This window comes from Piliocolobus tephrosceles, chromosome 1 (assembly GCF_002776525.5).
Source record: "Piliocolobus tephrosceles isolate RC106 chromosome 1, ASM277652v3, whole genome shotgun sequence".
NCBI classification, from domain to species: domain Eukaryota; kingdom Metazoa; phylum Chordata; class Mammalia; order Primates; family Cercopithecidae; genus Piliocolobus; species Piliocolobus tephrosceles.
In genome coordinates this window covers 102,471,811-102,543,899 of record NC_045434.1, presented here as the reverse complement: position 1 = coordinate 102,543,899, position 72,089 = coordinate 102,471,811, and the positions used below count along the sequence as shown (strand labels likewise).

Here is a 72,089-nt window from a genome sequence, read left to right as displayed (position 1 = left end):
CTTAAGGTCTGTGTTGACATTAACACTGGAGTGGTATGACAAGGCATGTCTGACCCCTTTTTCCATCATGGCCTGAACTAGTTTTTCAGGTTAACTCTGGAATGCTCTTGACTGAGAGGAAGGTCCATTTAGATGGTTGGCGGGTCTTAGACTTATTTTTGGTTTACATAGATGAGGTGATAAATATGTTAACTAGTTTGATTTAATCTTTCTACAATGTACACATATATGAGAACATCACATTGTACCCCATAAATATATACAATTAGTATTTGTCAATTAAAATTTTATTAAAAATAAATAATAATTCGATGATAAGCCAATACTAGAATATAGGAATTCTGATTTCAGGAACCCATACTCTACTGGCCCTAAACAAGCCACAGTTGTCCCCTAAAGGTAACAAGCCTATCTTCAAATGACTCCAAACTCCCAGCCTACCCTTCCGCCTAGCCCCAGCCACACAGAAAATTCCCAAGGCACAGAGTCAAATACTACACGTAAATGTAAAGATATTGGAGGTATTTATTGTCCCCATTTTTTTGGGAGAGTTCACATCTTGTTTCTGAAATCCCTGCCTTTGGTAACTCTTGTTAAAGCCAGTTGTAATGTACGTGTAAGATCAATTGCTCAGAGGAGAGTCTGTTCTGAATTAGAAAATTGTTGCTGCTAAGGAGCCCCCGGGGGATGGGGAATTGGGGGAGGGGAGGGCTGCACATCGGTTCAGCATGGCAGGCCCCTATGCTGATAATGAATGGGGGAAACGTGGTCAGTAAGACCCACAGAAAGAAAAACACTTAAACCTCTTGATGAAAGGCCATGTGAGAAGGTAAGTGTTATAATTCAACTGAAAATAAAAGCCCGCGGCAGGTTATCCTTCCTTCCAGGCAGACAGTTTGTGGGATTGCTTTCCTGCAGCTACAGTGGCAGTGATGGATTATCTGGGAAGGTGAAGCAGCTGAGCTGATCTACCCCCTCCTCTTCCACTCCCAAATTCCCCTCAGGCTACAGGGTTTCAGGGCAGCTTTAATCCCTCTTAGCCTCCACTCTCCCAGGGATTCCAAGACAAGTCCCAGGAGTTACTTAGGCCTGGATAGCATCCTCCCAAGCTGTTTCCTGAAACCCAAGTCTGAAAGACAGGAGTTGGCCCTCAGGTGCTTGCCAGAAGCCTCCTATTCATTACCCTGCTAGGAAGGATTGTTTGAGGAGTCTGGACCTAAGAAAGAGTGTTTTGATCTGGTCTTGGTTACTCAAGAGTGGCCCATTCAAGGAGTGTCTGGAGTGAGCTGTTCACTGCATGTGGCTCTCAGCCAGTCTTATCGGAGGATGTAATGTCTAGGATTGATTGGGGTGGACATGGAGGAGTGAGTCTTCAGTCCTAGTCACTTTTTGCCTCTGCTCTTTAACGAAGGCTTTGCTTGATGCTCTTCCTGCCTCATCCTGGTTCCCATCTTGATCAGCTTGAGTTGCCAGCCCTTTCAAAGCCATTTTATATCTATTAGATACTCTTTGGATCCCTCCAAACCTTCCAAGTACTACAGATATGTGCCTAGTTTGGGAATTCTAGGGCTTTTGGTGAAATATTTTTGATAAGAAAGTCATCCTGGAGTCTTTCCAGTCACTATAGATGGGTAGCTACTAAGTTTCCTGTTCAAAGACTGGCCAGAATCTCTAGACTTAAAGCAAACAGAGATAGTCAGAACTACAAATACAATTTATTTTTCTCTTACTATTCCTTGCTTTTCCCCTCTGCGCATTGAATACCGGATGCAATAAGTAGACCCATAGAAAGAGTGGGAAAAGGCAGAAGGTTCATGCCTCAAGGACCACTCTATAAGGGAAATCTGAGTTGTGGATGGTGAACCGGTGTCAAGAGAAGATAATTCTCCACCAAGACCACTCAATCTTTTAGTGCCATTTATATTTATTTTGCAGGAAATTCATTTTTTCCTATTCCATGAAAATGTATACTTTTCTACCATATCAATTTTATACAACTTGGAATAAGAAATCCTAACCACACAATTGTCACGGTTATGCACTCTAAATCTTAGTATTAAAGAAACATATGGGTAGGATAAAATGGTATGGATTTTAGAATGGGGCAAACCTGGGTTCAAACTATACCACTTAGAACTGGGGCATTAAACATTTATATATTTTTTCAGTTATCAAATGTAGGTAAACCCTAACAAACTATGGCAAGGATTAAATGAGATATGTGAATCCCCTGATAATCATAAAATATCAGTGTCCTTTTTTGTTGAAGCCAATCTGAGTTAAACCCAAAAGAGAGTTGAAATCCTTCTTTCTTCAATAATTCCCTATAGTATAATTCCTAAGAAGCAAAAATAGAGATGGTTGTTTTTCTTCCTCGCTACAATAGCAATATGATCTCTCGTGTGTACATAGTAAGTCATGCTTTCCAAAGAACATTCACATTCACTTTGTATCACATTTAGTCTTAGAACTATCCCATAAATACATTCTGCTTCAGCTTTAGATCAATAGCAGGATAACTGTGATTTAATAACAAAGAAACACAGGTCTTGGGACTAGTAGCTTAGAAGTGAGAAGGAGAGCAAGGAAGAGAGGAGAAAAAGAGAGAGAAAGAGAGAGAGAGAACATATTCTATTCCTGATCACCAAGACCTTGTATTCTAGTTGGGACACAAGGCAAACATGTGCAAGAGCCAAGAAAAAATGCTTGCCAGCATGTGATTAAAAGAAGAATAAGTGAAACTCACAAATGTCCCACTTCTTTCGAGAAGGGTGAGAACAGTATGAACTGAAATAGCACAGAATGTCCTGTGGCACATAAGCTTGGCCTCACAAAAAGGGTAAGCTGAATACCCAGGGAAGGTGAGCAAGTATAATGTGTTTGCAGCCAAGCCAGAGATCCTCAAGCTGCCTGCACATTAAAATCACCTGGGGAGATCTTTTTCAATTTTGATGCCTGGTCCCCACCCCCAGAAATTCTCCTTTAACTGGACTCAGGTTGAAGCCAGACATCAGAACTTTTTAAGTTTCTCTTAGTGGTTCCAATATGAATCTAGGTATTGTATTGTACTGTATTATAGATTTAACCAGTTCCACAGAATAAAGTATGTAAATCTCTCATGATAAAAGAAAAGCATATTTGTGAGAGTTAGTTTAGGAGGTCAGGTTTTATTTCTTGGGTTTTCTGTAAGTCTTCCTGAACAAAGGTTTGTGATAGTTATTATAAATTATGTATCTTGAAAAGGTGTCATCTAATCCCAATTTCGTAAATTCCTGCTACATCATGTTCTTGTTAAGTAAAAATATTGGGATGAAGGTACATTTTGACACCAACCGGGTATTTGGTTTTAGTGCAGGGTCTAGGCTTCAGTTTCTTCATCGATTTATTATATAGAGGAGATCGACTAATTCAGAATTCTTCAAATTGGGCTCCACAGAGAATTCCGTGGAAGGGCCCTGGGGTCCGACTTGAGGAAAAAAGACCACATGTCGGCTTCAACCAGAGAAGCTCTATTTCTGTCTATTTTATACATCTGGCCTCTAAGAAAATTCATTTGAAAAAAGAATGAGGCTGGATGTCAGCAAAATGGCAGAGTAGGCAGTTCCAAACATTTGTTCCACAAGAGCACTATTCACAATAGCCAAAAAGTGGAAATAGCCCAAATGTCCGTCAATAGATGAAAGCATAAACAGATTGTGGTGTGTACATGCAGTAGATTATTCAGCCATAAAAAGAAATGAACTGATATATGGTACAATGTAGATGAACCTCTAAAACATTAGGCAAAGGGACAGAAGCCAGACACAAAAGACCACATGTGGCATGACTCTATTGTGTGACTATCTTAGTATAATTTTTGCTAGAATAATACCTGAGACTGGATAATCATAAAGAAAAGAGGTTTTTTTTTTGAGCCCACAGTTACAGGCTGAGAAACTTAAGTCATGGTTCTGCTTCTGGCAAGAGCTTTTGTGCTGCCTCACAACATGGCAGGGAGGGTCAAAGGGGAAGGAGACACATGCAAAGAGGGGAAACCTGGGGACATCTGTGCTTATAAAAACCCCCTCTTTTGGGAACTAATCCATGAGTCTTGCAATAGTTGAGAACTCAGTACTGTGAGAACAGCACCAAGCCATCATAAGGGGTCTAGCACCATAACCCAGACACCTCCCATTAGGCTCCTCATGAATATACGGCAATAACTCTAGCTGCAGAAGAGTCACGACACTGCCTTTCTGGCAATCAGATTTCAATATGAGCTTTGGTGCAATCAAACAAACCATATCCAAACCATAGCAGTGATATCCAGGAGAGAGAAATCCATAGGGGCCAAACACAGGCTGGTGACTGGTAGCAGTTAGGAGATCAGAGAATAGGGAGAAACTGCTGAATGGGTACAGGGTTTTACTCTGGAGCGGTGGAAATGTTTTGGAAGTAGGTAGAAATGGTGTTTGCACAACATTGTAAATGTACTAAATGCCACTGAATTGTTCCAATTAATTTTGGAACAATTTAATTGTTCCAAATTAAATTTAATTGTTCCAATTAAATTGTTCCAGGTTAATTTTGCCTGATTAGTTTTTTTATGGAATGAGAACTGTTGGGCTAGATGACCATTAGGGGCCATTTCAGCTCTAAAATTGTATATTTACGATTCTATGAAATAAGTATATTTTCAAAGTGTAATAAATTACAAGGGAAACATAAAGAAGGTACTCTGAGTGTTCAAATGAAGAGTTGTGGACATGAAGGAAAGCTTCATGATGAAGGAGGCATTTGCAGCAGGTTCTGGAGGACAGGAAATGTTCTCCATGGAGATAGCAGGAGAGCTTCCTGCAAAGATATGGAGACAAGAACTTGCGAAAGAGCTGTTGGTAAGAGAATTAGGTCCATGCAGGGGATGGGGATCCAAGGCTGAAAATGTGGGTCAGAAATATACAAGGAAGAACTCTAATATGTTCAAATTTCATTTGGATTCAAAGAAATGGTCTGTAAAGGTTTGGGAGTAAACAAGCTATATAATTGGAATTCTACTTTACTGTGGTGGTAACAGAGCATAAGATGAAAGCTGTAGACAGGGCGCACAGCAGTGTGTTTAAGGACAAGGATTCCGAAGCCACACCACCTGAATGTGGATCCCAGCTCTGCCATACTCAAGTCCAGTGAACTTGGGCAGGTTACTTAACTTCTTCTTACCTCAGTTTCATCCTCTGTAAAATAAAAACAATACCCGCCTCATAGAATCGTTGTGAGGATTAAATAAATTAATACAAGTAAAGTGCTCAGAATAACACATAAAGCAGAATAAGTGCTTAATAAATGTTAGCCGCTATTTATTGAACAATAAAGAAATGTGTGTTTGGAAAACAATGGACATAGTGGCAAGAATCAGACCTGCTGGGCTGCTATTCTATGTTTGTTGTGAGTGAAGAAATACTTTGTGTGAAGTCAGTGGTACACTGAACTTAGGAGATTGCATTTTTAGATAGAATGTTTAAGCAACAGTAAATATCGGACAAATAAGCTTTGGAAATCTATTGGGGCGTGAGTAAGAGAGCACTAACTAGAAATAGATAAGAGAAGAATATTATCAGGATGATGGTCTTTGAAAAAGAGAAGGATGTTATTAGGATGATGACCTTTAAAGGTGTCCTCAGGTGACCTGGGGAACTTTCACGTGCCCAAATTCCTCATGAATATGTGGCAATAACTGGCTGCAGAGAAGTCATTACTGAAATACCTCAGTACAAAAACTTAGAGGAAAACCACATGGGGTGAAGCAAGGTCTGGCAAGAAGCTGTTGCATTGGTTGGGACACCTGTTTGTATCCGCAAGCCTGACTTAGCATTAGAACTGAAAGGAACTGCGCTGACGTTAAGTTCAACTTCTGAATTCAGAGAGGAGGCCGCACCTGAGGTCACATCATGGGAGGCACCAGCTGCTGGTATTGACGGTTTCAGATTCTTCAGTAAATTCACCCCCCAAGCAAGAATTCAAGCTCTTTGCGTCAGTCAACAAATCTATTGTACACCTTTTATGTGCCAAATGATGTAGTTTACAGGTATGTGGTGATTACAAAAAAAAAAAAAAAAGAAGAAAAAAGGACATACAATCCCTGACTTTGTGGGCCTTACAGTATAGGAGAGGAGAAAGAATTAGTGCTATCGTGTTTCAGAGGCACTTCAAGTCAAGGTGTACAAAACTGAATTCCAAAAGCTATATAATTGACATCATACATCCCTCTCAGCTTATTGTAGTTTTTCTTTTGTAGTAAATTCTATAAACCTAAGATTCATCATTAACAACTGTTTCTCATTACCCCCACATCTAATGCATCATAGAAGTCTTGGCCATTTTGCCTCTTAAATATATTTTTAAATCCATTCACTTTTTTTTTCATCTCCATAGTCCCAGCCTGTTTCTAGTCACTGTCTTCTGGGGCATAGCAACAGCCTCCTTACTGATATTCCACATCTGCTCTGTTCTCTCTCCAGTCCACTCGTGACTTAGAGGAATGCACGAGACAAAGTGCAAAATCCTCCATTTTGCGTACAGGTCCCTTCCTCATCAACTGCTAACCGCCTAAATCTCCAACCTCATCATTTTCCTGCCACACTGGCCTTTTCACTTCCTCAAATTTGACATGTGCTCTGCTGCCACAGGTCTCATTGAGGCTGTCCTAATCTGACCTACTCATCTCTTAGTCAACTCCAGTTCATTCTCAGGATCTCGGCTCAAGTATCACTTCCTTGGAGGAATCCTCCCTCACTCATTGGCCAGATCAGACCTCCCTGTTGATGATTTGTGTTAGCATTGTGCTAACCAATAAGCAATCGTTTTCTTAAACTTATTCACGCATAAGTACTCAACAATAAAAAATGTGGCATAACATTAATACAGTGAAAAAATACTATTTTCAGGGTAACTAAATAGCACAGTAGCATCATCAGAATAGCTGTATTTGATGTTAAACAGCGGCAACAACAACAGCAGGCTTTCAGTTTCCACCTACAATGCTATGTTTTAATGAAAAGGTTAACTGTACACTGTTTTATTTGTTGAGGTAAGAAGAAACATCAAAAGCAGTTGAGGGACCAGAAAGTGGGTCCTCTAGGGATGAAGAGGCATCCTGCAGGATGGCTTTTTGAAATGTTTCCTCATGTGCCTCATTAACAACAATTTGTCTCAGAAGTCTCTCTGTGGTTTTAGAAACTGACATGATTTCTTGTTTTGTTATGAATGTGTGCTCTGGTCCTTCAATGAGCCCATCACACATTTCATCATGTCACTTACAAACACTTTTTCTGCAGCGTTAACAATGTCATCTTTCTTGCCACTATTATCATGATCACCTTGATTCAGAACCGATTGGCTATTTCACCCCCGGTCAGTGAACAACTGGAGCATCATTATGAACTTACTGATGTTAAAACTTCTTAATAGCCTCTTCCAGCTTCTGTTTTTTTTTCTTTTTTTTTCTGAGACCGAGTCTCGCTCTGTCGCCCAGGCTGGAGTGCAGTGGCCGGATCTCAGCTCGCTGCAAGCTCCGCCTCCCGGATTTACACTATTCTCCTGCCTCAGCCTCCTCAGTAGCTGGGAATACAGGTGCCCGCCACCTCGCCCTGCTAGCTTTTTGTATTTTTTAGTAGCCACGGGGTTTCACCGGGGTTAGCTAGGATGGTCTCGATCTCCTGACCTTGTGATCCGCCCGTCTCGGCCTCCCAAAGTGCTGGGATTACAGGCTTAAGCCACCGTGCCCGGCCCCTTTCCAGCTTATTGATGGCCTTGAAAAGTCGACTTTTGCATATGTAATGGTGTCAGACATCATTTTTTTTCTCACTTGAGATATGGAATCATTCAAAGTCGCCATTTTGCTCATCATTATCACTAAACATAACTGCAGGCCAGAAGTTGTAGGAGGCATGCACAGTTTGTCTATACTTACTGTGTTCCATGTGTTGGCAATAGCATGTATGGTATCCTTAATGCTAAACTTTTGAAAACCTTCCACACCCTTGCCTCTGTTTATTGCTACGAGCATGCTGTTTAAGAAAGCTGAATAAACTGTGTATTGAAGGCCTGTGTTCTGACTGTGACCCATTACATGAGGTCAGGTGTGGAATTTTCCATGTGTGGCATCGTGTCAGTACTTAAAGTTTCAGATTTTGGAGCATTTCCAATTTCTAATTGATTGATTAGGGACGCTCAACCTGTACAAGTTTTAAACCAGTATTTTAAAATAGCAGTGAGGAGTGACTTTTTCTATTGCTATAACAGAATAGCTGAAACTGGGTCACATTTAAAGAAAGGAAATTTCTTATAGTTCTGGAAACTGGGAAGTCTAAGGTGCAGGGAATGTATCCAGTGGGGGCCTTCCTACTGTGTCAAGACTTGGTGGAAAACATCACATGGTGAGATATAGAAACTTTGCCAGTGTGTTTTTCTCTTCTTATAAAGTCACCAGTCCCATCATGGGGCCCCCATCCTGATGACCTTGTCAAACCCTAATTATCTCCCAATGGCCTACCTTCAAACTTCATCAACATATCAATCTGGAGATTGAGTTTCCAACACATAAGGTTTGGAGGACACATTCAAACCAGAGTGGTAAGAATTTTCATATTTTATTTCACTCAATAATTGCAATTATGTTTTTCCAACATTTTCAGACAGAAATAAAGTCCTGCCCCAAATTGCAGGATTCAACATGGCTGAGCCAGGGTTCAAACCCAGATGGGTCTGATTGCAAGGCCCAGACTTCTCATCATAAAACTCTCTAGATCCTTTCCTCCACCATATGGAAAACTCACGTGCATCTGGACAGCCTCTCCCAAAAATAGCTCGGAGCCCAGGCCTCAACACTGATGTGGCATTAGCATTTTTCTTTTCATTCATCCCCAGATCTCCTTTCGGCTTGGCTTACTCTGACACCATATTTCCTATAGCATAGGAAATGCTGTGGAATATGGAAGCTTTCAGATGTGGACTTGATTGAAATGGGTGAAGTTTGTTTTCTTTTATGTTCTATTTCTCTCTCATGCCTTCATAAGTTAGTGGATCCAGATGGTTGGAATCACCAATTAAAAACAAAGAGAACACTAGGAAACTGTAAGAGAGAGAGAGATACCAAGTGGCAATTAGGGATGAGACAGCTAAAATCGCTTCATGATGGTAAAGATTCTTTCATTCAAGAAGAATGTGTGTGCAAATTATTTTTTTCCTTCTGGATTAATTTAGCATTAATAAATTGCCACCAGAAATCTTTATTTCTCTAAGAAAATGTATTATGGTTGTTTCCACAGTAATCAATGTGTGTCATTTAAATTATTAACTGGCTTATGTAAAAAGGTTGAAAAAGCCAAGACAGAGACTTCCCCTGGGCTTCTGAGCTTCTACATCTATTGCCGGGCATCGTGGGTGGCTAGTCCCAAGGCCGCTGCTTAGAAGGCAGACATTTTCAATGTCTGCCAGCCTCACCCTAAAGCAATGGAGAACTGAAGACTTTGCACCTTCGAAATATTTTGATTGCTCAGTTTCTTATATGGTAAGCATACGTCAGTTATAAGCCTCTCAACTGCTGGTTAAAAACAGAAGTGAGAGAAGCAGAGAGGATGAAGAGGGGTTGGAGAGAGAGATTGAGGGAAAGAGGGAGGAGACAAACAAAAAGAGAAGGAGGAACAAGGAGATAGGAGAAAGAAGATGAAAAGGGGTAGAGTGGGAAGGAAGGAGAGGGAGAAAGAGGAGAAAAGGCCTTAACCAGAAAAAACTAGGAAAAAGAAGTATATGCCACTTCAGAAAGAAATGCAGTTCTATTACTCTCAGACACCAGAACTATTGTGAATTAGGTTAATAATTACTTCCATGAACTAGAGTTACTAGTAGCAAATTTAGGGACAGCTCTAAAATGATTTGTAATTAGCTTTTGATTTGCTTATATCTAATAGAGAACTTTGAACATGTCTGAAAGTAGGTTTAGTCAAGTTTATAAAATTCATTTGTTTGGGATTTGTTTTTTTTTTTTTGGTTTTTCTTCCATAGATGAACTTAGATAAACTTCAGCTAAACCACTTTCCAATTATCACTAATTCCAACTAATAAAATCCAAATGATTGAGGTCTGGCTGTGTTCTTCATTCTCAAAACAAACTCAGTTCCCCCTGTGGTTTTGTATTAAATGAAACTGAAACACAATGTCGAAGAGTGATAGAAAATGAATGTAACCTGTCCTTCCTTTAATCTTGCTCTACCTCCAATCATGTGCACCTTCCCTCCATGTCGCTTCCCTGGGATCTGGCTGCCAGGTGTCACTTCAGTTACTGAGAACTAAATTGCCCACTGTCTCTCCACCAGACGGTTGGCTTCTTGACGGCAAGGATGCTGTCTAACTTGGTCATGCCAGGCCTGGGACATCTCAGGTCATGATTCCGATTCATTGATAAACGTAGTTGACCTATCTGTCTCCTAGATTGACTTTTCCCATGGCTGCATATAATAGGCAGTGCCCCCTATTTACATCTAGATTCTTCTAGGTTGCCATCCTTGAACTGATTCTGCCATTAATGGCAACTTAGGACTATAGCTATAGTAAATGTTTCATCATCTGAGCTGGCCTGTGTCCTGGACACCACTACTGACCGTTCCTGTTCTGGTCTTGGCTCCACTTCATGATACTGCTTTCACAGCTGTATATCCATCTAAGGTATTCCTGCTAAGTTATTGATGATTAGTCACGAGACTTGCTTCAGCTGAGCTGCCAGAGAAGGGGCCAATACTAGATGTAACTTGATGTCATAAAAATAGACAAAACTACATTTCTAATCTAAACTTCTGGCTCTAAAACCTTGTGCACTAAGAATCACCTGGAGATTAAATTACTTGGCTTCAACTTCAAAGAATCTGATTCACTAAGCCTTAGTGGGTAGCGGGGTGGAGTGCCTGAGAATTCGCATTTAATGAGCTAAATGATGCTGATCAAGCGGTCCTAGACCACCTTTCAGAACCCAGACTTAACTCTTAGAGTCTTAGCCTCATTCTTTTCACTTCCAGTGTCTGTACATTTTTAATTTTTTGCAGACTGTCTACTTAATCTAGTTCCAGCATAAATTCCTGGGTTTCATTTTATTTAGCATGTCATATTATTTAAAATCAGGTCTGGCTAAAATGGCTGAGGCTGGGGGTAAGAGAAAGCAATTATAACCAGAAAGATAAATCAGAAAACAAGACTATTCATATCAGGGTACCTTGTTTTATATTTGTAATGGTTTAAAAAAAGCTTAAAAATATTAAGCCGAGAAACAGAAGAGCATCTAAAGACCCAATTGCTTTTTAAACTGCATTGATGCATGTGTTTTGAATTCAGAATGCTGGAGCTAAAATGGTAGTGTCAGCAAAGCCACTCGACTATTGAGCCATTGTCTGGAATCTTCTGGTTGAGAGAGTCCAAGACCTGCTCTCAAAATCCTGCAAGTTGTCAGTGATCTCCAGGGCTATCATGAAGTTCTCAAAGCTAATTTAATTTCAGTTTAATTTTATTGAAATAGAGCAATTTCTGTTTAATAAAACATTTATAGTTCAATAAAAAAGATAAGTTATAAAATAACGTTGTATATTCTTTCTTTTAAAAATAGTCGATATATATTTGATTTGTTCTCTTTGTTTAGAAAAAAGTCTAAAAGTATATTCACTAAAATGTCAGTAATGATTTTCTCAACAGTACAAATGTAGATGAATACAAATTTTCCTTTTTCTATTCAGTGTTTTTTTTTTCTGAATTTTTCTAAATTAACATTTATTAATATGTAACAAATACAAATTAGGGAAAAACAAATCTCTTCCTGAACAGCACTTCTGAGTTAAACTTAATTTAAAATAGTTGGAAATTCATGTGCCATTTCTCGGTTCATAATCAATGTCACCATTTAACAAAATGTCTTTTAGTTTTTTTTTTCCAGATTATTCCTCCTCACAGGCAATATACAAAAATATACCTGGAAAGACAAACCTCCCTTCTGTATTCTCTTTTGCTCTAGGTTAGCTTCCTTAGACATTTTTCCATAGGAACATTTTCTTCTCTGTGTATAACCCACTCCACACAAAAGCATCATTTAAAAGTTTACCTTCTAATTTTAATAATGCATAAAAATTTATAGACAATTTGGAAAAGGTAAATAAAAATCACTCATAATTACACTAGCCAAAGTCATACTAAAATACTAGCAGACGTATTTTCTCACGTGTGTGTGTGTGTGTGTGTGTCTGTGTGGATGGGTGTAATTTACTAGGCACACTAGAAGAAAATATATTATTGGGGCCGGGCGCCGTGGCTCAAGCCTGTAATCCCAGCACTTTGGGAGGCCGAGACGGGCGGGTCACGAGGTCAGGAGATCGAGACCATCCTGGCTAACACGGTGAAACCCCGTCTCTACTAAAAAAATACAAAAAACTAGCCGGGCATAGTGGTGGGCGCCTGTAGTCCCAGCTACTCAGGAGGCTGAGGCAGGAGAATGGCGCAAACCCGGGAGGCAGAGTTTGCAGTGAGCTGAGATCTGGCCACTGCACTCCAGCCTGGGTGACAGAGGGAGACTCCGTCTCAAAAAAAAAAGAAAAAGAAAATATATTATTGGGCCAGGACAAAACTCTCTCACTATAAATACAATAAAATAAAGCAGAAAGGAAATGGTTGATTTTTACATATAATGATTTTATTTGTTATTTTCCAAATATCTCAAACCACATTAAATAGCAAGTAACAAATTAGGAGAAATGTTTGTAACATACAAATAAGGTTGAAACTTTAAGTAAAGACTCTAAAATCACTGAGAAAAACATCAGGCCATCAAATAGAGATTAGGAAAATGATTAGCCTGCTGTCTTCAAGATGACAAAATAAATGATTTCACTAAGATAGGATTTCATTTTTTTCTCATGTAAGAACAAAGAAGGTAGCAGCTCCCTCCAGGTAGCTCAGCTCCACGTAGTCATTGAGGTTTCCTTCATCTAGCTGCTCTGTTTGCTCTGGGGCATTGTTCGTTTCTGAATATTTAAGCTGGTTGCTGCTTCACCTGGTTCCCAAGCAGTGGCAGGGAGGAGAGACAACCTGAGCAAGGGATTTCCTTTTAAACAAGAAAAGAGAGTACTGAAGACATATCTTCAACTCCATTTCCATTTGTGAAAATCTGGCCGTATAGTCTTACTTACTACAAGAGAGCCTGGAAAATGTATTCTCTAATTGGGATCTTACATACCCAAGAAAAAGGGAGAATAGATTTTTGAGGGTACAACAAGGCTTTTCTAGAAAAAAAGGTTCAGAAAAGGATATGAACATATATATATATATAAAAGACTCAATAAATGTAAACTAAAACAGTACAATCGTCATTTTTGGTCTACCAAATTGGTAAAGATTTCCACAAATGACAATCATTGCTGATGAGAATATAATAAAATAAGCATTTTCAAACATTGCTGATAAGAAGTGTAAATAGTTATTACCTTTCTAGAAAGCAATTTGGCCATGCATAGCAAAAGATTTTTAAGTGTTTTCACTCTTTGATTCAGTAATTCATCCCAAGAAATCTAGTCTTACAAAATAATCAGAGATTAAGATAGAGAAAAGTAATAGAGAAAGAAATGTTCCACAAAAAGAGAACTATAAAATAATGTATGCAACAACCACACAGTGGAATATTATGCAGTCAATAGAATAATACTTTGAAGCTTATGGGAAAATGTTTATGATGCAATGTTAGGAGAGGGAAAGGAATGATTCAAACTTCTGAATTAAGAATCATGTCAGCTTTGTTTAAAACAAATACATGACTAGAATTTAAAACACCACAATATAAGACTGCTTATATTTGAGAGACTTTTGCTTTCCATATTTATTTTCCATAAATAATATATTTTCTGCAATTATAATGTATTTTATAACTTTGTAAAAGAGAAGATGCTATTTAGAAATTACCACACAAAGCAGAAGATAAGGTCCTAGGACTGTCAGTCCTGAGTGAAGAGACAGGACTGCCTTCAGGCTTCGGAAGACTTGGGATATACACACAAGAACATTGTTTTTGGAGAGGAAGTCACTGAGTCTGAAGGTATGAGATCTAAATAACCTCCAAGTTAAAATTGTCTGCTGTACAATTTTATCTCTGGTACACTACAACTTTTGTGACATTTTTTTCTCTATTTTATTCATTAGGAAACTTTTGGTTACAAGTACCAGAAACCCAACTAAACAAAAACCATTGAAACCATCATGAGGGTACAGAGCTATTTCATGGCATTCAAGAATTGAAACATTTCGGAGACTCAGCAAAGTGATTGAACCAAGGTCTAGAAAGTTGTGGAGACTTTGCCTTTGCTTTTTCCAGATATCTTCTTTGTTCTTCGTTCTCTGTATAAATTGGCCTCCTCCTTTTCTCTCGTTCACATCATAGACATAAGATGTTTGCTGGTGTGTCTGAACTGCAAAGAATAGCTCATCTCAAAGAATACTATTAGGAATACACCCAGGAACTGAATGTAATACCATGTATGAATACATGCAGGAACTGGATGCCATTCATAGCTAGGCTTTGATGTTCTGTTAAATACAAAAGAGTCCACAGAGCATCAATATCAGACAAGACCACTCTGTAACTGTCCTATAGCAGCTAAGGATTCTGAAGTGACACACAAAAAACCAAGACACTTTGTGGCTTTGTTTAAGCACAGACAAAAACAAGAACACTGCAAACCATATAAATAACCAAACATCCCTCCATTTTGGCTTATATAAGTGTTAAGAACTATATATGTTTGTGCTCCCCCAAAATTCATGTAGTGAAGCCCTGACCTCCAATATCATGGTATTAGGAGGTGGGGCCTGTGAGAGGTAATCAGGTTTAGATGAGGTCATGAGAGTGGGGCATCCATGGTGGGACTATTGTCCTTCAAAAGAGACATGAGCTTCCTCTCTCTCCACCATGTGAAGACGTAGTAAAAAAGCAGCTGTCTACCAGCCAGTAAGAGAGCCCTCACCATAACCTGACCATGTTGGCGCTCTGTTTAGGACTTCCGGCCTCCAGAATCATGGGAAATAAATTTCCATTGTCTAAGCCTTGGCATTTTGTCATAGCAGCCCAAGCTAAGGTAATAAATGACTGCTTCTTTTCAAATTGCGGCTTTAACTTCCTTCTAGTCTTTTCTCCTTCTAGATAAAATTCAGTAAGATTCCCAGAGAACTACCTTTCCTGACAGCATCCATCCAAGAGCAAAGCCCCACTTCCTTAATCTCTTCCCAAACTACCTAACATGAGCCCAAACCCTGTAATAAGTTCTCTGGTGTCAACTTACTAAAATACCTCATGATTCTTGATTCTCCGCAGCATGCAGCCTCCTTCATTCCAAGGAGTAATAATAATTTATTCAATAACAGATATATTCCTGGCTAGAAAGCACTGACATAAAATATATACAGAGAGAGGTTTAGAAAATATCTGTCTGCTGAGAGAATATAAAGGCAATGGTCCTTCAGTAGCCATGAGCACCCCTAACACAAAGATGTTAGATTCAAAATATCATTCTCCAATAAAAACAACAGGATTCCTAGAGAAATGGCTAATTCGAAGATTCAAGAGAGTTAAAATATCAGAGGAATCTGGAACATCTTATAATTCCAGGAGAGAAAGCAGGGCTTTAAAAAGAACTGATGGGCAGTTGTCCAAAGGACACAGGAGCCATCTTGAAGGGGCTCCTGGCAGCCAAATTTGAGATAATTTGAACAGCAGAATAATAAAGATAGTAATGGATTATAATCCATAGAATAAGATAAGGCTCTATCAGTCCATACTGACATAAACAAATAAACAAATATATGAGAAAGAACAACTTTTTCTTACATTAGTATTCCAACTAATACATATAATTATTATTTGACAAACAATAAATGTTTTAGGCAAGACTCACAAATTGGTTAACAATATTAGTGGGCGAAAGTATAAATGAGATCTTCCAACAAAATACTTATTCATTCCAAAGGGAAAAATGATAACTTTAGGGAGGAGAAAACAGGCAAACACAGCCTTAATCATGTCATAAAAATTAACATCAACTAGTAACGGGACAAAGCTTAATCATGTGGTTCCTGATACTTCACTGAAATTAACACATCATTCCATGGTAATCTTAATCATGAAGAAATATCTGACATGCCTAGATTGGGGAACATTCTACAAAACTAAATGGCCAGTCCTCTTCAAAAGTGCCAAAATCGTAAAAGACAAAGAAAGAATAGGGGATTGTTCCAGATTAAACATGACATGAAAACTAATGGTAATGTATGATCCCAGACCAGAAAAAAAACATCTAATCTATAAAATCTATACTCTATAAAATCTATAATCTATAAAAAAATCTAATCTATAGTTTAGATGATAATATTAGATTAGATTAGATGATAGATTACATGATAATATTATATTAATATCAGTTTCCTAATTTGATAATTGTACTGTGGTTATGTAAAATGTTAACATTTAGGAAATTATGGGTATTTGAGACTTCTATCAGGTTGGTGCAAAAGTACTATTCTGAACATTTTTATGAGTTTGAAATGATTTCAAATTAATTTTTAAATTAAAAAATACCTGGACACAATGGCACATGCCTCTAGTCCCAGTTACTCGGGAGGCTGAGGCGGGAGGATGGCTTGAGTCCAGGAGTTGAAGTCCAACTGGGCAACATAGCAAGACCCTGTCTCTTAAAAAAAATGCCCTATTTCTATGCATTCACCTTTGTTTTACCTATGCATTAAATTAACAGAAAGGGAGTTAAACTTTAAACCCTCAAAAGTTACAATCTGTAAATACTTCCTAAGGGGAATAGTTTAGGCTTATGTTAATATTAGAAAAATTGCAACAAAATATATACAATCTAAATGTCAAATTTCATGCATGTTCAGCCTCAAAAATATGAGTGTTCATATTACATACACTGGAAAGGTTTCCTGGGCAATTCTGTACATTCCAGCTTTTTCCTGTTTTTTTTTTTTTTCTCCTATTTTCTTATATTTTCTAATTCCTTTCTACTTACCTTATTGCATTTTCAATTGTTTATGTTGCTCTTTTTATTTCTTAAATGACTGTGTTTTTCAATATTTTTCAAAAACTATATTTTAGCAAAATCAATCAACAATCACAGAAATCATCCATAATCCTATTCCATCTTTAAAATTATAAATGTATTTAAATATGTACAGATAAGCCATATGCATTCATAACTTTGTCAATGTTACATTGTCATTATTTTCATTTGTCATGCCTAAGGCTATATCTACCCAAAGCCACAGAAAAATGTAATCAACCAGATGTTCGAGTCTTTAAAAAGAAGGTCAATATATGGTTATTAAAAACACCTGGTGTTTGTGGAGGTTGTTTCAGTCTACTCAAATGTTTAGCTTCATCTAAACACAGTGTGTCTCATCTCCCTGGTAGATGAATAAAGATTCTCTTACATTCTACTATCTCTGAGGTCCAAAAGGACCCCATACATATGTAATACTATAGGTTGTTGACACCTCAAGATGAAGGGAAGTTCACATTAATGTTAACTAACACTAGTATGTTTTGAAATAATCTTGATTGCCTTGACAAATTCTAGGAATGATGGTCAAAAACATAGTCCTAAAGAGATTTTCTTTTTATAGGAATTAATCAGCCATGGAATACAGCCCGTCAAAGTTTGAAGCAACCCCAGTATCCTGGAGTGATACTGTGTTGATGTACTCTACTCAGAAAGAAAACTTCTCTAGCAAATTGGAGGCAGAGATGGCAAACAGTAACATCAAGCACCTATCCCCAAAACTTCAGTGACAATGTAAGCCTTTAGTAGGTTTGAGCATTGTCTTGTCTTCCATGAATGCCTCCCGATGAGAAGATGCCCCAGCTCTATAGTTGAAATCCTAAGGTATGTTGTGAATGCCCTTGGTTAGCGCAGCATTAACTGTGAAGGACTTTTATAATCAGAGTTATGATTACATCTTGGCCAGCTGTAAGGCTACTCCAGAAACCTATGTCTTAGCACCACGACCCCACTACATAAACCATATGTAGGTTTGGTGCCACCACTAGGCACCACTTATTGTACTGGTTCCTAGACACTGTGGAGTGAGGATAAGGGAGTGACAATTGTGAGAGAGTGTGTTTGAAATAAATGCTACTAGCCCCCGTAAACCCAAACCTATCCACCTTTTTCTGATAGCGCCTTGTCTCATTTTAGAAGGTATAGTGTTTTTAGAGCTGAAGGAATGAGTGCAGATTATAGACATGTATATTCACTGCTGTCTTAGAAACAGCAACCTCAAATGCCAGGAACTCCTTAAAATAACCAAGAACATGGATCAAGCCGTTCCGTATGAAGTAACAGATTAGATCTGAAAAAAATTGAGATATGCCATGTTGATTTTTAAGTACCTTTATTGAAATATAGTTGACATATGAATAAACTGTGCATATTTAAAGCGTAAAGCATGGTAAAATTTGACATATGATTACATCCATGAAATAGATGTAGTGGCTGCTATGGGTTGGGGGAGGGATAGAAGGGAGTTGAAATAATCACTATAATCAAAATCATGAACATATCCCTATGACCCAAAAGCTTCCTCATGTCCCATTTTTTCTATTGTGATAAATCACCCATAATAAAGTTTTTACTATGTTAACCATTTTAAGTGCACAGTACAGTGTTAACTACATGTACCTTGTGTGCAATCTCTAGAACTTTTATCTTGACAAATTAAAATTAAAATTCTGTACCCATTTAACAACTCCCCTTTATCCCACCCCCAACCCCCAGAAACCACTACTCTACTCTCTGTTTCTAAGAGTTTGACTACTTTAGATACCTCATATAAGCAGAATCATGCAGTATTTGTCTCTTTGTTGCTGTTTATTTCACTTAGCATAATGTCCTTCATGTTCATTGATTTTGTAGCATATGAGAGGATTTTCTTTTTTTGAAGACTGAATAATATTACATTGCACATATGTATTATATTCTCTTTATCCATTCATCTATCAATGGACACTTAGATTGCTTCAATTTCTTGGCTATTGTGAATAATGCTGTAGTGGACGTAGGTGTGCAAATATCTCTTCGAGATCCTATTTTCAATCCTTAGGGATATATACCTGGAAGTGGGGTTTCTGGATTATATGTTAATTATATTTTCAAGTTTTTGAAGAATTGCCATATTGCTTCCCATAGTGGCTGTAGCATTTTACATTCATACTAGCAGTGCACAAGGGTTCCAGTTTCTCCACATCCTTCCTGACACTTTTTTGTTTTTAAAAAAATAGTTGCCATTCTAACGGGTGTGATTTGAAATTTCCTGGTGATTAGAAATGCTGAACACCTTTTCATGCACCTGTTGATCATTTGTATGTCTTCTTTTGAGAAATGTGTATTCAATTCCTTTGCCTATTTTTTAATTGGGTTATTTGGGTTTTGGCTATTGAGTTGTAGGTGTTCTTTATAAATTCTGGATATTAATCCTTTATCAGATTAATGGTTTAAATTATTTTCTCCCATTCTGTAGCTTGCCTTTTTACTCTGTTGTTTCCTTTGCTGTACAGAAGTTTTTAAGTTAGATGTAGTCCCATTTGTCTATTTTTGCTTTTGGTGTCATATCCAATAAATCAGTGCCAAATCCAATGTCAGGAAACTTTTCCCCTATGTTTACTTTTTGGGTTTTTATAGTTTTAGGTATTATGCTTAGGACTTTAGTTCAATTTTAATTAAATTTTTAAATACGGTGTAAGGTAAGACTCCAACTTTATTTATTTATTTATATTTGCATGTGGATATCCAGTTTTCCCAATATCATATGATGAAGAGACAATTTTCTTCCCATTATGTGTTCTTGACACCCTTATGAAAGATCAGTTGACTGTGTATTTGTCAATTTATTTCTGAGTTATCTATTCTTTTCCATTGGACGATATGTTTGTCTTTATACCAGTACCACACTGTTTTGATAACTATAACTTTGTAATATGTTTTGAGAGCAGGAAGTATGAGACCTACAGCTTTATTTTTCTTTCTTACATTTGTTGTGGTTATTAGGGGTCTTTTCAGATTTCACATGAATTTTAAATGTCTTTTCTTTCTATTTCTACAAAAAAAAAGAAAAGCCACATGAATTTTATTAAGGATTGCATTAAATCTGCAGATAGCTTTGTATAATGTTGACATTTCAACAATATTAGGTCTTCCAACCCATGATGGGATGTTTTTCTATTTCTTTATATTTTTACAGCAATACTTTGTTGTTTTCAGTGTGTAAGTCTCTCATCTCCTTGGTTAAGTTTCTTCCTAATTATATTGTTCTTTCTTATGTTACTGAGAATAGGATTTAATTTTTTTCCTTTTCATATTTTTCATTGTTAATGTACAGAAATATGGTGATTTTTTGTGTTAGTTTTGTATCCTGCAACTTTGCTAAATTAATCTACTAGTTCTAACAGTTTTTGTGTGGAATTGTTAGGATTTTCTACATATAAGGTCATGTCTTCTGTAGAGATAATTTACTTCTTCCTCTCTAACTTGGATGCTTTTTAATTTTTTCCTTTCTTATTTTTTCTTTTCTAACTGCTCTAGCTTAGACTTCCACTACTACATTTAACAGAAGTGGCAAGAGATATATCCTTGCCTTGTTCCTGATATTAGAGGGAAAACTTTCAGTTTGCCATGATGTTAGCTGTGAGCTTTTAATACACAGCCTTTATTATGTTAAAATAGTTTCCTTCTATTCCTAGTTAAATGAGAATTTTTATCATGAAAGGCTGTGGAACTTTTCAAATGCTTTTTCTGCATCAATTGATATGATTATGTTGCTTTTGTCCTTCGTTGTGTTAATGTAGTATATTATATTGATTGATTTTTATATGTTTAACCATCCTTGAATTCCAGGAATGGATCCCATTTAGTTACAATGTATACTTTTTTAAAATGTTGAATTCAGTTTACTAGTATTTTGCTGAGGATGTTTGCATTAATATTTATCAGGAATATTGGTCTGTAGTTTTCTTTTTTTGTAATATATTTACCTGACTTTGGTATTAGGATAATGCTGATGTCATAAAATGAGTTTGGAAGTCTTCTCTTGAATTTTGGGGGGACAATTTGAGAAGGATTTGTGTTAATTATTTTTTAAATGATTATTAAACATCTTCAAAAATGTCATCTCATTCTAGGCTTCTCTTTGTTCCAAGGTTTTTGACTGCTGATTAAATCTCCTTACTCATTGTAGATCTGCTCAGATTTTTTTTCTTTTTGAGATGGCATTTTGTTCTGTCACCCAGGCTGGAGCACAATGGTGTGGTCTTGGGTCACTGCAGTCTCCACCTCCTGGTTTCAAGCTGTTCTCCTGCCTCAGCCTCCCAAGTAGTCGGGACTACAGGCGCATGCCACCATGTCTGGCTAATTTTTGTATTTTTTAGTAGAGATGGGGAGATGGGGTTTCACTATATTGGCCATGCTGGTCTCAAACTCCTGACTTCATGATCTGCCCACCTTGGCCTCCCAAAGTGCTGGGATTACAGGCGTGAGCCACTGTGCCTGTCCCAGATTTTTAAATTTCTTCATGATTCAGTCTTGGTAGATAGTATGTTTCTAGAAATTTGTTCATTTCTTCCAGCTTATTCAATTTGTTGGTGTATAATTGTTTGCAGTAGTCTGTTTTGATCTGTTTTATTCCTGCAGAATCAGTTACATTGTCTCATTTCTAATTTTTGTAATTTGAGTCTTCTCTCTTTTTTCTTAGTCAGCCTAAAGGTTGGTCAATTTTATTTATCTTTTCAAAACTTAATTCTTAGTTTCATTGATTTTTTTCTATTCTTTATTTTTTATTTCTCTTGAATTATTTTCTATTTCGTTTCTTCTGCTAACTTTGAGCTTAGTTTGTTCTTTCCCTTGTTCCTTGCTGTTTAAGTCAAGCTGTTGATTTGAGATCTTCCTTCTTTTTTAATGTGCACATTTACCACTATAAACATTTCTGATAGTTCTGCTTTTACCGCATCTCATAAATTCATGTATGTTTTCAATTTTGTTTGTCTCAAGCTGTTTTCTAATTTTTTTTCTGAGTGTTTTCTTTGACTCATTGGTTTTTCAAGAATGTGTTGTTTAATTTCCACGTATTTTTCTATTTTTCCATTTTTCTTTTGCTATCGATTTCTAGTTTTACTCCACTGGTGTCATGAAATATACTTGGTATAATTTCAATCTTCTTAAATTTGTTAAGGAATTGAAATTCATTTAATGGCCCAACATATGATCTATCATTGAGGATGTTCCACATGCATCTGAGAAGAATGTGTATTCTGCTGTTGTTGGGGGGAGTGTGCTGTGTGGGTTTAATTGTTCTACAGTTTTGTTCAAGTCTTCTGTTTCTTTTTTATGTGTAAATATATTTTTAAGTTTCATTTTTAATTATACATTAACAAATTATAGTTGCATATATTTATGGATTACAAAGTGATGTTATGATTTATAAACACAATATGAAATAATTATATCAAGTGAATTAGGATATGCATCACCTCAAATACTTATCATGTTTTGTGTGTGTTGAGAACATCTGATGAAATTTACTCTTAGTGATTTGGAAATCTAAAATACATTAATATTTACTGTATTCACCATACCATGCAATAAATCTCAAAGAGAAAAACCTCGTGTCTAATGAGGCTTTGCACCCTTTGACGATTACCTCCTTATTTGCTTACTAACACCCCCAGCCTCTGATAACCACCATTCTATTCTTTGCTTCTTTGTGTTCTATTGTTTTAGATTACACATATAAGTGAGAACATGTGCAGTTTATCTTTCTTTGTCCTTGGCTTATTGCTTACTTCACTTAGTATAGGATTCTCAAATTCGTCTATGTTGTTAGAAAAGACAAAATCTTTCTCTCTTTTTTTTTTTTTTAGACACAGGGTCTCATTGTCACACAGGCTGAAGTTCAGTTCCACTTTCTTAGCTCACTGCAGCCTCAAACTCCTGTCTCAAGTGATCCTCCTGGGACTACAGGTGCATGTTTCCATACCTGGCTAATTTTTAAATTTTTGGTAGAGACCCGGTCTTCCTATGTTGGCCCAGGTTCGTCTCTAACTCCTAGCCTCAAGTGACCCTGCTGCCTTGGCCTCCCAAAGCCCTAGAATTACAGGTGCAAGTCACACTCAGCCTTCTTACATTTTTAAGGCTCAGTAATATTCCATTTTGTATATATACCACATTTTCTTTATCCATTCATCTTTTGATAGACACTTAGATTGACTCCATATCTTGTCTGTTATGAATCGTGCTGTAGTGAACATGGGAGTGCAAACATCTTTTTGACATATTGATTTCAAATCCTTTGGGTAAATATCCAGAAGTGTGGTTGCTGGATCATATGGTAATTCTATTTTTAGTGTTTTGAGGAACCTCCATACAGTTGTCCATATGACTGTCCTAATTCATATTGATTTTTGCCGACAGTCTACATGGTTCATTTCTCACCACATCCTCACTAATATTTATATTTTTGTTTTCTCTTTATTAATCTGTCTGGTTAGTGTTTTCGTTATTGAAAGTGAAGTATTAACATCTCCTGTTATTATTAGGAGTTGAGTTGCCCAGCGACTGTCCCTGGTCTAACTGCTATCTGCACTCAGAGGTTCTCCTCTTCTCTCCCTCTCTGTTGTGTCGTTCTGCTGTCGTTCTGCTGGTCTGCTGGTCTGCTTCTGGACCCTGGGACTCGGAGTTTATATGGGTGCAGAATAGAGGGTGTGGCAGGGCAAATGGTAACTTTTGGGGCATGAAATCAGTAATGCCTGTTTTCATTTAGGGCCATGAGTCTTCAGGCTTGAGGGTGAGGCCTTTTCTGGGAAACCGCCCTCTTCTACCCAGTGTTTCCCTGTCTCCTGTCCCTATCAGTTTCTTCCATGTTGTTGCAAAAGACTGAATCTCATTCTTTTACGGCTGACTAGTGTGCCACTGTTTATAGGTACCACATTTCTTTATCCATTAATATCAGTTCATGGATATCTATTTCTTTATCAGTTAATGGACACTTCGGTTGCTCCAATATCTTGGCCATTGTGAACAATGCTGCAACAAACGTGGGAGTGCAGATATCTCCTCAATATACTGATTTCCTTTCTTTTGGGTACACACCCAGCAGTGGGATTGCCAGATAATATGTTAGCACTATTTTTAGTTTCTTGAGAAACCTTTCTCTTTTTGAGAAACTGTTCTCCATAGTGGTTGTACCAATTTACATTCCCACCAACAATGTATATGTTAACTCTAATTTCAGTTTTTTGAGAAACCTCCAAACTTTTCTCCATAGTGGTTGTACCAAGTTGCATTCCCACCAACAATGTATGAGGGTTCCCTTTTCTCCACATCCTTACCAGCATTTGTTATTGCCTGTCCTTTGGAAATAAGCCATTTTAACTGAGGTGAGAAGATACCTCATTGTACTTTTGATTTGCATTTCTCTGATAATCAATGATGTTGAGCACTTTTTCATATGCCTATTTGTCATTTGTATGTCTTCTTTTAAGAAATGTCTATTCAAACCGTTTGCCCATTTTTAAATTGGATTATTAGTTTTTTCCTGTGGAGTTGTTTAAGCTCCTTGTATATTCTGGTTATTAATCCGTTGTCAAGCGGATAGTTTGTAAATGTTTTCTCCAATTCTGTGGGTTGTCTCTTCACTTTGTTGATTGTTTTCTTTGCTGTGCAGAAGCTTTTTAACTTGATATGACCACATTTGTCCATTTCTGCTTTGGTTGCCTGTACCTTTGGGGTACTACTCAAGAAATTTTTTCGTATACCAATGTCCTGGAGAGTGTCCCCATTGTTTTCTTTTAGATGCTTCATAGTTTGAGGTCTTAGATTTAAGTCTTTAATCCATTTTGATTTGATTTTTGTATATGGCAAGAGATAGAGGTCTAGTTTCATTCTTCTGCATATGAATATCCAGTTTTCCTAGCACCATTTGGTATACACTTTTCCCCAGTGGATGTTCTTGGCAACTTTGTCAAAGATGAGTTCACTGCAAGTGTATAGATTTGTTTCTGGGTTCTCTATTGTGTTTAGTTTGTAATGTATCTGTTTCTATGCCAGTACCATGCTGTTTTGGTTATTATAGCACTGTATAATTTGAATTCAGGTAATATGATTCCACCAGTTTTGTTCTTTTTGGTTAGGATAGCTTTGACTATTCTGGGTCTTTTGTGATTCCATATACATTCTAGGGTTGTTTTTCCTTTTGCTGTGAAAAAATGTCATTGGTATTTTGATATGGATTATATCGAACCTGTAAGTTGCTTTGGGTAGTATGGACATTTTAACAATATTTATTTTTCTAATCCATGAACATAGAATATCTTTCCATTTTTTGGTGTCGTTTTCAATTTCTTTCATCAGTGTTGTATAGTTTTCATTGTAAAGATCTTTCACTTGCTTGGTTAATCCCTAGACATTTTATTTTATTTGTGGCTATTGTAAATGAGAATACTTTATTTTGTTTTCGGATTGTTCACTGTTGACATATAGAAATGCTACAGATTTTTGTATATTGATTTTGTATCCTGCTACTTTACTGAATTTATCAATTTTAATAGTTTTTGGTGGCATCTTTAGAGTTTTCTAAGTTAAGATCACATCATCTGTAAACAAGAATAATTTGACTTCTTTTCCAATTTGGATGCCTTTATTTCTTTATCTTATCTGATTACTCTGGCTAGGACTTCCACTACTATGCTGAATAACAGTGGTGACAGTGGGCATTCTTGTCATGTTTCAGATCTCAGAGAAGTCTTTTAGTTTTTCCAAATTTAGTATAATTCTAGCTATCAGTCTGTTGTATATGGCATTTATTATGTTGAGGTACATTTTTTTCTGTACCCAGTTTTTACAGGGTTGTTATCATGAAGGGATGTTGAATATTATCAAATCTTTTCTCAGCATCAATTGAAATGATCATTATTTTGTCCTTCATTCTGTTGATATGATGTATAATCTTAATTGATTTGTGTATGTTGAACCAATCTTGCATCCCAGAAAGAAATCCCACTTGGTCATGATGAATAATTTTTTTAATGTATTGTTGAGTTTGGTTTGCTGGTATTTTGTTGGGGAATTTTTCTTTTTTCTTTTTTCTTTTCTTTTTTTTTTTTTTTTTTTTGTTTGTTTGTTTGTGAAAGAGCACACTTTATTGGGAAGCAGAGTGCTGCACAGTGACCAACAGATGATGGCCGCCCAGTGGGCACTTACACATCATACTCCAAAAGACACATAGGATGTTTTGCTAATAAAAATCAACAGGAACAGGGATTCCTCTGGGCAACTCCCCCAACCTCATCCCTTTCAGGGGTCAGGAAATCTCCCAACCATGTTCCTAACGGCCGCTGTGGTTCACTAGAGATAGACAGCCCCTCAGGGGAGCCTTCCTGTTTCTTATAAAGAATATTTTCTTTAGATTTTTTTTGAAGTCTTCATTTGTTATTTTCATTCTACATTCTCTTAAGACCACCAGACTAGCTTCTCTACGTATTTCCTTGATGTCAGCACCAGAGAGGTCATCTTTAGCCATAATCAAATCATCCAGGGTTACATCATCAGCCAGCATCATCCTCCTTGTGTGAATCTGAAAGATGTGCTTCTCAGTCTTTTCATCAGGCAGGGGGAACTCAATCTTTCTGTCAATGTGGCCTGGTCTGATAAGTGCTGGATCCAAAGTTTCTATTCAGTTTGTGGCCATGATAACTTTCACATCTCCCCTAGAATCAAATTCACCTAACTGGTTCAACAATTTCAACATTGTTCACTGAATGAATTTCCCTCTCATCACCAGAATTTGAGTCATATCTTTTTGTCCCAATGGCATCAATAAACACGATGGACAGTGCATGTTTTTCAGCAACTCGAAACAATTTCCATACAAATTTGGGCGCATCATCTAGGTACTTCTGAATAAGTTCAGAGCCAATCACTCTCAAGAAAGTGGCCGAGGTTTGGTTTCCTACTGCTAAGGCTAACAAGGTTTTACCTGTGCCAAGTGGACCATAGAGAATGACCCCTTTAGGAGGCTTTATACCCATCTCTTCATCATATTCAGGATGGGTTAGAGGAAGCTCCACAGATTCCTTAATTTCCTAAATTTGGTTGTCCAACACTCCAGTATTAGCATAGATCTCCTGAGGGGACTTTTCCACCTTCATCACCGTGACTAGGGGATCCATGTCATCCATCAGCACCCTATCACAGTATGCAACTTGTGGTTGAGCAGGACCTAGCATCCAGATTTCAGCAGATCCTTGTCTACAAATAAAAAATGCTGATGTAGTATTCTGAGCTCACAGATGTAGACATGATGGCATGATTTTCATTGATGATCCCTTCCAAAGTTCCTACTGACACTGGGGTACCCGTCAGATCATCCACTTTTGATCTTTCCTCCTCTTGCTTTTCTTGTAATGGTTTCATTTGTTTCTGATTTCTAATGAATTATCCCTCCATGAGAAGATAGTCTTTCATTCTCTTTAACTTCAATAATTTTAATGAGCACTGAGTGTTAGGTGTCAACAGTGGCAGTTTGCTGGCAGCATCCGGTTCCTTTGTTTTCTTCTTCTTTTTCCCCACTGTAGTTGGTACAGGAGGTTCATATTTCTTTTCCTTGTCCTTGTCATCTTTCTTGCCACCTCCAGAAACATGACCACACTGTGACTTTGACCCATCTTGCCTTGGCCACTTAGGCTGAGGATTTTTTCAATAGTCATCAGAGATATTGACCTGTAGTTTTCTTTTTTTAATATTTCTTTGTCTGATTTTGGTATCAAGGTAATACGGGCCTCATAAGATGAGTTCACCCAACATTGGCACACTCAAATATATAAAGCAAATGTGTGTGTGTGGGTGTGTGTGTGTATGTGTGTATATATATACACACACACATATATATATATACACACAGACACATATATATATTTAAAATAATTAGATCCTCTCATTGATTTGATCCTTTTATCATTATATAATGACTTTCTTTGTCTCTTCTTATAGTACTTGTGTTGAAATCTATTTTTTCTGATATAAGTATAGATGCTCCTGCTTTTGTTTTAAATTTCCATTGTCATGGAATATCTTTTTTCATGCCTTTGTTTTCAGTCTATGTGTGTCTTTAGAGATGAAGCATGTTTCTTGTAGGCAACAGATTATTTGGTCTTGTTTCTTCATCCATTCAGCCACTCTGTTCCTTCTGATTAAATAGTTTAGTTTATTTACCTTCAACATTATTATTGATAAGTAAGAACTAACTCCTGCCATTTTGTTATTTGTTTACTGGTTGTTTTGTGGTCTTCTTTTCTTTTTCCTGCTCTCCTCTCCTCTCCTCTCCATTTTTCTTTTAGTAAAGGTGATTTTCTCTGGTGATATGATTTAATTTCTTGCTTTTTATTTTTTGTGTATTTGCTGTTTGTTTTCTGTTCTGAGGTTACTATGAGAGGTTACTATGAGACTTGCAAATACTGTCTTATAAGCTATTATTTTAAGCTGATAACATTGTTTGCATAACCAAAGAAATAAGCAAAAAGAAAACTAATAAAAACTCTACAGCTTACCTTCATCCCCCCACTTTTAAACTTTTTGTTGTTCCTATGTATATCTTATTGTACTGTCTATGTCTTAAATAGTTATAGTTATTATTTTTTATTAGTTCATCATTTATTCTTTCTACTTAAGAGTAGTTTACACAGCACAGTTAAGTATAATATTGTGTGCTTTTTTGTGTGCTACTACCAGTGAGTTTTGTTACCCTCAGATGATTTCTTATGCCTCATTAATGGTTCTTTTCTTTCTGATTAAAGTATTCTGTTTAGCATTTCATGTGGGGCAGGTCTGGTGTTGAAATCCCTCAGCTTTTATTTGTCTGGGAAAGTCTTTCTTTCTACTTAATGTTTTAAGGATATATTTTTTTTTACCATGAATGTTATTCTAAGGTAAAAGTGTTTTTTCCTTCAGCATTTTAAGTATGTCATGCCAGTCTCTCCTGGCCTATAAGGTTTGCACTAAAACGTCTGCTGCAAGACGTATTGGAGCTTCATTGTATGTTAGTTGTTTCTTTTCTTTTCTTTTTCTTTCTTTCTTTTTTTTTTTTTTTTTTTGGATTCTTTCTTTATCCTTGACCTTTGGGACTTTCATTATTAAATGCCTTGAGGTAGTCTTCTTTGGGTTAAATCTGCTCTGGGTATTTTATAACCTTCAGGTACTTGGATATTGATATCTTTCTCTACGCTTGGGAAGTCCGTTGTTATAATCCTTTTGAATAAATTTTATACCCCTATCTTTTTCTCTACCTCCTCCTTAAGGTCAATAACTCAGATTTGTCCTTATGAGGCTACTTTCTAGAGCCTGTAGGTGTGTTTCATTGTTTTTTATATTCTTTTTTCTTTAGTCTCCTCTGACTGTGTATTTTCAGATAGCCTGTCTTCAAACTCACCAATTCTTCCTTCTGCTTGACCAATTCTGCTATTAAGAGACTCTGATGCACTCTTCAGTATATGAATTTTACTTTTCACTCCAGAATATCTGCTTGATTCTTTTTAATTATTTTAATTTCTTTGTTACATCTGATAGAATTCTGAATTCCTTCTCTGTGTTATCTTGAATCTATTTGAGTTTCCTCAGCACAGGTATTCTGAATTCTCTATCTGAAAGGTCACATATCTCTGTTTCTCCAAAATTGGTCCTTGGTGCTTTGTTTAGTTCATTTGGTGAGGTCATGTTTTCCTGCATGGTATGGATACTTGTAGGTGTTCAACTGTGTCTGGGCATTAAAGAGTTAGGTATTTACTGCAGTCTTTGTAGTCTGGGCTTATTTGTACCCATTCTTCTTTGGAAGGCTTTCCAGATGTTATAAAAGACTTGGGTGTTGTGATCTAAGTTTCTGCTTTAGGGAGCACCCCAAGCTCAGTAGTGCTGTGGTTCTTTCAGATTTGTAGAGGTACCACCTTGACTGTCTGGAACAAAATCTAGAAGAATTCTCCAGATTATTAGGCAGAGACTCTTATTACCTTCCCTTTCTTTCTCCCAAACAAATGTAGTGTCTTTCTGTTCTGAGCAACCTGAAGCTGGATGTGGAGTGACAAAAGCACCCCTGTGGCTATCACCACTAGTACTATGCTATGTCAGACCTGAAGCCAGCAAAGCACTGGGTCTCATCCAAAGCCTACTGTAACTATTCCTTGGCTTCTGCCTATGTTTGCTCAAGGCTGTGGGGCTCTATAATCAGCTCTACAATCAGCAAGTGATGGAACTAGTCTGGCATATGTCCTTCCCTTCAAGTCAGCGAGTTCCTCCAGGCCCCAGGTGGGTCCAGAGTTGCTATTACAGGAGCCAGGAACTAGAGTTAAACCTTAGAAGTCTACCTGGTGTTCTATTATCCTGTGACTGAGTACAAAATATTGTACTCAAACAAGATTACACACTACTCACTCTTCCTTCCCCTTTACCAAAGCAGAGGTCACCTCATGACCACCACCACCACAGGTCACAGGGAGTACTGCTAGACTACCACTAATGTTCCCTTAAGGCCCAAGGGCTACTTAGTCAGCTTATAGTGAATTCTGCCTGGCCTGGGATTTACCCTTAAGGGCAATGGGCTCCCCTCCGGCCCAGGGAAGGTCTAGAAATAATGTTCAAGAGTCAAGTCCTGGAATCAGAGACCACATGAGCCCCTTTGATCATACATCCCACTGTGGTCAAGCTGGTACCTAAGGCATAAGACAAAGTTCGCTTTACTTTTCCCTGTACTTTTCTCAAACAGAAGGATTCTTGCCCTGTAGCCACTACAGCTGGGAATGCACTGAGTCTCAACTGAAGCCAGCAAGTCTCAGAGTCACACTCAAGACCCATGATATAGCACCTGGGTATCGCTGTTGGTTATTCAGTGCCCAAGGGCTCTTCAGTTAGCAGATGATGAATCCTGCCAAGACTGGGTTATTCCTGTCAAAGCAATGAGTTCCTTTCTGGCCCAGGTTGTGTCTAGAAATGCCATCCAGAAGCTAGGGACTGGAAAAGGGGGCGTCACAACTCTGACTAATGCCAGATCCTGCTGTGGCCAAGCTGGTATCTAAGGTACAAGACAAAGTCCTCCCACTCTTCCCTCTCCTTTCCTCAAGTGAGAGGAAAGGGCCTCTTTTGGAGCTGTGAGCTGTGCAGCCTGGGCTTAGGGGAGGAGAAATGCCAGTGCTCCAGCTGCTGTCTCAGTAGATCACATGCCTTCCAAGTCCACTGGCTTTGGGCCCAGTTCGGCACTAGCACTCATTCAAGAGTTGCAGTTCTTGTGGCCTAGTCTGCCTTTCTTTACTTAGAGACTTGGAGCACCTTAGCCTGCAGGAGTGAGGTTGGTGGGAACTCAAGGTCCTACCACTGGGCTCAGTGATTTCCCTCTGGCTGGGGCTGATTTAAGTGCTCCCTTCATGGTTGGGCATCAGATGAGTTTGGTCCGTTTTTACTTTCTGCTATAAGAAACCAGCACTGAGTTTAATGCCTCACAGTTGTTGTGCTCTCCCATTCTCCAGCACACAGAATCATTCTCCACTCCATGCTGCCACTGCCACGGGATGGGGGGCAGGGGTGGTGTTGATAATTCAAGACTGTTTTTCCTACTTCTTCAGCGCCTCTTCCAGTGATATGAAGTTAAAACCAGGTACTATGAATGCTCACCTCATTTTTGGTTCTTCTGAAGATTCTTTTTTTTATGTAGATAGTTATCAAATTGGTGTCCTTTCAGAGGGGATAATCAGTGGAGCCTTCTATTCCACCTTCTTGCTCCCCACCAAGCCTGCATGGAACATTTTTTTGGTATATATTTACTCTTAATCTATGTATTTTTGTCTTCTTTTGAGACAGGATCTCACTCTGCACCAAGGGTGGAGTGAAGTGGTGTGATCATGGCTCATTGCAACTTCAACCTCCCAAGTTCAATCAATCCTTCTACCTCAGCCTCCAAAATAGCATGGACTACAGGCATGTGCCACCATGCCTGGCTAATTTTTATACTTTTTGTAGAGATGGTGTTTTGCCATGTTGCCCAGACTGGTCTCAAATTCCTGAGCTCGAGCAATTTTTCTGCTTTGGCCTCCCAAAGTGCTGAGATTACAGGTATGAGCTACTACACCCTGCCGTCACATTGCTTTTTAATCCCTACTTCCCACTTCCTCTTGCTTCTACCACCTTCTATTTTTCACAAAGCCACTGATCTACTTTCTTTCACTTTGGATTTATTTGAATTTTCTATAAATTTTATAAATGGAATCACATAACATATGGTCATTTTTGTCTAGTTTATTCATTAGTATAATTATTTTGCTAATTATGGAGGAAAAAAATAAATAAAAGACATCCAGATTAGAAGTGAAGAAGTAAAATGGTCTTCATTCACAGTCTCCATAATGGTGTATGTGAAAACCCGTTCGAATCTATTTTTAAAAGCTACTAGAGCTAACAAGCAAATTTAGCAATGTGGTCATGCCATTTTATTGCTAATTAGTATTTTATGGTATGACTATATGATAATTTATTATTACAACTGTTAATGGATATTTTGTTGATTTTGTTTTTTTTAATATTTTATTTTATTTTTTAAGTTTCAGAGTACATGTGCAGGATGTGCAGGTTTGTTATATAGGTAAACATGTGCCATGGTGGTTTGCTGTACCTATCAACTATCTTGGTATTAAGCCCAGCATACATTAGCTCTTTTCCCTAATGTACTTTCAAAAATAAATCTCCCCACCAGGCACAGTGGTTTACACCTGTAATCCCAGCACTTTGGGAAGCCAAGGCGAGAGGATCACCTGAGTTCAGGAGTTCAAGACCAGCCTGGCCAACATGACAAAGCCCCGTCTCTACTAAAAATATAAAAATTAGCCAGGTGCGGTGGTGCGGGACTGTAGTCTCAGCTACTCTGGGGACTGAGGCAGGAGAATCACTTGAATCTGTGAGGTGGAAGTTGCAGTGAGCCGAGATTGACCTATTGCACTCCAGCCTGGGTGACAGGGCGAGATTCCATCTCAAAAATAAATAAATAATATTCTATAAATATTTCTGTACATTTTTTGTGAAGACATGTTTTCATTTTTCTTAAGAGATCTTGGTTGGATCATATGGTAGATACATATTTAGCTTTTAAGAAACTGTCAAATTGTTTTCCATAGTAGTTGTAACATTTTGTATTCCCACCAGCTGTGTATGAGAGTATGAGTTGAGTAGCTCTACATTCTCACAATACTTGGAAAGAGCAGTCCTCTTAATTCTAGCCATTGTGTTAGATGTACAGTAGTAGATTATGGTGTTTTAATTTGCATTTCCCTAATGAACAGTGTTGTTGAGCATCTTTTCAAATGCTTATTTACCACGTGTTCATTTTATTTTCTTTGGCGAAATATCTGATCAAATATTTTCAAATATTTTCCTTTTTTTTTTTTTTTTTTTGAGATGGAGTTTTACTCCAGTCACCCAGGCTGGAATGCAATGGTGCGATCTTGGCTCACTTCAACCTCTGCCTCCCAGGTTCAAGTGATTCTCCTGCCTCAGCTTCCCGAGTAGCTGAGATTACAGGTGTGTGCCACAACGCCCAGTTAATTTTTTTATTTCTAGTAGAGACGGGATTTCATCATGTTGGTCAGGCTGGTCTTGAACTTCTGACCTCGTGACCCCTCACGTCGGTCTTCCAAAGTGCTGGGATTGCAGGCTTGAGCCACCGTGCCTGGCCATATTTTGCCCATTTTTAATTGAGTTGTTTGTTTTCTTTTTATTGAGTTGTTTTGAAACAGTTGTATTATTTTTAATTTTGATGGATGCATAATAGTTGTATATATTCATGGGGTACATGTGATATTTTGATACAAGCATATAATGTGTAATCATTACATCCAAGTGACTGGGTATCTATCACCTTAAACATTTATGATTGTTATGTGTTAGGAACATTTCAATTCTACTCTTCTAGTTGTTTTGAGATATACAACAAATTACTGTTAACTATAGTCACCCGATTGTGCTACCAAACACTAGATTTTATTCCTTCTATTAACTATATAGTTGCACATATTTATCTACTGTTCTTTATCTGCCATTCCCACTACCCTTCCTAGCCTCTGGCAACCATTATTCTAATCTCTATCTCCAAGAGATCATTTCTTTTTAACTCCATATATGAGTGAGGACATCATTTAACATAATGTCCTCCAGTTATTTCCATGTTGTTGCAAATGACAGGATATTATCATTTTTTATGGCTCAATAACATTGTATTATACATACATATCACATTTTCTTTATCCACTCATGTTAATGGACATGTAAGCTGATTGTGTATCTTGGCTATTGTGAACAGTGCTTCAATTAACATAGGAGTGCAGATGTCTCTTTGATATATTGATTTCCTTCATTTTTTTATTTGGACCTATACCCAGTCATGGGATTGTTGGTATATTCTTGAGTTTTGAGAATTCTTTTTGTAGTTTCTATACATCCTTCATTAGATATACGCTTTTCAAAATTTTTTTGCTCTATGACTTATTGTTTTTTAATTGTAAAGAGTCTTTCAAAAAATACTTGTTTTAATTTTAATAAAGTTCAATTTATCAATTTTTAAAGGACCATGCTTTTGGTAATATATCTAAGAAATCTTTATCAAACTCTATGTCACTAATATATTCTTCCATATTTCTGCTAAAAATCTGAAAGTTTTAGGTTTTATATTTAGGTTTATAATATATTTTGAATTAATTTTTTATATGGCATGAGGTATAGATCAAAATTTATATCTGTTGCTTATGGTTATTCAAGTGTTTCAGCACCAGCACATCTCTGCTGAATTTTCTTTGCATCTTTGTTGAAAATCATTTGCTGCTGTATGTGAGGTCTCTTTCTGGATTCTCTATTCTGTTTTATTGATCTAGTTGTTTATCTTTTTGCCAGTGCCACACTGTCTTGATTATTGTAGTTTTATAGTACTTCTCGAAATCAGGTACTGTTAATGCTTTGATTTTGTTCTTTGTTTGAAGTCATTTTGGCTATTCTCGGTCCTTTGCATTTCCACACGACTTTTAGAATCTGCTTACCAATTTTCACTTTTAAAAAGCTTAATGGAATTTGATTAGGAATGCTTTAAATATGTAGATCAATTTGGAGAGAACTGACATCTTAACAATAATTGAGACATCCCATCTATTAACGTGGTATATCTCTTCATTGACTTAAGTTTTCATTAATTTCCTGGAAATGTTTTGTAGCTTTCAGTGTACAGTTCCTGTATATCTTTAATAGGATTTATACTTAAATACTTGCTATTTCTGATGTTATTATAAATATTAGTATTTGTGTTTATTTTTATCTTCAATATCTGACTATTTATTATTAGTGTAGAGAAATGAAACTTATTTTTATATAGTGATCTTGTGTCCTGTAACATTGCTAAATTTGCTTATTAATTCTAGTAGCTTTTTTATGGACTCTATCAGATTTTCTCATAAATAATCATACAGGCTGCTAATAAAGACAACTTTTACTTATTCATTTCTAATCTGAATAGCTTTTTCTTTTCCCAATTATACTGGATAGAACCTCTATTACAATGTTAAAAATAAATATTATGAGCAAATATTATTGCCTTGTTTCTTATCTTAGGGGAAAAATTTTAAATCTTTGCATCATTAAGGATGAAATTAACTGTAAATAAAGTTCAAAAAGTTTCCTTTTATTCCTAGGTTGGTGAGAGTTTTTATCAGGAAAATAGGTTAGGTTTTTACCAAATGTTTTCCTGCCTCTATTAACAGCATCATAGGCTTTTTCTTCTTTAGTTTGTTAATATGATGAATTATGTTGATTGATTTTTTTAAGGTTAAAACAACTTTGCGTTCCTGGGAAAACTACACTTGGTGATAATATATTATTTCTGTTTGTATATTGCTGAATTTAATTTGTTAAAATTGTATTAAGAATTTTTACCTCTGTATCCATGTGGATTGTTGAAAAGCAGCTTTCTTTTCTTGTGATCTCATTGTCTTATTTTAGAATCAGAGTAATGCTGGCCTAACATAATGACTGGGAAGGATTTTCTCTGCTTCAATATACGGGAATAATTTGTGTAGGATTGGTATTTTTTTTTAGTGTTGATAAAATTGCTCAGTGATGCTATCCAAGCCTATAATTTTCTTTGTGGAAAAGTTTTAACTACAAATTCAGTATCTTTAGTAGTTATAGAGTTATTCAAGTTATCTATTTCTCCTTGAGTGAGCTTTTATAGTTTCTGTCTTTCAATAAATTAATCCATTTCCTCTAATTTGTTGGATTTATTGGCAAAACATTTTTAGTATTGTTATCTTTATTATCTTTGCAATACCTGTAGAATATAGTCACATCACCATATTGGTAATATAAGATTTTTTCCATTTTTTTCCTAATTAGCTTGGCTACATATTTATCAATATTTTTGTTTTTCTCAATGAAATAGTTTTTGTTTTCATTTTATAGACTTCCACTCTCACCTTTATTGCTTTCTTTCTTCTTCTTGTTTCTTCTTATATTTGCCCTACTTTTTCTAGTTTCTTAGTTAAAGTCTTTGATTTGGGACTTCTCACGTTTCTTAATACAAGCATTATTTCTATTAATTTTCCTTTAATTGTTACTTTAGCAATGACCTACAAGTATATATATTCTTTGTTCTCATTTTCATCCAGTTCAAAATATTGTAATTTTCCTTTAGATTCCTTCTTTACCCAATAGGTTATCCTAAAATAAACTTGGTTTTTAAATATAGGGATTTTTTGTAGTTCCTTCTGTTACTAATTTCTAGTTTAATTTTATAGTGACCAGAAAACATAGTTGGCATAATTTATATCCTCATCTTTCTGCTGCCATCCTTCCTTTTTTCTCTGTAGGTAACATGTCTGGTTACTTTTAAATTTTTCTCTTTATTGCTAATGGTGAACATTTTTATTTTGATGTGACTATTGCAGTTTTCATCATTTTTTAATTATTGGGGTGCCTTGCTTATTGGATCTGTGTTTACAGTTTTCAACAAATTTGAAAAAAAAATGACTATATATTCAAATATTTTTCTACTCCCAATTTTCCTTTGAAAACTCCAATTACACATATATTTAAGTGCTTGAAGTTGTCCCATGAAACACTGATATTGTGTTTATTTTTTTCTTACCATTTTATTTTGAATTTCTTAAAGTCTCCAAGTTCTCCAATCTTATCTTTTGTAATATCTATTCTGCTATGATGCTATTAATTCAATCTAGTATATTTTCATTATAGGCAATGAAGTTTCATCTTTATAAGTTTAAATTGGAAGATGTAGATATATTCTCTTTTGATACTTTCCATGTCTCTACTTAACATACTCAATCTTTCCTCTAGGTATAGAACATATGGAGTACAATTATAAGAACTATTTTAATATCCTTCTTTGCTAATTCTAACATTTATGTCGATTTTTATTACTTAATTTTCTCCTCATTATCACTCATATTTTTCCGCTTCTTTGCATGATGAGTAATTTTCTTACTGTATGCACATGTGGTGAGTTTTACCTTGTTGGGTGCTCAATATGTTTGTATTCCCATAAGATATAAAAGAGGAACTTTTTATGGAGGACACAGTGTAGTTTCTTGGGAAAAGTTTGATACTTTCAGATCTTACGTTAAAGATCTTTTAGGTAAGAAAAGAATAGAATTTTTGCCTGATGCTAATAGTGCCTCATTACTGAAACAAGATCTTTCTGGGTACCCTTCCCAGTGTTCTGTGAATGAAGAAATCTTCCATTTTGGCTGGTGGAAGCAGACACTATTCTTGGTCCTTTGTAAATGCTGGCACTATCTGATACTGTTGTTAAGTCGTTCTTTCTCCAGCTTCAGGTAGTTTCCTTACACGTCCATTGATCAGTATTCTTCCAAATACCCAAGTGGAACCCTCTGCAAATCTCTGGAGTTCTTTTTCTGTGTAGCCCTCTACTCTCCAGTCGTCTTCCCTACAAACTTGAGCTGCCTTTGTCTCCCAGAACACTTAGCTCTGTCACATTGGCTTAACTCTGAAATTGCAACATAAGAGTTCATCAGGCTTGCCCTTTCTGCATTGTGGCCCAGAAATTGTTTCAAGGCAATAAGCTTGGCCTTATTGCCCCCCATATAAGCTACTTCATTTATTTGCTCTCTTAAGGACCATTTACTTAATTATCTGATGTCTAATGTCTTTAATTATTTCATACATTTTCAATTTTAAAATTGTTTTAGGTAGAAAGACAAATATAGTTACTATTGCTCTGTCTTTTCCAGTAGTAGCATTGATCATACACTGTTTATTAATTGTAAGATTTAACAGTGTCAAGATATCAAGTCTCCCCAAGTCAATCTATAAGTTAATGAAATTTCAATGAAATTTACAAATTTTTTGTGAAAGTAGAAACACTGATTCTTAAATCTGGATGTAAGACTAAGTGTCTAAGACTAGAACAGAATTCCCATTACCCTGTAATGCTTTATCATCTTACACTGCTTACTCTCATTTATAGTTCTTATTACCCCTTGACATACTGTCTTTAACCATTTTTTATCTGTCTTTAACCCCAACTAGAATGTATGATGCACAAGAGCAGGAATTTCAGTTTGTTCATTGCTATATCCCTAGTGTCTAACACATATACACTAAATACTTATTAATTGAACAAAAACTGCATGCCAAAGAAAATTCCAAAAAAGAAGATTGGGAATTTGGCTTAGCATATATCAAGACGGTAGAAGGCAATAGCGATTAAGACCATTTGGGTATTACTGCATGGATACACAAAAAAATCAGTGGAGCAAAACAGGGAGGCCAGAAGTAGCTCTTATTGTATACAAAATTTGGTTAACATATTATAGAAATGCCATTACAAATCAGTTATAAAAGGACGGAATTAGTTAACAAATACCACTCAGACAATTGCCTTCCTTTTGGGAAAAATATGTGCATAATAAATTCTATGTGGTTAGGCTAATCTAAGTAGCCTAAGAAAAGCTTTTAGCAACAATTACATAAGAATATCTTTATGATCCTATTGTAGAAAAAAAATATTTTAGACATTACACAAAAGGCACATCTTATAAAGAGAAGAGAAAGATTAATAAATTTGATTATATAAATATGTAAACCTTCTGTTATATAAAAGAATATCATAAACATAGAGAAAACATGAGACACAAACTGAGAGAAGATATTTGAAACTTGTATAACAACCAAAGAATTAGTGTTAATATAAAAATGTATTTATGAAAGTCTTACCAAACCGCACCCCAGCCAAAAAAAAAAAAAAAAAAAAAAAACTAAAAGGCAAAAACCAAATGGGAAAAAGGGCAAAGGATTTGAGCAGAAAATTCATAGAAGAGAAAACCTGGATAGTTAACAAATATACAAAATGCATATATTTATGCATAATCAAAGAAAACTAATATAACATGTTATTTCACTCACACCAAATTGGCAAAAATTGAAGCCTGACAATATCAAATGTTGATAGGAATGTGGGGGGTGTGAGTTCTGTTAAAGGAGTACTACTACTTTGGAGAATAATTTTGCAATCTCTGGTAAAATTTAAAATGTTCCCATCCTACAGTTTAGAAATTTAGTGTCTAGATTCATGGCCCAGGAAAACTCTTGTACTTGTACAGCAGGATATCTTTAGAGGGAAGTGAATTTGTTCAAGTAATATTTTGGAAGCATTTAAATGTTGTCAGCATGGAGAATAAAGAAATAAAATGTAGCGTAGTGATACAACAGAGCAGACTTTCTCAAGTGCAGTTTAGGGAGGAAATTTCGGTGGCCTAAGGCATCCATTAAATGTAATGAATTAACTAATTGCAATATATCTAGAATGGTCCTGATTATGTATCATCGTTGGAAGAATTAAGAAAGAAGTCATTGAAATCATTGTCTTAGGTTCAGTGGTTAAGTTGAAGATCTCTGCCTGAGACAGGCTGCCATGCAGCAATTAAATTCAATGATCTTGAATTGCATGTATCAATATGAAAAGATCCCCCCACATAAGAATAAATATAAAAATCAAGATGCAATAACTTACATAAAATATGAAAGCATTCATATAAAATTGAAAAACATAACGTTATATGTTTTCTTAGATGTTTCTAAAGTATGTAGTAAAAATATGAAACCACAAACTGGAATGATATAAACTAAGCTAATGAAAGTTTATTTGGGGAGAAGTAAAGAGGGAATAAGAATGAGAAAGACTTCAACTAAGTAATATTTTATTTCTTTCATAGGTAAAGTATATCTGAAGCAATGATGCCAAAATATTAACATTAATTAATTGTGGATACTGGAAACACAGATACTTGATAGCACTTTCGAATTTATTTAACTTTTCAAAAAACATTCGGAAATTAAAATAAAACTTTGCCTGCAGCTTAAGAAAAAGTAAAAAAAAAAAAAAAAAAAAAAAGACAAGCTAGCAACTATCAAATATTTTGTGTCTTCCTAACTTCTACTGAGTTCACTAAGTTCTACTGATCTGTCACCAGTATTTCCACAGTAAAGGAGGCCATTGCATTGTGGTGCTGTATCTTATCATCCAGTATCCAAAAGCCTGACTTTTGTCATTCTTGAGTGTGAGAGGGCTGCAAACATCAGAACAGCTTTTCACAATAAGTGGCTGGCTGGGAAACCTGAGCAAACAAAAACAGGAGAAAATTAACTCTAGTCTCTGGCCAAAATAATTTGCCTATGAGAAACAAAACAGACAATTTCCAGTTCCCACCCCATAGCAGATTAAGACCACCTGTTGTTAATTATGTCCAAATATTTGATAGTTCCTTGTTCCTTTAGGTTTCTCAGTGATGTCATTACTCTTTGTTTTAATTTTAACCCATGCAGTATGATTCACTTTTCCTTGGCTTTCTACTTTTAGAGTCATTACTTCTAACTTACCTCTGCTTCTCTCATCCAAAATTTAGAGACAAATCTAAAACTTTGGTCTTGTTACTCCTTAGCAAATGATGGCCAGCTTAGTGCAACATTTTCCCCTGACTATTCCTGAAGCAGTTTATTGACTTCACTACCCCCTCAGATCCCAGGAATAGAAAATGCTGGTTCTCCCATAGTTCACCTACTTGTAGCTACTAGGTAATGTAATCTTTCTCACAATTCCCTCCTACCTCTTGTATCACTGAGGGGTACAGCAAGCCAAGAGAATGAACTTGTATTGGTTAAATGAAAGCCATTTAATAACTGACTGCTTACAGAGAAGTAGGTGGGTTATGGGGTAAAATAAGGGATATTAAGACATGCAGACATTAGCAAAAATGGGGAGGCATTACCACCTCTAGGGCTAGAAGCAAGAAGAAATATGTTTATAGAATCCTGTGAGAGTGTGAGATGTTGGGCAAGGGCTACTCCCCAGGAGCTCTAATCTTGGGAGTATTCAGGTGCTACTACTGCAAGAGGTGCTGACACAAAGGAGTGAGCCTGAAAAAAACACAACAACCTGTCTTTTCTCTTGCCTTCCAGTCTTCTGCTCACGACTCCCTTTGGCTAAATCCACCTATAAGCAAATTGAAAGAGTGGCTGCAGGATGTAGGCCTTAAGCAATAGCCTTCTAGGATCTCTGACTGGGTTGATGGGAGTGAAGATGGGAGTGAAGAAGATCCTTCTAGGATCTCTGACTGGGTCGATGAAGTGAAGATGGGAGTGAAGACTGGTTTTACAGGGGAAGGCGCAAACAATAACCTGCACATTCCGGAAGATCAGGTGTTTCTTCCTCCCTCTTTTCAAGCTCATGTTATCTGACCATTCCACCCTCTACCACTCTTCAGTGCTGTCACTCACTGGTGTCACTTTGCACTAAACACCTGCCATCATCCTTGGCTACTTCACTGTATGTGAATGACCCATCAGACAGTCTAGCCTCAATTTCTCAGCAACAACAGCTTTTATCTGTGTTCTAGTTCAGCAACCCATGGTAAACTACCAATTGTTTTTTCTAGACAGAGGAAAGAGTTATCAATGAGCTATGAAATCTCTCAGTTTTCTATCCTTAATTTTAGCTGTATCCATTTTCCCTTCTTCCTTCAGTTTTTTGTTTGTTTGTTTGTTTGTTTTTGTTTTTAATTTCAATAGGTTTTTGGGGAACAGGTGGTGTTTTGTTACATGGGTAAGTTCTTTAGTGGTGATTTCTGAGATTTTGGTGCACCCATCACCTGAGTAGTGTACACTGTACCCAATGTGTAGTCTTTTATCCCTTGCCCCACTCCCACCCTTTCCCCAGAGTCCTCAGAGTCCACTGGATCATCCTTAGGCTTTTGCGTCCTCATAGCTTAGCTCCCACTTATAAGTGAGAACATACGATGCTTGGTTTTCCATTCCTGAATTACTTCACTTAGATTAATGGTCTCCAACTCCATCCGGGTTGCTGCAAATGGAATTATTTCATTCCTTGTTATGGCTGAGTAGTATTCAGCCATAAAATAGAAATATTTTATTTATCTGCTCATTGATTGATGGGCATTTGGGCTGGTTCCATATTTTTGCAATTGCCAACTGTGATGCTATAAACATGCATGTCCAAGTTTCTTTTATACATAATGACTTCTTTACCTCTAGGTAGATGCCCAGTAGTGGGACTGCTAGATCAAATGGTAAATCTACATTTAGTTCCTCAAGGCATCTTTATACTGTTTTCCATAGTGGTTGTACTAGTTTACATTCCCACTAACAGTGTAAAAGTGTTCCCTTTTCACCACAGTCACACCATCTATTATTTTTTGATATTTTAACTATGGCTATTCTTGCAGGATTGAGGTGGTATCACATTGTGCTTTAGATTTGCATTTCCCTGATTAGTGTTTAGCATTTTTTCCATGTGTTTTGGCCATTTGTACATCTTCTTTTGAGAATTGTCTATTAATGTCCGTAGCCCACTTTTTGATGGGATTATTCTATTTTTTCTTGCTGATTTGTTTGAGTTCCTTGTATATTCTGGAAATTAGTCCTTTGTCAGATGTATAGATTGTGAAGATTTTTTTTCCCATTCTATGGGTTGTCTGTTTATTCTACTGATTATTTCTTTTGCTGTGCAGCAGCTTTTTAGTTTAATTAAGGCCCATCTATTTATTTTTGTTTTTGTTGCATTTGCTTTTGAGTTCTTGGTCATGAAGTCTTTGCCTAAGTCAATGTCTAGAAGGGTTTTTCTGATGTTGCCTTCCAGAATGTTTCAGGTCTTAGATTTAAGACTTTGAGCCACATTGAGTTGATTTTTGTATGAGGTGAGAGGGAAGGACCCAGTTTTATTCTGGTGGCTTGCCAATTAGATTAGCACTATTTGTTAAATAAGGTGTCCTTTCCCCACTTAATGTTTTTGTTTGATTTGTCGAAGATCAGTTGGTTGTAAGTATTTGACTTTATTTCTGGGTTCTTTATTCTGTTCCATTGGTTTGTGTGTCTATTTTTATACCAGTACCATGCTGTTTAGGTGACTACAGCCTTAATAGTAGATTTGAAGTCAAGTAATGTGATGCCTCCAGATTTGTTCTTTTTGCTTAGTCTTGCCTTGGCTATGCAGGCTGTTTTTGGCTCCAGATGGATTTTAGAATTATGTTTTCTAGTCCTGTGAAGAAAAATAATGGTAATTGGAATTGCACTGAATTTGTGCATTGCTTTTGGAAGTATGGTCATTTTCGCAATGTTGATTCTACCCATTCATGAGTATGGGATGTCATCTATGATTTGTGTCATCTATGATTTCTTTCAGCAGTGTTTTGTAGTTTTCCTTGTAGGAATCTTTCACTTCCTTGGTTAAGTATATTCATAAGTTTTTTTTTTTTTTTTTTTTTTGCTTGTTTGTTTGTTTGCAGTGGAGAAAAAGGGGTTGAGATTTTATTTGGTTCTTACCTTGGTTGCTGTTGGTGTATAGCACTGCTACTGATTTGTGTACATTGATTTTGTACTCTGAAACTTTACTGAATTTATTTCTCAGATGTAGGAGCTTTTTGAATGAGTTTTTAGGGTTTTCTAGGTATATAATCATATTATTAGTGAATAGTGATGGCCTGACTTCCTCTTTACTGATTAGGATGCTCTTTATTTCTTCTTCTTGATTTATTTCTCTAGCTAGGATTCCCAGTACTATGTTGAACAGAAGCGAGGAAAGTTGGGATCCTTGTCTTGTTCCAGTTCTCAGGGGGAATGCTTTCAACTCTTCCCTCTTCAGTATAATGTTGGCTGTGGGTTTGTCATAGATGACTTTTATTAGCTGAAGGTAAGTCACTTCTATGCCAATTTTTCTAAGGGTTTTAATCATAAAACAATGCCAGATTTTGTCAAATGCTTTTACTGCATCTATTGAGATGATCACGTGATTTCTGTTTTAATTCTGTTTATGTGGTGTATCACATCGACTTGCATATGTTAGACCATCCTTGCATTCCTGGTGTGAAAACCAATTGATCATGCTGTATTATTGCTTTGATACTAGTTAGCTAGCATTTCTTGAAGATTTTTGCATCTATGTTCATCAGGGATATTGGTCTGTAGTTTTCTTTTGCGTTATGTTCTATCTTGTTTTTGGTATTAGGGTGATACTGGCTTCATAGAATGATTTAGGGAAGGTCAGATCTTTCTCTATCTTTTGGAATAGTGTCAATGGGATTGGTACTTTGAATGTCTGATAGAATTCAGCTGTGAATCCATTTGGTCCTGGATATTTTTTGGTTGCCAATTTTTTTCATTACCATTTTGATCTCACTGCTTGTTATTGGTCTGTTCAGAGTTTCTGTTTCTTTCTTGTTTAATCTAGGAGGGTTGCATATTTCCAGGAAATATATGCATCTCCTCTAGGTTTTCTAGTTTGTGTGCATAAAGGTGTTACCAGTAACCTTGAGTGATCCTTTGTATTTCTGTGGTATCAGTTGTAATATCTCCTGTTTTGTTTCTAATTGAGCTTATTTGGATCTTCTCTCCTCTCTCTTTGGTTAATGTCACTAATGGTCTATCAATTTTGTTTATCTTTTCAAAAGCTCAACTTTTTGTTTCATTTATCTTTTGTAATTTTTTGGGTCAATTTCATTCAGTTTTTTTCTGATCTTTGTTATTTCATTTTTTCTTCTGGGTTTGGGTTTGGTTTGTTCTTGTTTCTCAGATTCCTTGAGGTATAACCTTAGATTGTCTATTTGTGCTCTTTCAGACTTTTAATGTAGGCATGTAATGCTATGAACTATCCTTTTAGCACCAGTTTTGTTTTATCCCAGAGATTTTGATAGGTTGTGTCACTATTATCATTCAGTTCAATTTTTTTTTTAATTTTCATCTTGATTTCAATGATCATTCAGGAACAGATTATTTAATTTCCATGTATTTTCATGGTTTTGAGAATTCCTTTTGGAGTTGATTTCCAATTTTATTCCACTGTGGTCTGAGAGTACTTGATATAATTTTGATTTTCTTAAATTTATTGAGATGTATTTTGTGGCCTATCATATGGTCTATCCTGGAGACTGTTCCATGTGGTGATGAATAGAATGTATATTCTGCAATTGTTGGGTAGAATGTTCGGTAGATATTTGTAAAGTCCATTTATTCTAGAGTATAGTTGAGGTCCATTGTTTTTTTGTTGACTTTCTGCCTTGATGATCTGTCTAGTGCTGTTAAGGGAGTATCAAAGTCCCTCAATATTATTGTGTTGCTGTCTATCTCATTTCTTAGGTTTCATAGTCATTGTTTTATAAATTTGGGAGCTCCAGTGTTAGGTGCATATATATTTAGGATTGTGATATTTTCCTATTGGATGAGTTCTTATCTCATTATACAATGGCCCTCTTTATATTTTTTAACTGTTGTTGCTTTAAAATCTGTTTTGTCTGATATAAGGATAGCTAATCCTGATCCCTTTTGGTGTCCATTTGCATCCCTTTTCCATCCCTTTACCTTAACTATATGTGCATCTTCGTGTGTTAAGTGAGTATCTTGGAGACAGCAAATACTTGGTTGGTGAATTATTATCCACCAGCCACTCTGTATCTTTTAAGTGGAGCATTTAGGCCATTTACATTAAACATTAGTATTGAGATATGAGGTACTATTCTATTTATTGTGCCAGTTGTTACCTGAATACTGTGTTTACTTTTCCATTTCATTATTGTTTATAGGCCTTGTGAGAGTTATGCTTTAAGAAGGTTCTATTTGGGTGTATTTTGAGAATTTGTTTCAAGATTCAGAGCTTCTTTCAGCAATTCTTGTAGTGCTGACTTGGTAGTGGTGAATTTTCTCAGCATTTGTTTGCCTGAAAATAACTTTGTTTTCCTTCATTTATGAAGCTTAGTTTCATTGGATACAAAATTATTGGCTGACAATTGTTTTGTTTACGGAAGCTAAAGATAGGACCCCAATTCCTTCTAGCGTGTAGGATTTCTGCTGAGAAATCTGCTGTTAATCTGATAGGTTTTCCTTTATAGGTTACCTGGTGCTTTTTCCTCGCAGCTCTTAAGATTCTTTCCTTCATCTTGACTTGAGATAACCTGATGACTATGTGCCTACATGATTATCTGTCTGTGATGAATTTACCACGTGTTCTTTGGGCTTCTTATGTTTATATGTGTAGATCTCAGACAAGGCCAGAGACGTTTTCCACAATTATTCCCTCAAATGTGTTTTCCAAACTTTTAGATTTCTCTTCTTCCTCCAGAACACCAATTATTCTTAGATTTGGTCATTTAACATAATCCAAAACTTCTTGCTTTGTTCACTTAATTTTTTTTCTCTGTCTCTGTTGGATTCAGTTAATTTGAAAGTCCTGTGTTTTAGCTCCGAAGTTCTTCTATTTGTTTGATTCTATTGTTGAGACTTGCCAGTGTATTTTGCATTTTTGTGTGTCCTTCATTTCCAGAAGTTGTGATTGTTTTTTATTTATGCTATCCATTTCTCTGGAGATGTTTCCATCCGTATCCTGTAGCATTTTAAAAATTTCTTTAAGTTGGTATTCACCTTTCTTTGGTGCCTCCTTGAGTAGCTTAATGATCAACCTGCTGAATTCTTTTTCTGGCAATTCAGAGATTTCTTCCTGGTTTGGATCTATTGCTGGAGAGTTAGTGTGATCTTTGGGAATATTAAAGAAACTTGTTTTGTCATATTACCAGAATTGTTTTCCTGGCTCCTTCTCGTTTGGGTAGACTATGTCAGAGGGAAGATCTGAGGCTCAAGACTGCTGTTCAAATTCTTTTGTCCCACAGGGTGTTCCCTGGAGGAACTCCCTAAAGAGGGGGCTCCTCCAGTCCCAAGCCACTAGCTAGAGGAAGGGGCTTCCTGAGAGCCGAACTTCAGTGATTCTTATATCTCCTCTGGGTTGAGCCATCCAGCATAGTGGCTTGGGACTGGAGGAGTAACCTAAAGAGGGGAACACTCTTGGGACAAAAGAATTGGAAAAGCAGTCCTTGAGCCCCAGATCCTCCAGTCCTAAGCCACTACCTAGAGGAAAGGGTTCCCTGAGAGCTGAACTGCAGTGATTGTTATATTTCTTCTGGGTTTAGCCATCCAGTGGAGCTACCAGGCTCCAGGATAGTACTGGGGTGTGTCTGCAAAGAGTCCTGTGATTTTATTTGTCTTCAGGTTTCTCAGCCATGGTTACCAGAATCTGCTCTGGTGGAGGCAGCAGGAAAGTGAAGTGGACTCTGTGAGGGTCCTTGGTTTTAATTTTGTTCAGTGCACTGGTTTCTCTAATGCTGGTTATGGTAACAGTGAAATTGTCATGTGCACAGACATGGCGTCTGGTTAGCCAGGATGTTACAGGTGGTGGAATTAGTGTTGTTTTCTCCTTTCTTGAGTGGGGCTGTTCTTTTATGAGTTACTGTAATGGTTGAGTTGGGCGGCCTCTAGCCAGGAGGTGGCAATTTCAAGAGAGCATCAGCTGTGGTAGTATGGGGCAATACAAGCTTGCCCTAAGGTTCACTGGATAAGTATTTGAGTTTCTCAGGTGATGGGTGGGGACATAGAGCTCCCAATAGATTATGTCTTTGTCTTCAGCTACCAGGGTGGATAGAGAAAGACCATTAGATGGGGACAGGGATAGATATGTCTGAGCCCAGACTCTCCTTGGGTGGGGCTTGCTGCAGCTGCTGTGGAGGATGGGATGTGGTTCTCAGGTTAATGGAATTATGTTCTCAGGGGGATTATGGCTGCCTCTTCTGCATCATACAGGTTGCCAGGGACGTGGGTAAAAGATGGTAATGACAGGCCTCACCTAGCTCCCACTCAGCCAGCAAGGCCAGTTTCACTCCCATCTTGCCCCACCAATAACATCAAGTTTATATCCAGGTAGCTGATGAGCAGGTATAGGATCTTTCCCCAGGCTACAAGCCACCCCGCTGAGAAAGCAAACAGAGCTTTCAGGCCCCACCCCTTCCTGCCTGCCACAGCTTCTGTGTGCATATCTGCACTTCCCATTTGGCCACCCCCAACTCCCCTGGATTCTGCCCAGGATTATTTGCACTCCGTCAAAATCATTACAAAATTCAGCTGGGAGTTTCCTTCTCGCTGTGGTCTTTCCCCAGTTCCACTGGCTGCTCTTCCCAAGGACCTCTGTGAGATAAAGTCAGAAATGGTTTCCCTGGGCTGCTCTGGGGACTGGGAGTGCCTACAGGGCTCTTCCCACTGCTTCTTCTACTTTCATATTTTGCTTGGCTCTCTAAATTGATTTCAGCTCTAGGTAAAGTTAAATCCTTCCCCTGTGATTTGGATTTTTAGGTTCCCTGGTAGGTATGTGTATTCAGAAGCTGACTTTTTCCCCTCTCACATTTTAGGCACTCATAGGTTTTTGGCTGTCTCACAGAGTTTGCAATGGCAAGCTACTTCTTTCAAAGGGTCTGTGAATTCTTTGGTTTTCCTGATATCTTCCTGCAGTAGTTCTTGGAGCAAAAGTTCATGATGTGAGTTTCTACACACTGTTCTGGCCATCTGAGTGAAAGCTGCAAGTTAGTCCTGCCTCCTATCTGCCTTTTATTATTATTATTATTCTGATCTCCTCCTTTCAGTTTTAAACAATAGGTTCTTTCACTTGTCTAGAGCAGTCTATCTACCTGTGCTCTGTAACTGATTCCTTGCTGTCTCCTCCAGGACATGGCTCTGTTGGTTGCTTTCTCTTCCTTTCTACTATCACCTTCCTCAAAGACCATATACAAATCCCTCTTAAAAAAAAAAAAAAAAAAAAAAAAAAAAAAACTGAGGAAAAGGAAAACAAATACTTCCCCTCATCAAATATCTCCTTGTAGTTGCTATTCTCCTTCTATCTTTAGCAAGTGTCTCCCAGCAGCCTACACTCACTATCTCTACTTGCTCTCACTTTGTCCCACTAGTCACCCCACAGCAATATCTCTTAGCCCAAGTAGCTCACTCTATTGAACCCATTCCAGTAAAATAATTTTAATGATTTTCAAAATGCCAAATTTAGTAAATGCTTTTCAGTGTCTGTGTGCCATTTGGCATTACTGTCCATTTCTATTTTCATTTTGTGTGACTTCTGAGATAACACTTTCCCCTTATAGTTTCCTTTTGCTTATGGCTTTTCTTTCCTGGTTTCCTTTGTTGGATCTGCTAGCTGTAGCTACTTCTTAAATGTTAATGTTTCTGAAGATTCTGTCCCTGGCCCACTTCTGTCACTGGGCATGATAATCCTCATCAACATTATCCTACGTTATCTTGGAGTTTCAGCTACAATCATATGCTGATGGCATTCAAACTCCTGCCTCCAGCCAAGACCTCATTTCAAAGTCCCAGATCCCACATATTTATTTAATGTATATTTAAGTAGTGCTTTCTACATTCTAGTTTCTAAGCTTTGCAAATGCTAGTTCATTTAATTCCCATTACAATCCTATGAAGTTGGTATACAGGAGAAAAATTGAGGTACTAACATAAGACCAAAATATTTGAAGTTTTCTGGCTAGTCAAATAACCTAAATGATTTTATAGGTTGTATAACTTGCCCCATGACTCACAACTTATAACTGGTAGAGCCAGCATTTGAATTGAGACAGTCTGGCTCCAAAATCCATGCTGTCAACCATTTTGCTTAATTCTTCATTTCAGTGTCTCTTGGGTACCTCTAACTCAACATATCTGAAACTGGATTTAGCTTTCTCTGAAAACTGACTCCTCCCAATCTAATCAACAATGGTAAAGCTAATATTCAGAGATACCTTCAAATTGTTATTTTTTAATTAGTGATTTAACATTTAATTAGATGTGTTGGGGGAAACTGATGTAATAAGCATTGTATACTTATATCATCATAAAAATAGTATATCCCTAATAAAATGTAAAATTTTGATATTTTTGGAATTGTTTTTCTTTTACTCACTTCATTGCTCATAAATAAATGAGCTATTAAATATAAAGTTTCATGTCCATGGATATGTTTAGACTTTTAAAAATCACTTAAAGGTTTATTTTTCTGATTTATATGTCAGCAGAATATTTTATGACCACTTTTTGAATAATAACATTTTAAATAGATAGTGCCAAATAAATCACATGTTATTTGGCGTAGATGTTTCTGGATCCAGTGGTTAGAATCTTTCCTTACATATGTGATACAGTTTTAAAGTAAAACAAAATTGCTACGGAAATTTATTTAAATGGAAATGCATGTTTTATCCATTTAGAATCTGTACAAGATTTTAGGTAAATTCATCTTAATGAGTTATGCAAACTGGTCCTTAAACCACAAACCAGATTTACCAATAAAATTACTTAGCACTTTTCCTATAACATTTGAAATGAATAATCAGTTATAATTAGAATTTTGAGGATAAACTCACTGTTCATTTTTTATATATATCCCTTGAAATATAATTTGGTTTCATATTGCCAAATTAAGTGGAACAGGCCACCTAGCAAGATTATAGTAATGTCAGCAATTAGTCAAATATTATTTTCCTGGTAGATACCATAGTTTCAGTTCTACAAAAATAATTCTTTCAGTCAATCCATTTTCAGTAACAAAACCTAAAGTAATTTTATGACATAGCAAAAATTTGATTTTTAAAAATTTTTCACTTCAAATTCAAAAACAATTTCTAACAAAATAGGAGAAATAGAAATGTATTCACTAATTCACTTCTACTTGTCAAATCAAGCTACACATTCTGACTTTTTTAAAAATCCTGGTTTTTACTTTTTTTCAGTTTTTGTGATCTGTTCAATCTTTCTGCACTAGTCAAAATCAGACAACTCCTTGGTAGACATATAAAGATTTTTTAATTTCCTCAAGTAAAATAAATATAATAATAAATCACATATTCCAAATAAACAGCACTTTGCCATGCTTTTGTTAATTTCAGAATACTGGATGACACTAGATACTAGCATCACGTGTCTCATTTTACTGCTCTCAGGTTTCGGACGGGATGTATAGCTGCACCTTGCAATTTGCATTCATGCTGCCCATCATTCCTCAGTGGGGGAGGGAGAGGATGAATCAATGAAGAGTTGTACTCCTCCAGGTGCTTTTTAGTTTAGCAAGATTGAGACCAGTTTACCTGGAGAACACCAATTTAAGTAGTTGTTTGTGGAAACCTGAGTTATTAATTGGCACTATAAATAACTAACATCACTTGTGGGATTTTTCACACTGACAACATGTAGAAAACAGAAACATCGTTCTTTAAATTAGACTTGGATTGTCCATAAGGTCTGACTTCTCCAATTGAGGAAGCAACCATCTCACTCAACAGATGTTGCTATTTATGGTGCAGAGAGGTCAGACTTCATAAATGTGTTGGAGCTTTAAAGTAAACCAAAATTATGAGATAAACTTTGTAACATAAGTGCACGTTTTATCTACTTTTATTTTATAATACATTCACAGGAAATAAGATGTGATTTAGCAAATTTGAGAACAAAAAGCTTTAAGCCCAAAATAGAGCCTCTTCTCTGCTTCAGTGTCTTCTGAAGACTTCCAAACTTAAATGAATGTTATATATTATATACTCATCTGCCTTCAGAGAAAAAGCCTCTCAGTTTGTATTTCAGGACCCAGGGTTTCATTGTCTAAAGAAATCATATTTAACTTTATTCATAGCAGATTTATGGTTGCTTTGATGCTTAAAGCCTTGCAAGGAATTTTACCAATGATCTTTGAAGTTCTGTGCAAAAATCCCTCAACTTATGTAGAAGAAAACCGAAAGCCCTAGTGTACCCATTTTAGACATTAGATCTTTCAATTGTCACTTGCAGTGATGCTACACTGGAAATGGACTGCTTTAAGCATGAAGATTTGAAATATTCAGAAGAGAATCATCTCTCTGAACAACTTTTCTTCATTCAATGAAAATTCTTCATCTTGGAACTTAATCCAACTTTTGAAATTTAACGTGGTGATACCGCCCTGCTTTCTTTCCCTTTGATTACTTCTTTTCTCCAATCCATTTTGTACCAAACTTATATTTCAGTTTTTCTACTACATGTTTATCCTTCTTTTTGCCAATTTTGTAGATAGATAATAGATATAGCTAGCTAACAAGATACATAATCACAGATATAGCTTCGGGTCCAATTTCTTTGGTAGAATTTATTTGAAAGAACTTAAAATATTACTTTCTCAATTAGATCTATGCTTTTTAAAAATTAGAAATGAAATTACTATAAATCTTTCTACTCAGCTTCTTAGAATCTCATTTCTTCAGTGAGCATTTCTGAGTGCTTACCATTCTGTGAATATTTAAGATGTCTTGCCAACTGTAATGATTGAAAAACTATTATAAATAAGAGTTTATTTTACAAAAAGAAGTCCAGAGATAGTCATGTATAGTTGTTTGAGTTCCAGATTCCTATCAACAGTCCAGCATCCTTCAGTTTTACACTTTGCCAACCTTAGTATGTTAGTTAGCATATGCTAGGCTATGCTGATGTGACAAGTAAATTCTGACATCTGAGAATCTTAACACACAAAAAACGTGGTCAGTAGGGATAGTGTAGTCAAGCAGGAAACAAGGTTCCTTACATCTTATCCTTAGCCAAGATCATCACAGAAGAGGAAAAGACAATGTGGGAAATCACTTATGGAGGTTTTAGAACCGAGAGTAGAAGCATGGTACAACACTTGCACCCGTGTACCTTTAGCCAGAACCTAATCACATGGCCTTCTTTCACATCTAATTGGTCACATTATTACTTTGAGCTGAAGGGAATCCAGAAAGTATTCTTCTACTTAGGGCAAAAAGATATTTGGTAGGTAACTAGCAATATTTACCTCAGGTATATAATGTTGAACAATGTATAGTTTCAGCCTTCTATGTTCTTATATTACAGTGTGAGAGAAATGCTACATTGTGAGTGCTATAGCAGAGATTTCAATAAAATACTATAAGATTTCACAACACAGAGCAGCTCACTGTTTCTAAAGAATTTAAAGAGGGCATCAGAAAGAATATAACATTTTAGTTGAATATTAATGGAAGATTTGGAGTGTATTAGGTAAGAAATGTTGAGAGATGAAGCCAGCTGGACTTCCTGGGTTGAGTGGGGACTTGGACAACTTTTCTGTCTAGCTAGAGGATTGCAAATGCACCAATCAGCACTCTGTAAAAATGCACCACCAATCAGTGCTCTGTGTCTAGCTAAAGGACTGTAAATGCACCAATCAGCATTCTGTAAAAACGCACCTATCAGTGCTGTGTCTAGCTAAAGGATTATAAATGGATCAATCAGCACTCTGTAAAATGTACCAATCAGTGCTCTGTAAAATGGACCAGTCAGCAGGATGTGGGTGGGGCCAAATAAGGGAATAAAAGCTGGTCATCCGAGCCAGCAGTGGCAACCTGTTCAGGTCCCCTTCCACAGTGTGGGAACTTTGTTCTTTTGCTCTTCACAATAAATCTAGCTGCTGCTAGATTTTGGTCCTTTGGGTCTGCACCACTTTTAAAAGCTGTAACACTCACCCCGAAGTCTGCCACTTCATTCTTGAAGTCAGCGAGCCCACAAACCCACTGGAAGGAACAAACTCCCGACGCGCCATCTTTAAGAGCTGTAACACTCACCACGAGGTCCCCGGCTTCATTCTTGTAGTTAGCGAGGCCAAGAACCCACTGGAAGGAACCAATTCTGGACACAATGTGACTGGAAAGGCAGGACAACATCACATTATAATTGGACTTACGTTATTTGTTAATGAATTATCTTGGCATTGAAGTGTTACCAGAAAATTTTCAGCAAGCGGGGGTCCTATAACTGGATTTGCCATTGAGTAAGTGTTGCAGTGGCTGGACTGTGTAACCTTACAGTTTGAGAATGTCAAGATCCAGGAGACTCACATACTCTTTAACTATAGGAAAAAGGTGCTACAGGAAGAGGAAAAGAGAAGTATGAGGCAGGGAAGCTGAGACCAGTCTTCCCTCTTAGACCTCTAATAATGAGAGCCCATTTAGTCCCCTCCAACCCCAAGATGTGTTCATCTAGTATCATATGAAACTGTTTGAGATAAGGCTGTTGATGCTCTGGGTTTTGATAATTAAAGCCTAAGAATAGTGTCCTATCCTACCAGTCAAAGTGAGTCTCCCTGAAACTTTCATTCACTGTTTTTATCTATATTCTCAGTGGTTAGTCTTTTTGCAGGTCATGGTATTCTAAGGAAACATATAGTACACATGTATACAAAAACTCACATGCAATTTCATAAGCTTGAAGACTCTCTGGAGTCTTACCATAGATCCCCAAGTTAAGAACCCTTGGCCTCTAGCAACTCTAATAAAGGCCTACTTATACTTTAATTTATAGCCCTTCAAATATTTAAAAACAACTTTCTTTTTTTTTCTTTTTTAAACATTGATAAAGCCCTTAGTATGTTCAAATGCCATGTTTGGCAGTTTATTACTAACTCATTTAATCCTCATAGCAACACTGTAAGATAGATACTATTTTTTTCCCTTTTCCAAATGAGGAAACTGAAGTACAAAAGGGTGAAATAACTTATCCAATTCACATAACTACTAAATGGAAGAACCAAGGTTTGAAAATAGACAATCTGGCCCCTGAGCCTATGCACTTAGCACTATACTTAATTGATATTTAACTTGTAAGAGAGAGGTTTAACTTCTTTGACTGTATTTATATTTCATAACCTCCAGACCCCTCATTCTTCTCTAGACAATGTAGTTTGACAATGTTCCTTTAAAATGTGTTGCCAGTTCCAGACACCATAAATGTGCTGGTATAGCATCACACTGGATCAGCCTTTTTTTGATAGCCACAAAGGGGTCATTCATGCTGGGGGAAAAGGACAGGATGAAGGAAGAGGCTTATGGGTCTTCTTCAGCTTCACACTGTTCTGGGTCCTCTGGGCAAGGGTTAGAAACAGCTTTGGGGATGGATATATCTGCAAGACTTTTGTTATGCAATATCCCAAGCAAAGTCATGCATGGATTGTTTTCCTCTCAGAATGAAACCTATCCCAGGCTCCAAGTAATCATCCCCAAGGGAATTAAATAGTCCTTAATTAAGAACAACACTAGTAAATCCTAGTCTGAACCACGAAACAACCACACATGAGGAATCTACACCCCTTAATGTAGAAAGGCTGTTAATCTATGCTGACACCTTCAGTTTGATTTTATTTTATTGGAAAGATGTTATATGGGTTACTATCTCCTGGTTTACATAATCCTACAGTTCCTTTATGCAATATGAAGTGAGATTCACAGAAGTTTGAATTTACAATCCTATGCAGCTGGTGGAGCTGGGACTCAAATTCAAGACCACAGAACACCGCACTAGTAGATACGTACTTGGAAAGTTGGAGTTTGGTGGGGAGTTCCTGGGATGTGATCCATCAAATTGTCTGAAGTGAGGTGTTTGGGAATTTGTACTACAAGTGAATCTAAACTTTAACTAATTTGACTTAAAGGTTCTGTGACCTCTCTTAAGTGGGAGACTCCCTTGCTCCGGTGTACTTTCCCTCCATCTTTGTCTGTTGCTAATAATTTAGCCAGCGACAAGGTATACTTAAAGATCAACTTTTTTTCCTGCTACAAACATGACTTCAGTCCAAGTATTTAAGCACCTGAACTCAAGTGAGGATAATAAATGTCAGAGGAATATTTATAGCTTGGTATATGGAGACTTTCCAGGTCCCTGTTCTGCAATAACACAGATCCATCTGCTAAGGGCATTAGAATTGTGTGTTGTTGTTTTTTTTTTTTTTCACTCAAGTTGATAGATTCTGAAAATAGAAAATTGCAATATACAAAGATTTTAACCTTTTTTTACTCAAATAATTATTAAATTAGGAGTTAATTACCAAGGGCAAAGTTTTTCTGCAATTTCTGGCTATTGGAAGCAAGCCCAGAAGAAACCTTAGCTCAGTCTTATATAAGACCCTGTCATCATTATGCTGACAGATCTACCTGAGGATTTATTGTAGGATTGTCAGACCTTGGGGGTCTGAGGTTAGTCGACTCCCCAATCTGTCGTTGGGGTTATGATTGTTTTTATTGCTGTGCTATAAACATAGTTACCACTGATACTATTGTCAGCTAATGTATTCTTGTTCAAAGATCTGAGGAAGAATCTTTACCCACAAAGACAGTTTATATGTATTTGTACCAGGAGGTTATTTAACTCTTCTTCTATGCTAAGCAAGGGCAAGAAGGACCTCTCTGGTTCCGTTCCATCTTTGTATCCTAACCTAGAGAATGTCCATAGAGCTGACTGATGGTCAATTAGCTATTAAATAGAAAATTTTATGCACTGTTGAAATTAACACTAGAGTACAAGTCTAGACAACATAATAAAGTGGAATAACAATGTGTATCTTCTGTGACTAATGAACATACATTCTCTGCTTCACAAAAGAATAAAGGACAATAATATGCGAGGCAGTGTGCCTCATGTTACTCATGGGCATAGTCAGAAACAATGTGTAAATTAAATTTTGTACAACACAGTTCCCCTTACAGTACAATTTCAAGAATATCTTATTTCTAGATTACCAACTGACATTGACTTCTCTTTTTTTTTTTTGAGACAGAGTCTCCCTCTGTGGCCCAGGTTGGAGGCAGTGGCCGAATCTCAGCTCACTGCAAGCTCCGCCTCCCGGGTTTACGCCATTCTCCTGCCTCAGCCTCCCGACTAGCTGGGACTGCAGGCGCCCGCCACCTCACCCTGCTAGTTTTTTGTGTTTTTCAGTAGAGACAGGGTTTCACTGTGTTAGCCAGGATGGTCTTGATCTCCTGACCTCGTGATCCGCCCGTCTCGGCCTCCCAAAGTGCTGGGATTACAGGCTTGAGCCACCGCGCCCGGCCTTGACTTCTCTTTTTAATTTAAATTTACTTTTAGTTTCACAAAGATCTCAATTACGGAGCATTAACCATGCTCAGATGGTGACATATCATCATCATTGGTCTGCACAAGGAACCCCTCCTGTTTATTTATTAACGAACATTTTCATTCCTATTCTGCAGTCCCATTCTCACTTTTACCCTCATATGCCTGATTTTAAACTTTTATTTCTACACAACCTTGAAGAGTGGGAATGATTGTGTACATGCCATTTAATTTGCAGTACTGATATAGTGCCATAGATATCAGCTTTCTTACTTTTTTCACCAGAAATATGTTTTGAAGGTACAATCGTATAATTATGCACATATCTAGTTTGTGGCTTCTGATGTCTGCCAAGTACTCAATTGTATGTATCCACCTTGTGTTAATACTCCTCCAGGGCTAGATCCCAGACTGTTATCATCATCTGTCTGCCACCACAAACAATGCCATGATAAACAGTGCTTCTATTTGTCCTCTATCCAATAAAGAAAGACTTTAAACTAATATTCAAGTGCATTGATAAAGTCCCTAAGAAAACATATAAAATCTTATTGAAAATTAGGTCATATGACTTTTAATATGCAAATAATTTATCCTTAATGTGTTTGTGGCATGCATTTTGTGTTTGGACGTATATACATTTGACTTCTATAAAGACAAAATACCTATGTGAAACAGATTGGGACTTTTTTTTTTTAGCCCAGTGGGCTTAATGCTTTGCTCCTTTTCATTTAAAATGTCTCAAGTAATCAGCTTTCTTCTTTGAGATTTTGTATCCCAGGCCAATATATATGATTGCTTGGAAGTCCTAACATTTGGCTTACGTTTTCTTTTTCTTGAATTGATCTCAAAAGAGTGATCTCGCCAGGCCGAATCTCTCCCTAAAGAAATTAAGCAGTATATAAAGTTAGCTAAAATGGCAAATTCACAACAAGAACTCTAACTATTTGGGTTCAGAAATAGATAATAGTAGGTGAAGGTAAAATAGCTGTGCAGATGTCCTCATGTCTAGGGCTAAATATTATTATAAGTCCTTAGGAAAAAGTAATGTTGATTGTATTCGGTTTTTTTTTTTTTTTTTCTGCTAAAGGTAAAATAAAGCCTGGGGTAGACTGATAAAATAGCCATGTGTTGGAGAAATGCAATACTTAAATTAGCCAATGTTTACTGACTATTTATTATAGTTGAGGCATTGTAATAAGCAATGGGATAGAAGAAAATAGTATGCAAAAATTTTTAAAGTTATAATTGCAAGATTACAGTACAGTTGGAGTTACATGATGTTAACTAATGGGAGCAAATACAGTTGCAGAAATCCATCAATTTGATTCAATATATATTAATTTTCAGTCAAGTAGTAGGTGCTTGTATTAGGTTCCCATCAATCAAACACAAATGATTTCATTACTAACCTTCACAATCTTCAAGAGGCAGAGAAACAAAAAAGTAAAGGTGATTAAATATTATGGAAGCTATGATGTAAGGAATGCAGATGGAGAACCAAAGTCAGTGCTACCTTCTAGAAAGGTAATGTGAAACTTCATGTAGAAGATGACATTCAAACTGAGTCCTGAAGTTTTTGAGGGTTCAGAAGGAAAGAATTTCTGTAAAGGGAGAAAGAGGTCCTGAAGTGAAAGGCAGTCTGATAATTAGCGAAGCAGTAACTAATACAGTAGAACCATCTGTGTTCGAATTCTGACTCTGTCATTTACTAGCCTATTATAGCTCAGTTTCCTCATCCGTAAAATGGGTAAAATAGGAGTTCCTTCCCCATGGAGTTAATTTAGGATTCACAGGAGATAGCACATGTAAAATGATAGATACCATGCCTGGAATATACTATAAGTGCTCAATAAATATTAGCATACTTACAATAATGACAAATAATGTGCCAGAGTTGGTGAGCAGGTGAAGGGAAGGGAAAAGGAGTGAAAAATAAGTCTGAAAAAATAGACAGAAACCAGATCATGCAGGACCTGATACACATACTTTGGACTTTAACATTTCTTGGTTAGACAATTGGAAGTTGGGAAGAGTTTTACACAAGGAGTAAAAGGAAGACACTTGATAAGATTTGTTTTTTTAAAAAAAAGAATAATCAAGCATTAGCAAGGATGATGGATTGGAAGAGACAGGGCAATGAATTAGATGACTACTGCAGTGGTCCAGGCTAACAATGAGTTAAAGCATAAAAGTAAAAATAAAGAGAAATTTAAAGGATGATTCTGAGACATATACCATATTTATTTGATTTCATGTGGAAAGTAAGGGAAAATAAGGACTCTTGAAAGATTCCCATTTCTATTAATAATTTCATACATATCTTTTTTTACATAACTTATAAACAGATGACATAAACTTACAGTATCCATAAATACAGAACAGTACTCAGTATATTTTCTCTGTCATTATTTTCTTAATATTTTCTTTAGTTTGTTTTATTGAAAGAATATGGCATACAATATATATACAAAATATGTATTAATCAACTGTTTATGTTATCAGTAAGGCTACTAGTAAAGTTTTGGGGCAGTTAAAAGTTATACATGGATTTTCTACTGCAAGGGAAGTTGACACCACTAACTCCTATGTTGTTCAAGAATCAACTGTACTAAGTTTTCCCATTTTTGTACTTCTTTGTATTCTTTTGTGATTTCTTTTTTCTATTCAACATTATGTTTGTGAGTTTTACCCATGTTAAAATGAGCCATATGTGCTTTATCTGAATTTTTCTTCTCCAGTCTTGCCAGAGATGCATTTTCTTTATTGGTTTTCTCATAGAAACATTTACCTTATTAATTAATATGTCTTCATATGTCTTAATTATTTGTTTTCATCATTATTTACATTTTACTCTTTCTTTGTATTTGCTCTGTTGTTCCTTGTCTAACTTATTTGTTTTCTCGATGTTTTGTTGCTGCTCAGAGAGGCAGTGGATGTTTCTCCTTTTATTTATTTCTCTTACTGCTTGATCAATTTTTTAGTTATGTTGTTATATTTACCCAGTGATACAGTTTGGCTGTGTCTCCACCCAAATCTCATCCTGAATTTCCACATGTTGTGGGAGGGACCCGGTGGGAGGTAATTGAATCATGGGGTCAGGTCTTTCCTGTGCTGTTCTCGTGATAGTTAATAAGTCTCATGAGATCTGATGGTTTTCAGAAAAGGAGTTCCCCTGCACAAGCTCTGTTTCGGCCTGCTGCCATCCATGTAAGACACGACTTGTTCCTCCTTGCTTTCCGCCATGATTATGAGGCTTCCCCAGCCATGTGGAACTGTAAGGCAATTAAACCTTTTTTTTTTTTTTTTTTTGCAAATTGCCCAGTCTCGGGTATGTCTTCATCAGCAGCTTGGAAATGGATGAATAAAGCCAATTTGAAATGGTTATATCTTCCATTAATTTTTTTGAACTGACCTTTTTAATGTGAACTTTTAGCATTTTGAAGTCACTCTCTTCATGTTTAATAATATTTTTGCCTTAAAATCTGTTTTGTTTGATATCATAATGATACAGACATGCCAGATTTTTTAAATTAGTATTTATCCTATAGTTTGTTAATCATATTTTTACTCTCAACATTTTTTCTCTATATACTTTAGTGAGTCTGCTTTAAAAAAGCATATAGATGAATTTCGTTATTTTTGTTTTAACTGAAGATTTTAGCAATTACCATTTATTTTGAGATATGTAACTTTATTTTATCAACTCATTCTGTGATCTTTATTTATTTTTTAATGTTTTATGCTTTACTCCTCCGTTTATGGTTTTCTTTTTTCAGCTGAGACTTTTTTAAATTCTATTCTCTTCCCGTTTTTTTTTTTTTTTTTTTTTTTTTTTTTTTTAAATTTCTATTCTCTTCCTTTTTTTTTTCTTTCTTTTTTTTTTTTGGAAACTGTTTACTTTTTCTATTATATTAGAGGTTATCCTTGAAATTTGAACATACAGACTAAACTTATCAAAGTAAAAAATGCATCAGTATATTTACCTCCTCCCCAAGCAACACAAATGCCATAGTACATTCACTGGAAAACAGTATTTTAGTCCTATCTTGTTTTTTAGCCTTCATATTGTCATTTTCATTTTTTTGTTTTTTATGTATTTGTTATTTACTTGTATTTATGCATGTTTAGCAATTTTTTTCTTCAGTTTCTTGTTATATCTCAGACATTACTCTTGTGATCATCTTCCTTCCTCATGAATAACAACCTTTCAAATTTCCTTTAGTGGTAGGTGCTCTCACTTATTTGTTACTTGAAAAATGTCTTTATTGTTTGCTCTTCTGAAAAGATAGTTTTCTAGGAATATTTTTCCAGACCAGTAGTTATTTCACCTTTCTAGATATTGTTCCATAGTCCCTTAAATTCTACTGTTCCTCTTGGGAAGTCAGTCTTAGGCCTAGTTGTCATTTCCTGATAAGAAACCTGTTTTCCTATCTGGTATTTTAAGATCATCTGTTTGTCTTGTGCTCTGCTGCATCACTGTGATATGTCTAGGAATTGAAGTTCTGATAAATCCTTTTTGTAATATGTTGTGCTTTTTCCAAATAAAGAACCATAACTGCCATTAATCCTGAAAAAATAAAGATTCCAATCCACAAATAGAGTATATCTGTCCATTAAGTTTCCTTTTAATCCCCTCAAAATATTTTTATAGTTTTCAATATTCTTTCACGTTTTATTAAATATAGTCCTTGTTTAAATTTTTGATATTACTGTCATTTTCCAACTACTTTTTGCTAGTATTATACATGGAAATATAAATTGAGTTTTAAATATTCCTCTTGGATCCAGCAACCTTGTCAAACTCATTTATTCTAATAATTTACATATAGATTCCTCTGGATTTTCTAAGTACAGAAGCATATCATCTACAAATAACAGTGTGATTTATTTTTTTAAAATGTAGGTACATACAGAAGCCCACGTGCCATCAGCAAATTACTAGAATGCCTTCTTCCTCTGCACAGTAGGGTTTGAATAATACTTTCTTTACGTAGGAGTATCCAATCTTTTGGCTTCCCTGAGTAATATTGGAAGAATAAAAATTGTCTTGGGCCACGCATAAAATACACTAACACTAACGATAGCTGATGAGCTAAAAAAAAAAAAAAAACTGCAAACAAAATCATAATGTTTTAAGAAACTTTATGAATTTGTGGTTGACCATATTCAGAGCCGTTCTGGGCCACATGTGATTCATAGGCCACAGGTTGGACAAGCTTGCTCTATAGGTTCAAATAGTCTGATCTCTTTCATGAATCACAAGATTAGTAAGAATGATCACTACTTATTTTTCAGATTGCTGATTTTTCTTCACAAGTATTTAGTTCAATAACTCATTGAATTTTGCTAAGAATTTCCAAAATTTCTTCTTAAAAATAGTTTTCTATTTTTTAAGATAGACACATAGATAAGACAGGGTTCATACCATGTACATTTTAACCTCAAATGGATTTGTCTAGAAATTCATTAGCAGATATTTTTATATAAAATATTCCTCTCACAAGTAACTTTCATAAAGTCGCTATTGGCAATAGTAACATGTGAATACACATTGATCCCTGTAAACCACACAGCAATTGATCATTTCTTATACTCTACATGCTCATGCACCAGGTTGATTACTGAGAAAGGAGATAAAAGAATGAGGTGAGGGACATTCTTTGAAAATAAACCATCATCTTGTTGAATTTAGGCCTATGTAAAACTTTATAAATTCAGTTTCCCTAGTTTTGTTTAGGTAAGGCTTAAATTTGATAAAATTTTCTAATTTGAGTCAGATTTTAGTAAAGAACTTTTTAAGCTAGGGAAAAGGCAGAGAAATGGGATTAAACCCAGATTAGAGGATACATGGATTTAAATGGTGATAGTTCCTTTAGGCAAGACACCACACATGTATATGTGTTGGGAAAACATCGACATCCTTACTTCAGGACCTTTGCATGAAGTTTTTCCTCTGCTTGAACAATGTTTATTCTCCGCTCTCCATCTGAACAATTTCACTTACTGCTCAAGTCTCAAATTTGCTTCTTTAAGCACTTTATAACCAATGTGTCCCAATTTAAATTCACCTTCCCCATGTCATCCTATTATATTTGAGGATTTTTATTAGAAATTGTCATTCCATATGTGTGTGTGTTTACAAGTGGTTTTCAAACTTCACTGTGCTCAAAAACCACTTGGGAAGCTCATTAAAAAGTAGATTTTTGCACCTAACTTCAGATATTTCTACTGAGTAAATCTAATTGGGAATCGAAAAATACGCATTTTTAGCTAGACTCCCCAAGTAATCCTAATGTAGATGACCATAGGAACACACTTTGAGATGTCCTCCATGAGGATAGCAACTGTGTTTGTTTATTTCTGCATCCCCAGCATCTAACAGAGTGCTCAATGACCATTAGTTGCACTGGGAACATTAGGACCAAAACTACTCAACAAACTGGCAAGTGAGCCAACAGGCTAATGCTGCTTTAGGATTGGGGCTGCCTTCAGACCCAGGGAAACCATCAATTTTTACATGGTGGGTAGAAGAAGTTTAAAAAGGAGATATGAAAGTATTTGGGGAAAAAGGGAGAAAAGCTCATTTTCCAGCCTTAGCCAGGAGTCAAAGTTGATTAGCTGTCAGCAGCCACTCTCTATCCTGATGAGTCAAAGACTGTATACATAACTCCCCCAGGGTATCCAGTTCAGAATTTCAGCTGGATAAGGGCATTATCTTCCTTTCATCGCGGGGCTGCTTTCAACACATCAGGAAACACCGTGTCACTCCTTGACAGAGGCTGGCAATTTAAACTAGGGAGATAATCTGAAGCCTTTAAAACTGGCTGATATTTTCATTTGCGATTCCTCATGGCAGCACTCTGCAGCCCCCACTTTTTCTGTTTTGTACCCTGCAGTGAGGCTTGGCAGCTAGATCTATATTTTAGGGCAGGGTTGATGGTGAAGTGCTACAAGGGAACTGAAATGCCAGCTTTTCTGGAATCTGATATCGGCATTTTGGGACAACGATACATAAGGAAATAGTATTATGGGGACTTAAAAAAAAAAAAAAAAAAAAAGGACCAGAGGGACATGAGACCTAAGGCCTGCGATTAACCTCTGGAGCTATAGAAAAGCAAGAGCAGACCTTGTTTGCTGTTTTAGAGTATAGAAAAATTATTTAGGGTCTATCTATTTACCTTTGTCTTTCAAGCATAAGTTAAAGTTTAATATGGTGATTCTAAGGGAAGGTGAAAATCTCAACAAAATCCAGAACTAAGGAAATCAGTTACTGAGAGAAAATTATCTTGATAAGAAATGGTAAGAATGGATCTGGATAGAAAACCAATTATTGCATGCCAGTCAACTTAGCTGTTTGAATTCTGTCTGTACCTTCAGGAAAACAAATTTTGCTGATGTCTGCTTACCTGTCATTCTGTCTTTCTATAAACTTCTGTCTTTAGATGTTCCTTTTTACATATTTGGCATATAGACAATCTCTGATGAGGCAAAATTTTCTCTAATGGGTTCTTCTTGGGTAAGATCTCTGGCCTCTTTCATTCTTTCATCTTCTTTGAACAGCAAATCCCTTCACTCTTTAGATAGCTCTCGGAATCAGATAGACATAAACAGTAATATTTGCCAAGAAGCATGGCAGCCCTGCTTAGAAAAATCCACGGTGCCTGGAAAATACTTGGCTGCAAAGTTTCGTGGTGAGAAATGTGGCACCAAAGATCAGAGGGAATACACTTCCTTCTGGCTGTTAGTTTGCACTCAAGTGCTATGCTGGGAGTGACCAGAGGCCAAAACTAAAGTAAAGCCTCCTTAATCTGTGCATCTACTAACGTATTTCCCATCTGGCAAGAAGATTGTCCTCTTCTGTTTTCAGTTACTCCCCGTTAAAATCTCAAACAGCATTTTTATTTCTGTGGTTCCAGATTCTAATCGGACCCCTGACAGTCTCTAAAATCTAAAAGGCTGTGCGTCTCATGTTGCTGGCATGTTTTCCTGACTTTATCTGAATTACATGAGTTATGGCCATGCTGACATTTCTCCTCTAATCTGACTCTAATCATAATAAATATAAATTTCAGATGGCGTTGTTTCCCCTACCCTCTTTATTCCAATATGACACTCTTAACTATGAAAGGAGGAGAGCTACTGAAGACTCTTAAGTCCTTGCACAAACATATTTCATCAGAGTCTTTAAGACCTGGTAATTTGCATTTTGTGCAAACATGGAATTTCACTTGGCAGAATAATTATTAATGGTATCAGACTATTTGTCCACTATAAATAGCTATAAAAATAGGCAAAAACACATGAAGCAAGGTTTAAGTACTGGAAAACGTACAGTGCAGGATTGTGATTTCGAAAGAAAGGAAATAATTGTGGCAAGAGTACCAAATCACACAGCTTTGTGCCCACAAACATTTGCCACATGATGTCCCTGGAAAAGAGCTCCCAAGTTGAGCAAATAGATCTTTCTGAAGTTAGGAAACAGAGATAAGAATTCAGTGCTGCTGACACAGATGAAATGTGCAAAGCAGAATTTTTGAGAGGAGGATGCCTCTCCAGATATTCAAATGGAAATTTTAAAACTGAAAAACATTATTTTTAAATTTTTAAAATTCACTGGATGGGCTTAAAAGCAAAATGAAGCTAGGGAGCCAGTGAATTAAAGATAGACTAGAAGAATTATAAATTTTAAAGACAGCAAAAAGAATTGAAAGAAGATGAATAGTATTTCAACAACATGTGGGGCAATATACATGTAACTGGAGTCCAGGAATAAAATGAAAAAGTGAATAGTATAGAAAAAAATTAACATAATGTTGAAAGTGTTCTCAATTTGATGGAAGATATAAATTTACAAATTCAAGAGTCTCAAAAACTGCAAGCAAGCTAAGCACAAAGAAAACTAGGTCTAAGAATGTCAAGCTAATGAAATTAAAGATAAAGACAGAGAAAAATGACTCACTACATAAAGAGGGAAATGGCACAAATGATAGCTAACTCTTCATCAAAAACTATGCAAGATAATACAATAACATCTTTAAAATGCTGGGGGAAAATCCTCAGCCAAAAATTCTATAACCACTAAAAATACTGAATAAAAGTAAAATAAAGACACTTTTAGATAAAAGACAATTGACATTATTCATTGCCAGTAGAACTGCAATATGAGAAATGCTAGGGAAGTTTTTCAGGCTGAAAGAAAACAACATAGATAAAAATTTGTATCTTCAGAAGAGAAATAAAGGATCAGATATGGGAAATACCTGGATAGATGTAAACTTTTTGGTTTTATTATCTTTAAAATATGTAGTTTAAAACAAAAATTACACCATTTCCTGTAGAATTTATAACCTATTTAGATGTAAAACATAACTCTGGCATTAGGGACGTAGGGAGGAGTAAATGGAGTCATAGTGTTGCAAGGTTTTCACATTTAATGCAAAGTGGTCCAACATTAATGCAAATAAATAATTAAAAGTTAAAAATGTATACTGAAATTTTTAGCATGAGCAATACAAAATTAGTATAAACAGTGTAGCTAAAAAGGCAATAGACAAAGTAAAATGAAATTCTGAAAGCTATCCAAATAAGTCAAAAGTAAGTAGAAAAATATTTTAAAAGAATCAAAAAAGGAGAAGCTGAAGAATAATACAATGGTAGAGCTAAATAGAGCCATATCAACAATTAAAAGGCAGAGATTGCCAAAATAGATAATCAAGACCCAATGATAGACTATCTACAAAAGATGCACTATAAATATAAAAAAAATTATACTGATAAGATGAAAATAAACAGATGAATCTAGTACTTCCATTTAAGCTCTGGCATGTAAAGAACTTGGAAGTTATCAATCCCATCCTTAGAAAAAGACAACTTGAAAAAGTAAGAATCAAAAGCTCCTCTTGTGCCCATCAAAGAAATAAGCTTGCAAGGCAAACTATCACCTCAATATCTGGAGAGACAGGCAAATCCATAGAGACACAGCCAAGATCTGGTTACCTAGAGCAGAAGCTAATGAAGACAAAACTGGTAAAAACAAACAATAATTATGACAAGTTGATGGAGGCCAAAAGTGGGCTAGCCTGAGAGTGCCAGTCCCCTGGGAACTACATATTTTGCAAGCTTTATCTTGAGGAACCACACACCATTCTCACAATGAAGATTCAAGAAAGCTTAGCTCCTGGTTCTAGCAGGTGAAGGGGAAAAGTAATCATTGTGAAATATATCCAGAGCATACTTCATAACAAAGTTCTACTCTCCTTTCCAGGGAAAAGATTTTGCCAGAGCCATATTCCAGTTAGGAGAAGAACATCCCTCCCACTGCAACCACTTCTAGACTTCTTGTCTGACCTAACAAAAACAACATAGTCAACAGAAGTCAGGGCTTCAAGGACATGAATAAGAATACTTTAGACAGGGAATGGAATATAAGGTGAGTGAAGGGGTGGGCAAAAAAAGATATACCGTAAGATAAACACATGTGAAGTTCACAGCTCCAAGAGAGGCCCATTAAAACTGAGATTTAGCCAGATACAGTGGTGCATGCCTGTGGTCCCCCAGCTACTCGGCATGCTTAAGTGGAAGGATGGCTTGAGCCTAGGAATTCATGGTGAGCCTAGGCAACATAGCAAGATGCTGTCTCACAAAGAAAAAAAAAAAAAGGAAAGAAAAGAAAAGAAAAAAAAACCCTGAGATTTAATGAGAAGATTATAAAACAGTCCTCCTCTTCCAGACCTTACCACCACACCAACGGTATTGTAACAGTGAATTACAGGTGAAAGAGCTACAAGACAGATTCTGAGGAGAAATACTCAGGGAAGCTCAAAGTCAAGAGGGGAAACAAATATAGTATAAGGACACTAGAGGAATTAGAAGCTTCTAGCACCTATAGCTATAGCAAATGTTAACTACAGCCCCGCTCCTAGTCAGATTACCATAAATCCTCACACTGAAGGCTGATTTAATTTAGTTCTTATTAGCCAATACATGTCCAACTTTCAACTAAAAATTTACAAGACGTGCCAGAATGCAAGAACAAACACAGTGTGAAGAGACAAAGCAACCATCAGAACCAGACACAGCTATGACACCAATGTTGGAATTATCAGGGAGTTAATATAATTAAAATAATAAGGGCTTTGCTAGAAAAAGTAGGCAATAGGCAATAACAGATAGGTAATGTTAGCAGAGAGATGAAAACTCCAAGCAAGTAAATGGATGGGAAGAGACAGAACATGCAAATGCACATAGTAAGCATAAGAAGGCTGAGTCAGTATATTAATATCAGATAAAAACAGACATCAAGACAAACAGTGGTACCAGACACAAAAAGAAATATTTCATAATGATCAAAGGGTGAATTCAAGCATGTAGCAATCATAAATGTGTACATGATTTATAACAGGGTTTCAGAATACATGAAAAATTTGACAGAATTGAAAGGAAAAATAGTCAATTTCATAAGCATAGTTAATAATATTAACACTTCTCTCCCAACAATGTATAGATTAAGAGACAATTAATAAACATATTGATGATCCCAATGGCACTACTAATTATCTTAACCTAATTGATATTTATAAAAGACTACTCTCAACAACTATGGAATATAAGTATTGAATTGCATGTAGTATATATATCAAGATAGATTATATACTTTGATCTAAAATATGTCTCAATAAGTTTAAAAGGATTGAAATAATACAGAATATATTCTCTAACCACAATGGAATTGAATTAGAAAGTAATTAACAATAGGATCTCTAGTAAAATATAAAATATTTGAGAATTGGCATCAATTCTATCGAAACTATTCAAATAATTCAAACAGGGTCTCCTCCCTCAACTATTTTATTTAGCCAGCATCACCCTGATACCAAAACCTGGCAAAGACACAATGGAAAAAGAAAACTACAGATGAACATAAACACAAAAATCCTCAACAAAATACCAGCAAACCAATTCCAGCATGACATCATAAAGTTAATTCACAATTATCAAGTAGGCTTCATTCTTGGGATGCCAGGTTGGTTCAGCATACACAAATCAATAAATATGATTTACCACATAAACAGAATTAAAAACAAAAATCATATGATCATGTCAATAGACATGAGAAAAGTCTCATAAAATCCAAAATCCCTTCATGATAAAAACCATTAACAAACTAGGCATCTAAGAAACATATATCAAAATAATAAGAGCCATCTATGACAAACCCACAGCCTATATCATACTGAATAGGCAAAGCTGGAAGCATTCCCCTTGAGAACTAGAATAAAACAAGGATGCCTGCTCTCACCTCCTTTTCAAGTTAGTGCTGGAAGTCCTAGCCAGAGCAATCAGGCAAGAGAAAGAAATGAAAGGCATCCAAATTGAAAATGAGGTCAAACATCTCTCTTCACTGAAGATATGATTCTATACCTAGAAAGCCCTAAAGACTCCTCCAGAAGGCTCCTGGAACTAATAAAACAACTTCAGCAAAGTTTCAAAATCAGTGTACAAAAATTAGTACCATTTCTATATAGTGATAACGTTCAAACTGAGAGCCGAATCAAGAATGCAATCCTATTTACAATAGCCACAAAAAATAAAATACCTAGGAATACATCTAACCAAGGAAGCAAAAGATCTCTACAAGGAAAACTATAAAACACTGCTGAAAGAAATCATAGTTGACACAAACAAATTGAAAAACATTTCATGCTCATGGATTGGAAGAATCAATATTATTAAAGTGGCCATACTTTCCAAAGCAATCTATAGCTTCAACACTGTTCCTATCAAACTACCAAAGTTATATTTCACAGAATTAGAAAAATACTCTTCTAAAAATTCATATAGAACCAAAAGAGAGCCTGAATAGCCAAAGCAATACTAACAAAGCAAAAAGAACAAAGCCAGAGGTATCACATTACCCAACTTCAAACTATACCAAAAAACTACGGTAACCAAACCAGTATGTTACTGGTACCAAACCAGACACATAGACCCATGGAACAGAATAGAGAACCCAGAAATAAAGCTACACACCTGCAGCCATCTGATCTTCAACAAAGTCGACAAAAATAAGCAATAGGGAAAAGAACCCCTATTCAATAAATGGTGCTGGGACAACTGGCTAGTCATATGCAGAAAATTGAAACTGGACTTCTGTCTTTCACTATATACAAAAATTAACTTTAGCTAGATTGAAAACTTTAGTAAGTCCTCTAACTGTAAGAATACTAGAAGAAAACATGGGAAATACCATTCTAGACATTGGGAAGAAAATATTTGCAAACTATGCATCCAACAAAGCCCTAACATCCGGAAGCTATAAGAACTGAAAGAACTCAACTAGCAAAAACAAATCACACTACTGAAAAATGGGCAAAATATGTAAAGATACCGGTCAAAAGATACCGGTCACATACAATCAAAAGAAGACATACAAGTGGCCAATGAACACATGAAAAAATGTTCAACATTACTAATCATCAGATAAATGCAAATTAAAACCATAATGAGATACTGTCTCACATCAGTCAGAATGGCTATTATTAAAAAGTCAAAAAACTGATGCTGGCGAAGCTGCAGAGAAAAGGGGACACTTATATTCTCTGGACGGGAATATAAATTAGTTCAGCCACTGTAGTAAGCAGTTTAGAGCTTTTTCAAAGAACTTAAAGCAGAACTAGCATTTGACTCAGCAATCCCATTATTGAGTATATATACAAAAGAAAATAAATCATTCTACCAAAAAGACATGTGTGTTTGTTAACTGTAGCATTATTCACCATATCAAAGACATGGAATCAACATAGGTGCCCATCAACAGTGGGTTGACTGAAGAAAATGTGATACATACACACCATGGAATATTATGCAGCCATAAAAACGAATAAAATCTCGTGCTTTGCAGCAACATGGACAGAGCTGGAAGCCATAATCCTAAGCAAATTAATACAGGAACAGAAAACCAAATACCACATGCTCTCACTTATAAGTGGGAGCTAAACATTGAGCACCCCTAGATGTAAACATGAGAACAACAGACACTGTGGACTATAAGAAAATGAGGAGAAGGTGGGTTTTAAAAACTACCTATTGAGTACTATGCCCACTATCTTGGTGACAGGATCCATACCCCAAACTTCAGCATCATTCAATATTCCCATGTAACACATCTGCACATGTACCCTGTGAATCTAATATGAAAGTTGAAATTACCTTTTAAAAATTTGAAATAACACACTTCTAAATGACTTAGGGGTCATATAAAGAAACCATAAAAAAGTAGAAAAGAATTGAAACTAAATAATGGAAAATACAACATACTAAAATTTGTAGGGTGTAGCTAAAACAGTTCTTAACAGGAAAGGTGTGTCCTTAAACATTATATTTAAAGAAAGAGCATAAAATAAATGGTCCTAGCTTCCACTCAATCATTAAAACAAAAAAGAGCAAAAGTAACCAAAATAAAAAATGAAATAAAATAATGAATTATTTGATAATCAATAAAATTAAATTATGATTCTATTTTCAACCAAATGGAAAACAAATACATGAAAATGGACAGTCAGAAGTTGGCTGTTTAAAGTGATCAGCAAGAGTGAAAATCCCTAGCTAGACTAGGGGAAAAAATGGGAAAAAAGGAAAAAGAATGGGAGAAAGCACGAATTATCACTATTAGGAATAAAAGACAGATTA

At 36.3% G+C, this 72,089-nt stretch overlaps 1 pseudogene; it reads right to left on the bottom strand.

Annotated features, from left to right (window-relative positions):
• Positions 1-26,350: 26,350 nt before the first annotated feature.
• LOC111549576 lies at positions 26,351-27,755 on the bottom strand (annotated as a pseudogene).
• Between the last annotated feature and the right edge of the window lie 44,334 nt (positions 27,756-72,089).